Below are 70,635 nucleotides of genomic sequence, written 5' to 3'. Positions count from 1 at the left end.
CTCCTCGGCTTATCTCATGCGAGATGTACAATAACGGGAGAAGTAACATCTACACGGCTACAATGTGAAAGAAAAATACAACACCAACCATGCCACGCCGACGCGCATTCTCCGGGCGGCCGGTCATTTCATCCGTTTTGTTATTCAAGATGCAACGAAGCTCAAGGTTCTGAGTTTGCGGCGACAAGCCTAAAAGCTCGAGAGAAACAGAGGTTCAAAGGAACGACAAAAATTCTCTCTCTACTCTTATTGTTCGCTAACTTTTACTAATAAACTCCATCTATTATTGTATTATTTTAACGCGGTATAATTTAACTTGGTGCAAAATTATTATTTTAAAAGTAAAGAGTATGGTCGGTCCTCGAAATGATCGCTTTTGTCATTTTGATCCGTGTAGCCTCAAATTGCATAATTAGCACCCAAACTTGTTTGATTGTACCACCTGTGTCCAATTCGGTCTTGATTCTCCCCGTGCGTATACGGTCATGTTAGCTGGCTTCCAATGTGCAAGCGCAGAGGTGGAAGCATTACAAATTATGCAAAGGATCCCATCACTTCCTTATTTTACTTGGTTAGGCGCTTGAGTTCCCCGTGGCCGGAGGGGTGGATGATTAGGGCAAGCAGGATCCTTGTGGTGAATCTACCGAAGCACAATTACCCGCACATTATGATGATATTCCTAGTGCAAAGTTTCAATGTGGAATTACCAACGGTGGCACATTATTAAAAGAGTTTTGAAACTATGACTGAAACAAGATCTTTTAATACACAGTTTCGTTTCATAGTTTTGTATGCAAGCTATTGCATTTGCATTTAATTATGATGAACGTGATCAGATGAAATAAAACTTTCTACCTACCGGTGCCAGTTTCAAAAAGTTACATAGTCTTCAAAATAGTATAACCTAAGTGACGGGTCCATAGATCCGGAATCCCCAACGGGATTGCCTTCCTGCGACACTTGGCCCAACGAAGAGCACAACAACAATGTCCACCTGGGCTGGCCCGGCTACGCGTAGCCAGGCCGGGCCCGACTCCTTCGACCAGGAAGCCTAGTCGGCACCCCAACCGGAAGGAGCCAGTCGGGGGTGGGGCCATAGTCCGACCCCGACTGAGTTCTTCCGACCGAGTTCTCCCGACCGGGTCCTCCCGACTGGGGATACACTGTACCTCCCGTACCGCTCCCCCTGACCGACTCGGTCGGGGCTGACTGGGACAACCGACCGGGGATGCTTGCTCGGTGTGGGTCCAGGGAGCAGGTGGGACGGATAACGAGGAAGCGCCCGGGTCAGCCGACCATACGCAGAATTGTACTGTGCCACGCTCTACGCATGCCTTGCACAGTGCTGCCGTAAACCTACTTGCTACGACGGAGTGGCCTGACGAGAAGAACAGGGACCGAGGACGGAGGCCATACCGTACCTGATGACATGGGCCTGGACAAGACTAGGCAGCGCTCGTACATTCGCTCTCTTATCCTTTTCGACTGTAAGGCCATTCCCTTGTACTATAAAAGGGGATGGACCCTCCACCTCTACGACAATGCACTCTTACATTCTTACACTCTTACGCTTTCACACTCTCGCATACTTAGCGCACGTTTGAGGTCCTGCCACTCTCCTCCACTGAGACGAGAACACGGCCAGAACTTAGGCACCCTCTCTCATCCTCGTCTCGTTTTGTACCCTTACTGCAAATTTTGAGCGTTTGGGCTTAGGAATAAAGTTGACTGAATGACCCCAACTGGACATAGGGCGCGTTGCCCGAACCAGTATACATCCTATGTCATTGTGTGCTAGGCCATATTCGATCTAACGCATGGCAAAACTACAAATATTTACTTGTCGGTCAGATTTCGCACCGACAATTGGCGCCATCCATGGGGAAGACGTCGTGCGTTCGCGTTTTTACAGGTCATCGGATGGCCCATCTTCTCGCCACTTTCGGCATGATGAGCTCGAGCGACATGATTCGCTTTGGCTCGCTGGAGTTTCCCGCGCCCACGCTCAGTGGGATGTGGGTTCCACCCGTCTTCACGCCATTCCAGACCTTCCGCTTTGGAAGTCTCAACTTCATCGCTGATCAGCTTGGCGTACTCCGCCTCCACGAGGAGGAGGCCACCCCGGCGTCCCCGGGAGGAGGAGCTCCCTCCATCGACTGTGAGCCACTCGACGATCTCGATGTTGAGGCGTTCGCGCTCCACATCGAGTCTGTGTTAGGCTCGAACCCTACGGTGAGTGATGTAGACATCATCCTATACTCATTGTTCAACACTTTCCACCAGCTCTTCGGAGGAACCCCGCTGTCTCCGCCACGCTTGCTACGGGGCTGGTTCCCCTAAGGTCTTGCGTCCACTGCGAACGCGTACGCACGGGGGCTTTTTAGGGTCATCACGTCACCCCTTCACCCATGCGAGTTCATGGGAATGGCGGATTACGCTCTTGCCTCCTTCCACGACCTCTACATTGAGGAGATAGAGAGCAACGGCTCCAGCATCGGTGACATCATGGCGTTTAGCCATCCTCTGTCCTGGGAGTGCACCATGGCGGACGCCCCGGGACAGCCACTGGAAGTAGAGTCTCAGAGGGCTCACACCCCACCGGACCACCACGCGGAGGCCCAGGCACAGGCGTAGGTGCACGGTGACGAACCGCGTCAACGGCAGCAGGCCTAGCAGCCACCCACACCGGCGTGCCCAGCGGCGCGTTCTGAGCCGCACACGCGCAACCCGGCGAGCGGCGCTCGAGGCCACGCCCGCCATGTCCAACGCAGCATCCTAGCTATGGGGACGACCCCCCACAGTTTGCTCAAGCCGGTCAGAACATCGCCGCCGCAGCAATGCTTCTGCGCAGCCTCCCCGACCCTGCCGACCTGCAGGAGCAGGCAATTCGTCGGAACCTTTAGGCACTGGTAGAGACTGCCGCCATCGAGTAGGCAAAAAGCTCCGCATCACGACAGCGGCATGCGGCCTCTTACCCGACTGGGGCATTAGGGCCGCACCAACCGAATTGCTTTGCCCGATCAGCCCCACAGCCGCATCATGTAGGGCGGAGTGCCGTGGCCACACCACAGCTCGACCCGGCACGAGCTCCACATCGTTAGCACATGCATGAGTGGCTTGGACTGAACCATGACGCACGCAGCATCATCCATGTGTGACGCCCAGCTCGTCATGACGCTGTCGGTGTTTTAGACCGGCAACCCACCTAGGGGGTACCCTAGGTGGTCTTTTATGCGGTAAGGATCGTCGAGAATCAAGGAATTAATGGTGGCGCAAGGAACACGATTTAGATAGGTTCGGGCCGCTAGATCGCGTAATACCCTACGTCCTGTGTGTTGGTTTGTATTTGATGAACTGGAGTTGTTTTTTGAGAGGGGTCCCTGCCCGCCCTTATATACATGGGAGGCCAGGGTTACAAGTCTGAGTCCTAGTCGGGTACTATTACAGAGTTCTACTCGGTAAGACCCGAGTAGTTTTTCATAAACATACTTGACTAGTCTGAGTAGGATACGTCCATCCTTGTTCTGATCATGTCCGAGTACGCCCCACGGTGGGTCGTCCAAGGTCTACTCGTGGGCCTGGGGTGTATGCCCGACAAGCCCCCGAGTACTGTGTAGTCAGTGCGCCACAGTCTTGGGCATTGCGGGCACTATCCGAGTAGCTAGTCGTAGAGGTTGCAGACTGAAGTGCTCGAGTACTGTCGCGTGGCTGGAAGGTACTCTTTTTGTTCCTTTGAGTTGTTTCTGTTCCGAGATTTTATATGGTTGTGCGATGTCAATCGCACTCAATATGGAGTAGCCCCCGAGCCTTAGGTTGAGTCGAACAGTCAGGCTTAGGGTCAAAATCAGTCTTCTGTCTTTTTTACCCTTGGCAGTCTTTGAAAAAGAAAAATTCGACCAACGGGTATGGTACCCGCAGCCCCCGAGCACTTAGGCGAACTCTGTCATTGAAGTGGTCAGCAGTCCGTTGAAAAGAGTAGCCGTTGAGTATTTAAAGCGATGAATCTGCAATTAATCTGTTAGAATCCGTCCGTTGCGTAATCGACGCGTGAAAGCCGGAGTTGGCGGAGATAAAACTGGAAATCCCCCTTTTGGTTGGTTTTACGCCCACGGTAATCAGATCTGTTCTTCTACCTCCCCTGTCCTCCTGCTCCACATTTGCGCCGCCGTCAGTGCCGCCGCCGCCATTGCCGCCCCTTGAGGGAGATCCAAGGAAGGGTGCCGTTCTAGCTTGAGGTTGAGTTCGTCGAATGCGCACCAAGAAGATGGGCAAAAAACCCGAGAAGATTTAGGGCAAGGCTCCGGCGATGGGCAAGGCAAAATCCAAGAAGGAGAAAGAGCTGGTGCTGCCGGCGCCGAAGGTGGGGCCGACGAACCAGACTGCGCTGCCGCCGCCTGGAGCAACATGGCAACATTCAGTGATGAAGGAGGAAGCCGTGCAAGCACTAGTCGATGCAAAGCTTCTACATCCGAAGGAGATTCTTGAGTGGCGCCCCGCATTTCCAAATGCGTGGTAATTTGAGGAACATCTAGGCGAGACCGTGATGCTTGCGCACTTTGTGGAGAGGGGGTTGGCAGTGCCCACCTCTGACTTCTTCAGAGGTATTCTTGACTACTATAAGCTTCAACTTGTGCATTTGAACCCCAATGGTGTACTGCATATGTCGATTTGTACACCTCTGTGAAGTGTATCTAGGAGTTCCTCCAAGTCTTGAGTTGTTTAGGAAACTGTTCCGCTGTAAGCCATAGCCAAGTGTCCATAGAACCGAAGTCTTTAGAGGCGTCGGGTTCCAACTCAGGAACTCGGGCGCATATATTGAGTACAGCTTGACTGACTCACATGGGGAGTGGAAGAAAAGGTGGTTCTACATTGGGAACCACGATCCTTGCTTGCCTGTGGTGACTGGTCATGCGCCCAAGCACGTGGAAAACTGGGTGAGCGAACCCGAAGACACTCCCGAGCTTGATCACCTGATGCAGCAGATTACCGAGTTGAAGGCACTCGGTCTAACTGGAATCAATGTGGCGGCTAACTTTCTGAAGAGAAGAGTTCAGCCGCTTCAGAAACGTGCTCACTCGGGAAGTGAGTATACAGGTCTTAATGATCCATCACGTATGTCCGATGAGGATATATCTTATGATGATGTAGAGGTGCTGCTGGCCAAGTTCTTCAGGAACTATTAGGGAGTACTAGTAATCCTTGCGGCTCTACGTCAGTATGATGCCTGGTATGAGCTAGAAGTGGTATGTCTTCGCACTTGACTTGTACTTTTTGACTTGTGTGATATTTGTTGTTGATATCGACTTGTTTTTGTAGTCTCGAGTTCTTGCTGGCTACTTGGCGCAGTCGGAAGAAGAGTCAGAGGCTGTTGCTGAGGAGGCAGAGGACGAACCCTCTCCTCCTGTCAAGAAACACAGAGTAATCCGCAAGATGTCTGCGGCCAAGTCTGCTTCAACCCCTGAGAAGTCTCGGGGTACCAAGGTATGTAGCCGTGAATTTATCTGTAGCTGGTGAATTTGAACTTGCTATTGATGCGACGAATTTGTCTTGTTCATAAAGGCTGTAGATACATTGCTTGGTGATGATGAGGCTGTTTCTGAAGAAGTGGCCGTGACCGACCCAGAAGTCGGTAATGTATCTGATGACATGGTGCCAGAGAAGGTGCCATCAACAGAAGCTGGAGTAGCCCCCGAGCTATCCGCGTCGGCTCCATCGGCTGCCATGCCGCCCATTGCTGACCAGGCGGTCCTGGGGTTGCCTGCTGGATCAGCGGGTGTTGTAATGGAAGTGTCGCCAGTACTCGTTACTGGTTCTTTGCTGTCCAGTGTGATCGCCAGTGGTGAGTGTTCTTCCCCGGCTGGATTCGTTAATCCGAGTGAATTTGTAGACTTGACCTTTGCTTTACAGGTCTTGGCGAGAAGACGGCGCCGACGGCTGTTCCTGCGGCGCTAATTACTCGGCCACCTGTTGTCAACAAGAAATGTGTGCGATTTATGCCACGCTCGACTCGATGAGCTTACTTAGTCGGTGTATATCTTTAAGTTGTTTTGAAGTCGTATAATGACTTTTCTTGATGCAGGGATATGGAGGAAACTATCCCTGTGGAGACAGGGGTAGGGTCGTATCCCCCGACTACATTATCTGCTCCTTTTGAGGATTTAATTGTTGAAGAGGTACCCGAAGTTGACGTCGGTCATCTTGGAGCTACAATGTCGATGCTTCAAGACGTCATCCGTTCGGTGGAAGTTCCCGCCGCTGCATCGGGTTCAGGAAGTGCTGCCTTATCAACATCTACTGGCGGATCGCTGGCCGTAGTGGGTGTTGAGAAAGCCAAAGAGGTGACTGCTCTAGGTATGTTTCTCGTAGTCTTGTCATTGTAGTCGTAGCAAACAGTTGACATGATAAATGTTGTAGGTGCCATTTTGGGTACATCTCCCCATCTTGCAGAGAGTACTTAAAGACCGGTGATCAGCCTGCCATCCAACTTGGAATTCCAGAAGGCCATCGATGTTTTCCGGAGCTTCCAAGTAGATTTCCTTTTTTGAGTTGTCACATGGACCGAGTAGTTGTGAGGCTTTTGACTCACCATAGTACCTTGCGTACTTGGACCTTTTTAGGAACGAAGTCATCAACTGGAGCAGGAGTGTGCCCGTCTGACAGAAGCTCTGAGGGTTCATGAGGTTGGGGTGAAGTCTTTTGCTGTGGAACGCACGGATCACATGGTCCTGCAGCAAAAACTGGAGAGCCGCTACAAGTCACTGAACAAGAAGTATCAAGGTAAGCACTTTGCATACTCCGAGTATGTTTGATTGTAGTCGGCTGTGGTTGAACTTGTTTTGGCTTGTAGAGCTCAAGAAGCAAGAGATGGCTGCAAGGAGCCAAGTTCTCGACTGGAGAAACGCGCACGACCGAGTGGCGGATGAAGCTGAACATATGCGGGATGCGCTTACGGAAGCACAGGCTGCTTGCGAGCATCAGCGGGACAGGAAGATGCAGAATGGCGTGATGCTTGCCATGGCCATGGTGGCATGCAGAGATCATGCCCAGACCATGGGAAAGCTTTGAGGCGAACTCCAGGAGCTAACTGTAGTAGCTGAAGACTTGGTGAACGCCATAGCCCCCGTGGAAGAAGGCGCAGGGCCGCAATCACTAGTTGAGCGATTGAAGGCTGCCCCGAGTAGAGTGGCGGGACTTTGCAAAACTGTTTGCAAATAGGTCCTTGCAGTTGTGAAGTCCTACTACCTGAGGGCAGACTTGGCGGCAGCTGGTGATGGCGTGGCTCGCAACTGCACAGAAGAGGCATATGCGCAGTACCTCGAGGAGGCGGAGCCTATTGCGTCGAAGATATTGGAGTTTGTCTCTCTAGAAGAGCTTTGAGCTTTGCATGTACTCTTGTATTTGGACAATACTTGTGATAAATGAATACTTGCCCATTGCTTGAGGTGATTGTCCTGCGAAGAGTAATTTTACTCCGGGCTGGCTGACCTGAAGTGCCAAGGTCGGCTGAGCCCGACCCTTTGAGGGGGGAAACTCCACCTCGCCCGACCCTGAGTCTTAGGGTCGGGTGCGCCCGACCCCTGAGCGGAGGGTTGGGGTAGTCCAAGCCCTCGAGATAATGGGGAGCGCGTAGGCCGTGCGTGGCTTGGAGTAGTTCCGAGCGTTGAGTAGTTGTAATGCTGTCGAGTACTCTGGTTTTGAAGGTCACGGGCGTACTGTACTCCTTTATCCTTTGTGGATGCACGGGTGTACTGTGCTCTTTTGTCCTTTATGGCATAAGTACCATCACGTGGGCAGAGTCAGGAGTCGGCAGACTCATTGATCATGGGCGCATAGTAACTCTTGGACAGGTGGTAGTTGCATCTTTCAGCTATAAATAGAGCCATCTGAAGAGCAAACCAAACCAAGTTTCCGAGTGACAATGTATTTCCTTCGATTACTTTTGTTTGAGTGTAGAGAGCCATGAAAGTGTGCACCGGTGCTAGAAGATTCCTCGTAGATTGAGGCCACCTTCCCTCCACAGACTCCTGCGCTCGTAGGGATAGCCGCGATGCTAGAAGAATCCTCGTAGGAGGTTTCGTCGCACGCCTCATCTTGCAGCTCGTGATCTAGTGGAGTACACGCTGGAACTCGCGAGTGATGGGTGATGAGTGCCGCGGTCTTTATCCCGCTCTCTGAGAGGTGGAGGTGCGGCCGTAGAGTAGATTGGCTCCGCAAGGCTAGCAAAAGAGCAGCCTTGGTTCCCTCTAGGCGCGTCGTGCCGGATTCATCGTTGCCGTTGTCAAGGCAGTGGCAATGCTGGAGTTCCTGGCATTTCCTTGGGTAGAGGACCTGGATATGGCTGCGTTTTGCGCAGCTTCCTTGCGTGTGGGCCCTTCCCCCTGTGGTCGGCAGACCTGAGTGGCCTTGTGATATAGTAAAAGCCTGAGGCTTAAATGCAGCCCGCCAGTAGGCAGTTGCTTGTAGTCGTTGTGTATTCCGAGTACTTGTACTCGTATGTAACCTGATGTATCTTCATCTCGGAAAAGAAATACTTTATGGAAAATTTGTACCAGGGCAGTGATCCTTGTTGAGTTGACAACTCTTGTTTAAAGCTGAGGTATCTTGAAGTGGGTAGTCGGGCAGTTAGCCTGAGCGGTCATCAGGGGTTATTGCCTTGAAGCAATTACTCGTATGCTGCTATGGGTAATAGCGACAAAGATGTTCTATATTCCAAGAGTTTGTACTTGTTCTCCTGAAAGCTCTTGGAGTCTGTAAGATCCAGGTCCCGTAACCTTTGATACGATGTAAGGAGCTTCCCATGGTGAATTGAGTTTATGCAACCCTGACGTGTCTTGGATACGCTTAAGGACCATATCGCCCGAGTTGAAATATCTTTCCTTGACGTTGCGGTCGTGGTAACGCCTTAAACCATCAAGGTATCTGGCGGATTGCACTAGTGCTGCGTATCTTGTTTCTTCTAGACTGTCTATATCTGTTCGCCTTGTTTCTGTTGCTAGTTCCTCATCGTATTGCTCAACAGTTGGTGATTGCCACATGATGTCAGCAGGTAGTATGGCTTCCGTGACATATACCAGGAAATAGGGCGATAGCCCCGTAGTTTTGCACGGTTGGGTACATAGGCCCCACAGAGCATTAGGTAACTCTTTGAGCCATTTGCCACCTTTGGTGTTGCCAACGTCATGTAGTCTTTTCTTCAGGGCATCGAGTATCATGCCATTAGCACGTTCGACTTGTCCATTGGCTCGCGGGTGAGTGACCGAGACATAGCGGACGTTGATGCCGCTATTCTCGCAGTATTCCCAAAAGTCGTGATTATTGAAGTTTGACCCTAGGTCTGTGATAATCCTATTGGGAAAACCGTAGCGGGGTACGATTTCGTCCAAGAAGTCAAGGACCCATTCTGCCTTGGGGCAAGTGACTGGTTTGACCTCAATCCACTTGGTGAATTTGTCGATTGCCACGAGTACTCGGTTGAATCCTCCTGGCGCAGTTGGTAACGGCCCTATCATGTCGAGCCCCCAGCACGCAAACGGCCATGTTGGAGGTATTGTGACTAGCTTGTAGGCCGGTACATGTTGCTGTTTTGTGAAGAATTGACAACCCTTGCATTTCTGAACTAGTTGTTTTGCGTCGGCCAGAGCCATTGGCCAGTAGAAACTTGCTCTGAAAGCCTTGCCAACTAGTATCCTTGAGGAGGCGTGGTTGCCACAGATTCCTCTGTGAATTTCCTCTAGGATATCTTGGCCATCTTCTCTGGTGACGCACGTCATGAGTACTCCAGACGATGCACCTTTCCTGTAGAGCTTGTCTCCGACTAGAATGTAATTTTTTACTCGCTGGGAGATTTGCTCAGCTTTATTTTTGTCGGATGGTAGTTGGTGATCTTTGATGTAGTCGATGAAGGGTGTCCTCCAGTCGACTTCTATCATCATGACTTCACAAGAGACGTCAGCAGTCGGGATTGCTGGCGGTGTGACTTGGTCGGATATGGACGGCTTGCGCAGTTCGTGTATGAAAATTCCTGCTGGAACCTCTGCACGAGTGGAGCCCATTTTAGATAAGATGTCGGCGGCAACGTTGTTGTCGTGGACGATGTGATGAAATTCCAAGCCTGAGAACTTGTTTTCCAGTTTGCGGACTTCTTTGCAGTAAGCGTCCATGTTGTCTTTGTTCCGGTCCCACTCGTCATTGACCTGGTTTATAACGACTAGAGAGTCGTCGTACACCAGTAGTCGTCTGATGCCGAGGGAGATTGCAAGGCGAAGGCCGTGTAGCAGTGCTTCGTACTCGGCTTCGTTATTAGATGCTTCCCAGAATATTTGCAGCACGTACTTGAGCTGGTCTACCCTAGGGGAGATGAGTAATATGCCTGCGCCGGCCCCTTCAAGTTTGAGGGATCCGTCAAAGTTCATTACCCAATGTTCTGGCCGTTCGACTGGTGTTGGCACTTGATTTTCAGTCCATTCAGCTATGAAGTCGACCAAAGCTTGTTATTCGTTAGCTGTCCTTGGCTTGAAGTCCAAGGAGAGCTTCGAGTTCAACTGCCCATTTGGAGATTCTACCCGTGGCATCTCTGTTATGGAGAATTTCGCCGAGCGGGAAATCGGAGATGACAGTGATGTTGTGCTCTTGGAAGTAATGGCGCAGTTTCCGGGAGGTGAGCAAAATTGCGTATAAGAGCTTTTGTATCGGTGAATACCGAGTTTTGGAGTCCGAGAGTACTTCACTGATGAAGTAGACAGGTCGTTGGACCTTGTAAGCGTGGCCCGGTTCAGACCGTTCGACTACTATTGTTGTGCTGACGACATGAGTAGTAGCTGAAATGTATAGGAGCAAGTCTTCGTTCGGAGAAGGAGCGGTGAGTACAGGAGGCTTTGACAGGAAGTCTTTGAGTTGTGTTAGTGCCTCGTCTGCCTCTTCCGTCCATTTGAACTTGTCCTGGCGTTTGAGAAGCTTGAAGAAGGGTAGTCCCCGTTCTCCGAGTCTCGAGATGAACTGGTTGAGAGCGGCCATGTAGTCTGTGAGTTTCTGCACATCCTTAATGCTGGCTGGTGCTTGCATGTTTGTGATGGCAGATATTTTTTCCGGGTTGGCCTCAATGCCGCGATGGCTAATGATGAACCCGAGTAGCTTACCAGAAGGTACTCCAAAGATGCACTTAGTAGGATTGAGTTTCCATTGGAAAGCGCGTAGACTAGAGAAAGTTTCCTCCAAGTCAGCAATGAGTTCCTCCCGGTTTCTTGTTTTGACGATGACGTCGTTGACATAAGCTTCGACATTGCGGTGAAGTTGCTTTTCGAAGCACATCTGTATGGCCCTTTGATAAGTTGCTCCTGCATTTTTTAGTTCGAAGGACATTGTCTTATAGCAGAAAGCTCCAAAAGGCGTGATGAATGCTGTTTTGGCTTGATCTTCTTCTTTGAGGCTTATCTGGTGATAGCCGGAGTAGCAGTCAAGAAAGCACAGTAAAGCGCACCCCGCGGTGGAGTCAACCACCTGATCGATCCTAGGTAGCCCGAAAGGGTCTTTTGGGTAGTGTTTGTTGAGGTCGGTGTAGTCAACACACATTCTCCACTCGTTGTTTTTCTTACGAATGAGCACAGGATTGGCGAGCCAGTCAGGATGAAAGACTTCTTTGATGAACCCTGCGGCGAGGAGCTTAGCTAACTCTTTTTTGATTGCTTCTCGTCTGTCTTGAGCGAACCGGCGTAGTCGTTGCCGTTTTGGAGTAGCTTTGGGATCGACATTGAGAGAATGCTCAATCAGCTCCTTGGGCACACCTGGCATGTCACCCGGTTTACAAGCAAAGATATCATGGTTAGCCCGAAGGAAGCTGACAAACGCGAATTCCTATTTAGGATCTAGCCCTGTTCCGATCAGGACTGTCTTGGAAGGATCAGCCGTCTGTAGGTCAACTGATTTGAAGTCTTGCTTACTGGCAGGTTTCACCTTTGTGGACCCTGACTTGTTTTCCGGGATCTCTAGTTCGATTGGATGGAGCTTCTTTGAAGTTGTGAAGACTTGTTGCATGGGACTAGGTGATTGAGTAGTCGCAACAATTTCCATGGCTTCGGTGTCGCATTCGTAGGATCTCCGTAGATCTCCTTGCAATGTGAGTTCTCCCTTGGGGCCTGGCATTTTGAGTACCAGGTAAACATAATGTGGTATGGCCATGAATTTGGCGAGCGCTGACCTTCCGAGTATAGCATGGTAAGATGTCTCAAAGTCGACGACTTCGAATCTGATGTACTTGGTACGGTAATGTTCCTTAGTTCCGAAGGTAACTTGAAGGACAACTTGTCCTAGTGGTATAGCCGCATTTCCAGGCACGATGCCTTAGAAGGGTGAATCTGTTGGAGTAAGCATTTCAGTAACGTCGAGGTACATCTTCCTCAATGTCTTGGCGAAAATAACATTGAGTCCGCTTCCGCCATCGATGAGTACTTTGGTTAACTTTGAGCCTGCCACAATCGGATCCAGGACTAGTGGAAAACGGCCTGGTTCTAAGAACTTGGTCCATTGATCTTTTCTACTGAAAGAAATGGGAACTTCTGACCATTTTAACGGTGTTGGATCCGTTGGTTCGATGTCCATGATCTCCCTGAGTACGAGTTTGTTGGCTCGCTTAGATGCAGTGCCTGTGATACCGCCGAAAATGACGTTGACGGTTTTTGAGGCGGTTTGGAAGTCGCCTTCTTCGTCTTCATCGTTGCGGGCTTTGTTCTTGCCCTTATCTTTTTTCTTGGTGTACTCTTCAGGAGGTGGTGGTGCGGGTAAGTCTTGCATGACTCGGCGCATGCTGTAGCAGTCTATGGCCGAGTGCTTGCTAGTCGGGTGCCATGGGCACTGCTTTTTGAGTAGTTCAGTGAAGGTTGGCCCTTCATTATTTTTACAGGGTCCCTTTTTCCCGGAGTTGGTCATGGCAGCAACAGTGTTGTCAGGCTTCTTTTTGCAATTGTGATTACTCGAATAATTGTTTCGAGCATCATTATGCCGAGTTCTATCTTGGTCGTTGTGGTTGTTGTCGCGTCCACGGTTACGGTGGGAGCCGAACCATTCTCGCTCTTTGTCTTCTTCATCCGCCCACTGCTGCACCATGACTTTGAGTTCTTTGACATCAGTTGGTCATCGGCAACCGAAGTCTTGGTATGTTCGTCGATCGTAGAGTCCATTCTGGAAGCACTCGATGACGTCTGTTTCAAATATGTCAACTATGGTAGCCTTCTTTTCGAAAAAACATCGCAAATAGTCGCGTAGGGTCTCACCTTCTTTTTGCTTAACTTGACTTAGGTCAATCTTGTTGCCTGGTCTAGCCATGGAGCCGGCGAACTTGTTGGTGAAAGCCTTTGTCAAGTCTGCCCAGGAGTCAATGGACTTGGGTTTGAGCAACTCAAGCCAGGTTAATGGTGCGGGTTCCATGCATATGGGAAAGTGAATAACTTTGGTATCGTTATTGCCCCCGGCTGCTTGGACGGCTAGCGAGTAGCATCGTAGCCATTGAATTGCGTCTTGTTTGCCATCAGACTTGGTGATTCCGGTTGGCTTGAACTTCTTGGGTAATTTTGTTTTCATTACCCGGTTTGTGAAAGCAGGAAAGTGGTTGTAGCTGTCGACTTCTCGCTCGCGCTGACTATTGAGAATTTCTCGCAGATAACTGAAGTTGGACACTTCGTGGTTCTTCCGAGTAGGGCGCATGCTTCTAACCGAGTTGGTGTAGCTGGCCTCGCCAACATGCTTATGGCGAGCTGGGGATTTGTGCTCGCTTGGCCCTTGGCTGTGTTGCCGAGGTTGGTTAACTTCATTGCCGTTTTTTGGGACATTGTTGTTATCTGCAGCTCCCCTGCTACCTTCTTGGTGAGCTGTGATGCGAGGAACAGATGGAATTGGTGATTCTTTGTCGAGTAACTTGTAAGCTTGCTCCGCGAGTTGTGCGATTAGTCCATTACCGGGCTGCACGAGTTGAGCTGTGGCTTCGTTATCCCTATCCTGAGGCATCAATGTTGTTAAAAGGTTGATTGAGGCGATAGCCGCGAGTGGAGTATTGTGCACCTGAGCTTGAATTGCGTTGAAAGTCCTTTCAAGATTTGTAATGGGAATATTTGTAGCCATCGACTGTCGTCGCTCGGCTCGAGTAGCGTTGCGCGTCCTTCTTTGGTTACGTTGCTCGGAGGTTTCATCGTGAGGGGCGTCAGCTGTAGATTCATCTTCGGAGATGTTGTCAAGTTGTGCTAGTCGTCTGGGGGTTCTGTTCTGGCTAGTACCCGGGTTGTTATTCTGAGTAATAACAAGTATCTCCCTGTCCAGGTAGTAGCTTCCGGAGCTTGATGTTGCAATCTCTGTGGAACTTTCCTCACGGTTGGAAGTGAGTGGAACGCCTTCTTGATATGGGAGGTTGTCTACGTGGGCGACAAGGCACGAGTCGTAGTCGCGGTCGAGAAGAGACGATCGCAATCCCGGCCAGTGGACGAATCTGCCTTGTGATGTTGAAGTTATTACCAACCCTTGGGCTGGACCAGATAATGGTATCTCTGGCGAATAGGACAGGTTGGAGTCGACGTCTTCGTCATGCCCGAGTTCGAATCGGGTTCGAGTAAGAAAACCTTGGTGGACTTTGGTTGCGTTGCGGAGTCCGTGCGGGAACTGCTTTGAAATCGAAACCGTCTTGGACACTGGCTGGGACCGACTAGTTCGAGGCGAGTCCGACCCTGAGTCCCGGGGTCGGCTGAGCCCGACCCTTTAGGGGGGGGGGGACTCCGCCTCGCCCGATCCCAGGGAGAGAAACTCCGCCTCGCCCGACCTGAGTCCTGGGGTTGGGTGCGTCTGACTCCTGAGTAGAGGGTTGGAGTAGTCCAAGGCGAAGTCGAATCCGACGCGTAGTCGAAGTCGAATTCGTCGACTTTGAAATCTTGGTTTTTTCCGATCAGATTTTCTGGTTTCTTCTCCTGAACGTCGACGATCTGGCACCGGAAAGAACTCGAGCCTTCGGCGACGCAAAGCCAGGATCCGAAAACGAAGGTGGCGTCGGCTTCGATGAAGAAAACGGGACTGATGATGACTTTTCTCATTGAGTTCGCGCTGAGAAACTCGACGAGTCCCCCTACCTGGCGCGCCAGCTGTCGGTATTTTAGACCGGCAACCCGCCTAGGGGGTACCCTAGGTGGTCTTTTATGCGGTAAGGGTCGTCGAGAATCAAGGAATTAATGGTGACGCAAGGAACACGATTTAGACAGGTTCGGGCTGCTAGATCGCGTAATACCCTACGTCCTGTGTGTTGGTTTGTATTTGATGAACTGGAGTTATTTTTTGAGAGGGGTCCCTGCTCGCCCTTATATACACGGGAGGGCAGGGTTACAAGTCTGAGTCCTAGTCGGGTACTATTACAGAGTTCTACTCGGTAAGGCCCGAGTAGTTTTCCATAAACATACTTGACTAGTCCGAGTAGGATACGCCCATCCTTGTTCTGATCATGTCCGAGTACGCCCCACGGTGGGCCATCCAAGGTCTACTCGTGGGCCTGGGGTGTATGCCCGACAGACGCCGACGTCCACTGAATGGTGGCAAGCACGGGCGGCGCACGCCACGACCGGTCCGACGAGGAACACAAGGAGGTGCACCCTAGGCATGGCAGCCAATCGAGGGACCGGTACGGCGACCGAAGTCCCAGCCCAGATGGACTAGGACCATGGGCCTTTTGTCGTCGCATCCAAAAAGCACTGTTCCCGCAATGCTTCCGACCGCCCACCAACATCGCCATGTACACTGGGGAGACGAACCCCGATGTATGGTTGGAAGACTTCCGGCTCGTCTGCCGAGCCAGCGACGCAGATGATGATTACTTCATCATCCAGTACCTCCCCATCTGTGTAGGGGAGTTCGGTCAAGCTTGGCTCGAATTCCTTCCACCCAACAGCATCCACGACTGGGCAAACCTCAAGGAGGTCTTCATCAGGAACTTCCCGGGGACCTACGTCCGTCCTGGGAACTCCTAGAACCTCAAGAGTTGCGAACAGGAGCCCAACGAGTCCCTGCGGGATTACATCCATTGGTTCTCGAGGCAATGCAACTCCCTCCTTAACGTCGACGACATGGACGTCGACAACGCGTTCCTCTTCGAGACGATCTGCAAATTCTTGGTCCACAAGCTTGGCTGTGTCGAGCCCCAGACCACCCGCGACCTGCATGACATCGCCACAAACCACGCCTCTGGCAAAGAGGCGGTTGGGGGGGGGGGGTCTTTAGCGGCGGTCGGGACAAGGGCAAGGCCAAGCGTGAAGTCCAGGACGAGGGCCCCTCCACACAGAGGGGCAAGAAGGACAAGAAGGATCGTACACGGTGGCCGAGGTGATCCGACCAGGTGCCTACCGACTGAAGGACGACGACGGCAACATCCTCACCAACACTTGGAACATTGAGCAGGTACGTCATTTCTTTCCTTATTTCGGTCCATTACCCGTCCTTTTCTATTCAACACTTGCCCCAACAGCACCCCGTCCCGAGCACTCTCGGCCCGGGTTGCTCGGGGGCTCCACGGGGGTGCGGCACCACCCCCTCTTTAATTTTTGCGTAACCATGCACCTCGCCCGAACGAAAGGGTGCGCCCAAACAAAAGGGCATCCCGTCCTCCAATTCATCCTAAAAGCAACTTATGCTCTAGCTTACGGACCGATCGAACCTCGCCACGACTACGGTTACGAGCAGCTGAGCCTCGCGGGCCACGCCCGAGTTCTTGAGGTTGTGGCCTACGGTAAACGGGCAGGTCTGAAAGGAAAAGGGTGAAAAGCAGAAATTGCTTAAGGGACAAACTCCCCATCACAATCACAAATGAACTTAAAATTGTTCACTCGGGGGCTTGTAGTCCCCCGCAAAATTCTTTCACACACAAAGAAACTAACTACCCCTATTCCCCCTCGGCCAGGTCGGTTGGCGGTGCAGCTGACAAGGACAAGGGCTCCCTTGTCGCAATCGGGTCGACGCTCGGGTCGGTCGCGGTCGGGACAGCGCCCAGCTCCGTCCTGGCTTGCACCACTGTATCAGGATTGGCGATGCCCACCCGACTCGCGCGTGCAGCCATCCACGAGCAGCGAGCCTCCATGACCCACGTTGCGGTGACGTGCGCTGCGATCGCTCGCGCGCCCGGGGCCAAGCTCTAACCCAACGCTCGGATCTCCTCGAAGCTCCTTCTACCCGCGTACCCTCCGCAGATCTCCTTGAAGTCCAGGTCGAGGTAGTGGGTCACCACCGACGGAAGCAACCCCCTCCTTGCGAAGTCCTCCAACAAATCCTCCTTCACGGTGGACGGCCTCCAGTTTGACATCGCGCAAGGGGAGGCGACAAACGGATCTTTTTGTTGGAAGGGCGGAAGAGGAAGCACCAACGATTGAGGAAAGACAAAAGGATAGGCCATAAAACCTTGCCCCCTCCCCCTATTTAATGGGGAAGGGGGCGCGGAGCACTGACGGATAGGATGCAACCGGCAGGACGTGACCCTATGCGACGGGGCGTGGCTCGGGAGGGGCCCACCTACTTCTGCAGTGAAACTACATAAAATAGAGCACAACGGCATGCAAGCGCTCCTTCACATTTCGAGGCAGGGGAGCGGAGGGACCCACCGTCAGAGCCTCCATCGAACTGAGGCCAGCAGGCCACTCAGGTTGGTCGGACGGTTCGGGCATCCAACGGGAGACAGGTAAAAATAGTGGAAAACTAACATGCAGAACATGCCGACCCCATCACGAACGAGGGATACGAATTCCACTTAGGCATGCCTGCTAAGGGTGCCTCGAGCCTATCACTCGAACCATTGAGATAAGCAACGCTAGCTTAGCCCCTCCGGGTGCAAAAATCGCGAATGGGGTGATGCCCGAATGTTCGATCGAGGTAACATTACCAACCCCCCGTTTACTTGCTTTGCAAACAAGTACTCACTCATTCATCCATCTCATGCATGCATGCATGCATTCATACATTCATCCCATATATACAATCATTGCATTTCAATTCCTTGCGTCGCATCACGAAGCAATAGCGATTCATTCGATATGAGCTGCGACCGACCGGGGTTCAATGGACGGCTCGCAATGGGCTCGAGGTCGCCTCACGTCAAATAGAGACAGGGGAGAAAACACATATGAAGCCCAAGCGGCCTTGGCCCAACCTGCTCAGAAGCGGACTGGATCATCTCAACCTTCTCATTCGATCCTGACCTCAAGCCATGCCCATAGAATCTCAATTGAGGGGAGGCCAGCGGGCCACCTGAGTCGGTCCCCGGAACGGCTCGGGCATCTACCGGGAGGCACGTTAAGGAGTAGTGGAATGCCACATGAGGGCTATGCCTACCCCGTTATGAACGACGGACCCGGATTCCACTCGGACATGCCCGTTAGCGAGCTCACCGAGCGCATCACTCGAGCCATCGCGGAGACCACAGACGGGGTGACGCATGAAACTCGACCAACAACAACTGAGCCCAACGGGACTCGGGGGCTCGGGCCATCTGTTCCCAACTCGGGAACATGACCGACAACACAGGTCGCGGTTGGAACGCGCACGAGCAGGTGCCCCAACTCGCACTAAGGACCAACTCATCCCGACTGACAGGGACACCAAAGTCCATGGCCTTATAAAAGAGTGGCAAAGTACTTAGCCTCTGACCGACTCCTTAGTCGGCCACAGGCTCAGGGGCTACACCCACTGGGTGCGCTCACGCGCACCCGGCGGACACCAGACTGGCAACAGATCCCCTCCTCGAAAGAAGGGTGCTGGTGTCCACTCGACTCACTTCTGGTCAAGGGGGTACCAAAGTGCTCAGCCTCCGACCGACTCCTTAGTCAGCCGCAGGCTCGGGGGCTAGTCCCACCGGGCCCGCTCGCACGAACCCGGCAGAAGACGGACTACAAACAAGTCCCCTCCACGGGAGTCGAGCACCCTCTACAACTCGACGCGCCCCTGCAGCCCACACCAGTCATCTACTTGCGAGATGGGCATCAGTATCTATCTGACGCAACCCTACGGCCTCTGCCAGCCGTCCCCTCGAGAGCTGGGCGCCCGTACCTGCTCAGGGGCTAGAACGCCTGAACCTACTCGGCCTGCCCACTTCGCAAACAAGACAAAAACAAAACAACACCCCCATGTGTTCCCCCTGATGGAACATTCTGACCGAAAGCCCCTTCACGGCTTCAACAAAGCCCCAAAGGGGCTCAGGGGCTCCTAAAAGGTCCATAGACCTGGGGTCCCCAACGGAACTGCCTTCCCACGATACTTGGCCCAACGAAGGGCACAACAAGAACGTACACCTGGGCCAGCCCAGCTACACGTAGCCAGGCTGGGGCCTCGATCCGGCCACCGGCCGACTCCTCCGACCAGGAAGCCTAGTCAGCACCCCGACCGGAAAGAGCCAGTCGAGGGTGGGGCCATAGTCCGACCCTGACTGAGTTCTCTCAACTGGGTCCTCCCGACTGGGGATGCACCGTACCGCCATACCGCTCCCCCCGACCAACTCAGTCGGGGCCGACTGGGACAACTGACTGGGGACGACTGTTTGGTGTGGGCCTAGGGAGTATGTGGGACGGATAACGAGAAAGCGCCCAAGTCAGCCGGCCGTACACAGAACTGTACCATGCCATGCCCTGCGCACACCTTGCACAGTACCGCCGTAAACCTACTCGCTACAACGGACTGGCCTGACGAGGAGAACAGGGACCGAGGTTGGAGGCCATAACGTACCCGACGACATAGGCCTCGACAAGACTAGGCAGCAGCCATACACTCACTCTCCTATCCTTTCTGACCTGTAAGGTTGTTCCCTTGTACTATAAATGGGGACGGACCCTCCACCTCTACGACAGATGCACTCTTATGTTCTTACACTCTTACGCTTTCACACTCTCGCACACTTAGCGCACGTTTGAGCTCTTGCCACTCTCCTCCACTAAGACGAGAACAAGGCCAGGACTTAGGTACCCCCTCTCATCCTCCTCTCATTTTGTACCCCCACTGCTAACTTTGAGCACCTGGGCTCAGGAATAAAGATGACCGACTGACCCTGACTGGACTTAGGGCGCGTTGCCCAAACCAGTATAAATCCTGTGTCATTGTGTGCTAGGCCATATCCAATCTAACGCATGACAAAACTACAAATATTTACTTGTCGGCCAGATTTTGCACCGACACCAAGTTTCATATGAAACATGTTCCTTGTCTCTCTTCATAAATTGTTTTCCATATTGTCATTTTTTCTATATGGCACCTCATTTAATGAGGTTGAAATCCTTATGACACCCTCACTGGGATTTCCCTAAAGCATCTTTTTGGTCTTGGCGCATGATTTGGGTAGCGCAGATTTTGTTTTTCTATTCTTTGTTTGTGTGGTCTTGTGTAGCTGATCAAATCAATAATGCATGTATTGTGACGACTGAAATCCTTTTTTTTTCATGGCTACTTTTATTCTTTCATTGTGTATCAAGTTGGCCACCATTTATTTACATGAAAAGATGATGAAAACTGTTGACGGTCCTTATGTACTAAATATGACCATCAACTGTGTTAGAAAATAAAGGAAAACTAACATTTCTTACACGCATATTTTTTGGAGTAATATAGTTCCACTTGTACTTGGAGATTATTTGTATGTAGGAGAGTTAACACAAAAAGAAGAAGAAAACACACTCTAGAAGGTGAAGAAGCACAACTCCAACCAATCAGAGGCAACCACGTGGATTGAGGGGTCCACAAACTATTGGGGATAGATCCCTAGTACCCGCAAGGAAGGAAGAAGATGGACTCCTACTAGGATTCCCCTGTAATCCTAATAGGACCCATACCTTGTAATCCTAGGGTTCACTGGTTTGCTTGGCGGCTTAGCGCGCTCCCAATCTAGCTCCCGCCCTAGCGGGTTCTCGTCAGAGACTCTTGTGTTGGCCATCTCTCCTAACCGATCATGTGCATTGGCTCTACTCTGCCCCCCAGCCGATTACGCTGGTCTACTCTGCCTCCCAGCCGATCACGCACTGAAACGCGCCAATCTTCTTGAACGCGCCAATCTTCTTGCTCGAGTCTGTTTCTGCTGATCAGCTCTCATCCTCGATCTCCGAAGCGTGACCTCTTGAATGGGCGGCTGCTGTGATACTGACCGTTGCATTCAGGGCAGTTATCAGTCGACGGCAATCTGAGGTTATTTTTCCAACAGTGTATGAAGAACGGACACCTCCAGTGATCTTCGTGTCGGCGCATCATTTCTCCGTGGTGCCTTGTGTCTTCCCGTTGCCTCTGGTACTTGTTGAGCAGATCCTGGGATGTGACAGGCCGACGGGGCCTCTGTGAGCTTTCGCCTTCCATCTCCATCCGACCTTTTCCCTTAACATCATCAACTGAGGCCTGATTTCTGGGATCCACCACGCCGCTCCTCCTGGTCGATTCTGACATCAGCACTTTGGTCTGGAGTGCGTTCCTTCCGACGTCGACCATGTTAGCAGAGAAGGGGTGCTTGTCGATCTTCATCGGCTTTGCTGGCTTCATGGGTACCTCGAATTTAAGTCTTCCTTGCTCAATAGCCGACTGTATCTGTTGACGGAAGACTTTGCACTCATTGGTGTCGTGAGACGTGGCATTATGCCACTTGCAATACTTCATCTTCTTGAGCTGCTCGGCCAACGGAATTGTGTGGTAGGGGAGAGCCTGATTTGTCCCTCCTATAGAAGCAAGTCGAAGATCTTATCAGGCTTAGATGTGTCAAAGGCAAACATTTCCGGTTCTTTTTTACCGAACGGGCATGATATTTTCTTTTTCCCTTTTACCCGTTCTGCCAGGCCGATTTCTGCCTCTTTTTCTGACTCGGATCTTTCACCATATGCCACCTTTTTCTGGAAGTTTCTTCGTTGGTCAAAGGGGCGCACCTCTTGGCTGGACAACCGGTGAACTATCTGGCTCAACCTCTCGAACTCCTGGGAAGCGTATTTCTCTCTGATGTGTGGCAGGAATCCTTGAAAAGCGTTATTGGCCAACTGGGAGTCAGTCAAAACTAGGTTGTAGCACTTGTTCCTGACTACTCTGAACCTCTGTATGTAGCTGGCCATCGACTCGTCGCTTCTCTACTTGAGGCTGGTTAGATTTGAGAGCTTCATCTCGTTGACCCCCGCAAAGAAGTACTTGTGGAGTTGCTTTTCCAAATCGGCCCAAGTAACAATGGAGTTAGGCGGCAGCGTTGTAAACCATTGAACGGCCGATCCGAACAGGGATGATGAGAACAACCGGATCCTCAGAGCATCTTGCGCAGCAGCTTCCCCGCACTGGATGATGAAACTATTGACATGCTCCACCATAGACGTATCATCTAGGCCAGAGAACTTTGTGAAATCGGACACCTTGTACTGATGTGGGAACGGCAACAGGTCGTAAGCAGGCAGGTACGACGTCTTGTACGTGTAGGTCTGTACCTTTGACTTCAGCCCGAACTGATCTTGTATTATATCAGCTATTCTCGCAGTCCAATCTATTTGTTGCTGCTGTGCAATCGGCTGAACCATCTGCATATGTTGTTGCTGAACTTGCAGCGCTGCGACTAGGTGATAGGTTGGTACGTGCTGCAGATCTTGAGGCTGGACTGTCGGCTGAGGAGCTGACGGCTGCTGTCGTATCGGGTCAACGTGACGTAGTGCATCCGCTGCCTCATCGTATAGTACTACTGGCGCCACAATTCTGGGAGGATCTGGAGCGCCTGCCCCTTGCTGATTTCTAGGGTAGTCTGCTGGTATTGCGGGGCTATCGGCTGAGAGACCGATGCAAACAACGCCTGGACTGGAGATTTTCCGTAACTAGTGGACGGATCCAGATCAGCAGGTATTCCCGCTGTTCCCCATGGCGTCGAGGTCGCAAATGACGGTAGCGCAGGGGGGACCGGTGCAGGGTAAAATGGTGCTTGTGATTGATAGGGTGTTGCACTGTTATATCCTAGGGGTATTGTGGTGTTGTACCCCCCACTCTGCATCTGCATCGGCTGAGGAGCCGACAGAGACATATTTGGCGCCACCGAGAAGCCTCTGACTGGTGTGATGATGGGAGGGGCGTAAGCTGGTCCCTGATACCCCTGTGCCGCACCGTTGACCATGGAGCTGACGACGATGTTGTACACTGTGTTGGTCATCACCTTGGACTGATCAATCATAGCCTGATAAACAGACTGTTGGATCATCTCAGACATCTTCCCCGAGTCTTTGGCGATGGTGATATGGCGAGGAGTTGGAAGAGCAGCCTTGCTGACGGTCTCCCCACTTCTGTTACGACTATAGGATTGCAGGCATGCCTTCTTGTAGTCTTCCACAGCCTTTGCCACTTCACCCCTCTGGTCGTCCTTGAGATCTGCTTCAGTGATTTCAATAATGTTGTCCTCAGAGATCTCAGCAGCCTTCGACATGTTGAAACTTGACTTTGGTCCCACCGGGTGTGCCAAAAGTGTGTTGACGCCAAAAATTGGCCGATGACTCTCGGCACCGGACACACAATCCGGGAGAATCTGCTTAGCTCTTGTTCGGGTTATCATCCTGGTGCGGTTCGCGCAGCGTGCCAGTCAATCTGACAAGTTGGCCGGAGGTCATATTTGATACGGCCCTGCTAACTCGTATGAACTCATGAAAAGAAAAGGGTTTGGCGAAGTCACCAACTTGAAAGTAAAGTATAAGGAAAAAGTAGATTTGTATTGTTGATTGATGTGTTGTTTACAATCCTTACAAGGCACATATTTATACCCTGTTACAACTAATTTCCTAACCGACTAGGATTCATCTCTAATTTAAAGATAACAAATATTTACATACGAACACAACCCGCATCGGAGTTGGTTACTATTTTCCCTACGGGCCAATCTTCATCTTCGGCTAATCACCATCCTGGCCCACTTTAGGCCCACATCGACCAAGCCGTCCTGGCTTCCAATCGGCCAGTCTTCATTGACTCCCTCAACCAATCGGCTGAAACACTGTAGCTCTATCGGCCGATTCCCTCAGCTGTAGCTTCTTGTTTGCCGCATTGGCCACCTTCCTCTCCTTTGATGCCAATGTTAACACATGTCAAAATCCGGCGTCAACACGCTTAAACAAGAAAAGGCTTACTGGTTTACTGCGATAAGCAATTTTAGTTGGTCAATTTTATTAGCACATGATTACTAATGTATAAGTATATACCAATCCACATTAGTAGAAACATAGGCTATAAGCATATGGCAGAAGCATAAATCATGATTTAAGTCCATCTTCAAATTCATTAATCATGTGAGGGTCCAAGCCGCTCTTGACCATGAGCACGGCTGATATATCCGTTTTACACTCTGTAGAGGTTGTACATCTTTACCCACAAGTCGCGTAAAAGTTCAGAAGAACTTTAGACCCAACCATACTATGTTGATCAAGCACTCATCACACTACCGAGGTGTAACTGCATAGGGACGCTACGAGGCCTTTATAAAGATTCCCTAGTTAGGATAGCTCGCTAAGGTTTCATGGTCAGCAATGCATAAACCTCTCTCAAACTGCAAAGCTAAATAGAGCATATCAGTTTGAGGGTCGGGCTATACACCAACTACTGTCTCCCTCTCTTGCTCCTTTCAGGTAAAGCTACTACAAACTAGAGTTTCTAATTAATTAGCTAAGACCAGAGACATATAGTTCTTGTGGTTGTACTATTTTCCTGGGTGGTCGCTCCATATTCCAATTAAGCATAGTGATCTTGTATTAATGAAAGGTATAGTATAAGTAAAACAAATTTAATCATTGAGTTCATTAAAACCACCATAACCCAAGTATAGCAGCTAAGCATAGCTACCCCATAGAAAGATAAACCTAGATTGACAAGGAATGATCATAAAAACTAGGCAAACCTTGGGCCCATCAATATTAAATGCAAAGCAATGCAAAAGTGATTGAATGTAGTTAGTGGGATAAAAGCACAATGACACACTTGCCTTTCTTCAAACAAATAGCTGCTCAGATTATCTTCAGTTCTTGCTCTCTTGAAACTCTTACTCTTCAAAGCTTTCAAACAACATTCCTTCCACTCACGACAATCATCCAAAACAAACATCTAGAACACACCCATACAAGCAAACAAATGAAATAAATAAGAATAGTACACCAATCATCATAAGCAGTACAAGTAAAGCACTCTAAATTATTCTACGCGTTGCTACGATCACGTGAGAGCAAGAATCGCTTAAATCAAAAATAAATTGAATACGATATGAGTTTTAAGAAGAAAAGGATAACTATTTGACGTTAGGATGATGTGGCCACGAAGCAACAATCGAGAAAGGAAATTAAATGAATAGATTAAGTGGTTCTTACATGGGCAAGGATTTCATAGTTAAATAATTGTCAAGGCCAAATGATTTATGGAGTTCCGCTGTACGGGAAAGAAGTGTAGCACAAGCATTCTAATATTTTCGTTAAAGGGAAAGTCCTAAGTAATTACCACATAAGCATGACGCCACCATGATGTCGTTGTTGGCAAGAGCAAGATGCATGAACGATGACTTAATTGTTCGCTTCTGTACAAAGGTGTCCTTTTGCTATAGCTGTCATCTTGCTTGGACTTCATATATGGCCGGTGGTTTCCTTCTGAAAGGCTGGCCACGGCATTGGCGCAGCTCGGCAAAACAAAAGCAGCAGCAAGCTTGTGGCCAAGATGGCATGCGGCAACGACGACGGCGTTGAGAGGTGCCTACGGCCATTGCTGGCAACGCATCACGCACACAACGTACACCATGCACATGCACGTACAGAGTAGCACGCCTCGTAGTCGTTGCTAGGGGAAGAAGAACAGATTGGCACTCACAAGCGCTGCAAGGCACGAGAGGGATGCGGGTGAGCGGCAAAGCGGAAAGAAAGCTGAACAAGGAACATGATGGTATGCTCACCTACGGGCTACGGCCAACGATGGACGACGGAACGGTGATGGGCGAAGATCGAACTGGACGAGGAGGGCTGTGGTTCGACCATCGTGTGGACGTGCTCCGACAGCAGATCGAGATGGCGGCAGATCACGAGTGACCATCGTGACTCCCCGACGAAGCACTTGGAGAACACGATCTTCGCCTGCGGCGGCGGTGGCGGCGGCAGCAGATTGAACTCGGAGGTTGTTTGCCAGGGACCTAGGGCACGTAGGACGCCATGGTTCGCTGCAGGAAAGAGCGCTCGTGTGACCCCACCCTCGGCTTTATTGGTTTGTGAGTCGATTGGCTCGGCTCGACGTGTGGCTTCAATTCAGCACAAGCAACGTAGGGGATTGAAGCTCCGGTTCAGGTACGGCCTGCAAGACCGTGCTCGTTGTAGATGAAAACGAAGCGCTGACCCATGGGGTCCACGCGATAGTGTCTCCAGCGACGGCGACGGAGGAAGGAAAACGTATTCAGCTAGCCTTGACGCTTGCTGGTTCTCAAGCGAGAGAAGTTGCTATTGGCGTTGCATGCCATGCGTCCTCCTCCAAACGGACTTGGCTCAAAAAGGACAGGGGCAGGGCTCAGCTCGGTCGATTTGTCAACGTGCGTGCTGTAGACCGAACCAGCCGCGGTTGGAAACAAACTCGGGTCAAGCGTCAACTCGTGTTCGTCTGCAGCTAGGAGAAACGAGACGCTGACCTAAGGACCAGCTTGGCACCGAGGCAAAGATGAAACAGGAAATAGAAAATGGTCTGTGTGTCTTTCGTTCATGTGCAGGGCAAAACCACCGCAGCTCTTGACTTTGGCCTGAGAAGGAAGCAACGACTGGATGAAAATAAAAGAAAGAGAAAGAGAAAACAAAAGATAATACAAGTAGACTTGGGGTACTATATAGATATTATTGTATAGGATCTTGAAAAGATAAAATAGCTGGCAAATATGTTCAGATGATATAGTAAATAAAAGAATATGTGAACAGGACGGTGACCTCGTAAGCATTTAAATAAGATGTGAGAAGCATGCATTACATGGCTGTAAGCAGCTTAACAAAGGGCATATGCCATGCAGCTAAGCACGTTGCTTGATGCTTATGTGCATTTAAAATTTCATGCTGGCGAATTATGGTAAAGTGAAGGGAAACCAAATTATTGCTCAACAATGGTGTAAGCATGACATCTCCAGATTGGCAATAAGAAAATAATGTTGCAAGGAATTGAAGCGGCGATTGATCTTTCGGTGGGGAGGAAAATTAGCTTGTGTGTCATCCTTGTTGATGGACCAGAGCCGGGTGATGGGGCGAAGCTTACGACGAGAGATTCGTTGGCGTTTGGCAAACAGCAAGGCAGTACTGTAATCTCGTCAACAACTGGTGCAGAAAACAGAAGGACTTAAGGGAGACACTTTACGTAGGGCAAGATGAGATCGATGAAGGAACATGGACAGCGATCGACACGGTATGGTCGCCTGACAGATGTGTTCACGGCTTCATGGGTGGCAGAATCTCCTGGCAGCAACGCTTGCTCCAGTGGCATCCGACGGCGGCGTGGTTGATCAGCATACGGGTGTCGTCGACGAGGGAAAGATACTGGACTTCAACCTAGCGGTCGAATTGCCGAGCTTGAGGCAAGCTCTCAGCACAGAAGAACGAAGAGAGCAAGGCTTTCTATAAAAGAGAAGATAACGGAGATAAACAAGACGTTCTTCATTCTATTTTATTTCTACAGCTTCAAACATATTTAAAACCAAAATTTACTCATCTAAACCCATTTTAAAATCTTTGCACTCATAAAACACCAAGATGCATCGGCATGAATGCAACACACACAGAACAACACTATTTAAATTAGAAGAACAACCAATTATTTTTCCTATACTACATTACCTGTCAAGAAAATAAATGTTGGAAAAAAATTTAAAATTATGAGAAAATTATTATTTAATTATTCTTTTTAATCACATCCTGAAATTCAAAAAATTCAAGGTGTGACAACGCCGCACCCTATGTAGGTTCCTCGCCGCTGGTGCCCGGGGTGGGTGGTGCTCCCGTCAAAGCCGTAGCCACGCCGGCAAGCTCTGTCAGTGTCAGGGTCTCCGCCGCTGCCCCCACGACAGTCGGGTTAGCGCCCGCCGAGGCCGCCGCCGTCGGAACGTTGGGGGGCCCCGTGGTCGCCGCCTTCACTCTGTCATCGCATCCGCCTGAGGCGGGGGGCGGGGTGGAAGCAGAGGCAAGTCCGCATGATTGCCCGATGGCATCCAGGGCCCCGCTAGCGGGAACCTCAAAACCCAACATGCTGGCAACACATGGGCGAAGCGAGAGCTGGTGTGGCCCGCTGTGGTCATCCACAGTCGTAGGGGCCCCACCCGCAGAGGACTGCGGTCCAGTGAGAAGAAGACCCTCCGTGGGAGAAACCTGCCAGGCGGAGGGAGGCGGAGACAATGGGACCCTGCCGCTAGCCTCACCAGGAGGGGCTTGCCCCGGCGAACCACTTGCGCTCTTGGAGAAAGATCACCATCAAAAAGAAAAGAAAAAAAGAAAGAAGGAAAAGAAAGAGCAGGGAAATAACGCGAAGGTCAAACCTACGTCTGGGCCCCGAGTAGATCCACCGAGACGCCAAGAATGCCACGGTCGTCCCTACCCTAGGACGCTTGGGGGGGCTGGCGGACGCACCCGTTGGTCTACCCACTACCACAGATGACGTCCCTTGCCCCAGGGCAGGTGGAGCGTGCGGAGGATAGAGCAGTGGTGGCAGCAATCATGAGGAAGAACCTGTCAAGACCGGGGAAGGGGACCGCCAACGCTACCCCTCCCCTCTGGGAGCCGCCGTCCCTAACGACCCACTCGCTCCCCCCCCCCAATGCGAATACCTCCAGAAGGGCGAGCACGGCGCGCGACAAGCCCTGTGCGCGTTGGTCTCCGGAAGCATCGCGAGAAAAGCATGGCGCGCCTAGTCCTCACACAAGGGCATGACGCCCCCCGCAGGATCCCCATCGTCGGATCCCGCACTTCCGCGATCAGCACCAACAACTTTGAAATCTCCGCCTCTGTGAGGTTGGTGTCCACCCCCCGCCATGTGCAGGTCATGTCATCAACGCCGGTGTAGAACGACGCCGGGCGGACCAGCGTGCACCACCACCATAGTTGATGTAAGCCCAGCCTATCACAGCTGGACAATCTAATCCAGCATCGGCTGCCATCCTTCTCCAAGGACTGGCAGGGTAGACCAGGTGTCAACGACATTGATCGGAGCAGAGGCCGGGAGGCAGAGGTGCTGGTGGGCCGCGATGGCATTCATGTGCAACCACCGCCATTTCCAGTCCTCCCACTTGTCGTGGAGGATGATGGTGATGTACTCCCCCTCGCGCACGGCCTGGAGCTTGAAGAAGTACAACCCCACCACACGAGGAGGGTCGTCAGCTAGTGCGCTCGGACATTGGAGGTAGAAGAAGTGGCGGAAGAGCTCAACGAAAGGCCACACACCGATGAACATCTTGCACAAATGGGTGAAAATGGCCAGTGTGAGGACGATGTTGGGCATGAGGTGCACCAGATGCACCTAGTACTCCTCTAGCATGTGGAGGAAGAAGGTGGGAAATGGGGGAATGAGCCCGCAGAAGAAGGGGAGGAACATGACCACGTCCCTTGGCTCGTCAGGAGTAATCAGCTCCGTCACCCCGCGGATCGCCGCGCCACCATCCGACCCGACCAGAGGCAGCATCGCCCAGATCTTCCCCAGGGCATCCGCGGACGTGAGCGTGGAGCACCTGAGGTGGGTGACCCGAGGGTTGTGCTGCTACGGTGGAGGCGTGCGGTAGCTGGAGCAATCACTCCTAGCCATGGTGGTAAGCAGAGGAGCAGGCAAAAGGATTGCGGCAGAGAAACTGAGAGATCGAGGAAGATGACAAGTGGAGAAGGAAGCCCTAAAGTTCATGTGGCCTTATAAGGCGACAGGTGTGGCGCTTCGACTTCGAGAAACGGCCGCCGAAAAATGAGCGCGGAAGAGGGCCCGGAATCTAGGGGAATCCCAATCGAAACCCAGGCATTTTGCGCACGAGCAGAAGACGAAGTGACGAGAGGCAGCACCTTTTCCTTCTTCTGGGCCCTATGCTTGACCTAAGGTGGCCCAGCCCAGGGCCAAGGACTGCTGTCAGCACCAAGGAAATGGGGGTCCCCCGAAAAGGCACTTACAAGTGGGGCCCACCTACGAAAAGAGGTTTCCACCACGCAGAGCCCAATTAAGCAGATGCGCCCTGCGAATCCGAAGCCCAGGAAGGGCCCAGGAAATACCTCCTCCACATTATGGGACCCACTAAAGGCCCACGCAAAGGGAGCGGGACGCAGCCGAGGAGGCCTCCCGAGAAGCCTCATGGGAAAGTTTGCTTCCAAGCTAAGCAAGCAATGGCACATCCTGGCAAATGAAAGGTGCGGCAGTCGAGGTAGGCCGTCAACAGGCGCCCCATCCCCTAAAAACACCATCATTATGGTTGATGGGACGCGCCTGGATGCCTCGGGGACTGACGGCCTCACCCTTCCCGTCCAACAAGCGGCGGGCGCCATCCTCATTTCAAGAGCGTCCGCCTGGCTCCTGGCTGCCCTCTGCTAGAAGGGTGGGCCCACTATGCGGACCCGAGAGGTTGCGAAAGCTTCTTGGGGACTCTGCCAAGAGGTGGGGCCACCTCACAAACTCGAGAAGAGGTGAAGGCCTCCCTAGAGGGATCCTGGGAGCCAGGTTCATCGCCCTCTGTGCCGAGACGGTGGGTCTGGACTGAGAGGAGCAAGAGTTACCAAAGTAAGATGGTAAAATGTGGTGATTGCCATACAGAGCACTTGGACGGGGTGCTCCAACACTGTGCATACCAAGGCAAGAAGGTGTCAAGTCAAGTGGATGGTGCATCAAAAGAACTGTAGCAAGGTAGACGGCCATTGGGCACGCACAATGTAAAGGGATGGATTGGGATGCAAGACTCGCCCCAACAAGTCCCCCCTTAGGCCTGGCCTATAAAAGGCCGGCTCTTGTACAAACAAAACAAACAACTCTAGCAACACAACACACAGGATGTAAGGGATTACGCTTCCGAGTGGCCTGAACCTGTCTAAAAACTCTCCTAGCAAAATCATATACTAACTCCCCTAAATGCCTCTCGAATCCCTACGCACGAACTAACCTCCAGGCTAGATCTCTAAAAGGGGGTCCCTCTGGATCCCCGCTCTCGGTGATTGACCACCATTAGCGGGTAGGCCAAAAGAGTTTACTGTGCATATGAATATATCATAAGATGGATACAGACACTACTCAAGGCAGGGGTAAGATAATAATAGATAGGGGTAGCGTGACACGCACAGAGAATCATCTCATGATAACTAAGCTAGGGGGAAGGACTAAGAGTTAGCTCTAGGTTCGTATGCACTTCCTATATACTGTACAGATCATACGAGCATAACATACATACACATTGTATAGGACTTAGTTCCATGCACCCAGGCACTAGGGGAAACAGTACCCTACCGGTTTGCCAACGTAGTTACTGCTAATTTCCAAACTCCTACAACGTACCCGAATGTGGGGGATTACAAAGGATGGACAGGGCTATCACCACTTGCCACCTACCCCTAGCAACCTGTGGAGCAAACTCATATCCAATGAAGCTAAGCAATCCAAGCACCATGATTGCATTGTTAACAACACTCCAGTCATCCCGAGCTATTGTGACAAAGGCTCAAGCCACCATAGATATGCCCATTGAATCGATGCCGTGGCATAGATCAACTAGCCTATACATGGTATATACGCATACAAGGTATGTACTATAGCATCGTCTAAAGGCATACATGAGAGCATATAAGCCTATAATATGGTAGCAAGGGTATACGACTAGCATACGAGCATATAAGCCTAGCATATCAACATAGCAAGGGTATAAGACTAACTCATACATATAAGAACCAAGCATAACACTATACGAAGAAGAAATACTTTGAATAGAATAAAGTCAGCCTAGGAATAAAAGATACAAGAGCCATAGCCTGAACTCCAAGAAGACCTGGAACCCTGAAGTAGAGCTACTCTAGCGTAACCCCACTAACTTGACAACTATGAGGGAGAGAGTGATTCAACTTGTGGTGTGTGTGAGAGAGAGGGGGGAGAGCTACTCTATTTATAGGAGCTTGGAGGCGGCTCTGCCAAGGAATATCCGAGGAATCTTCCATAACCGACATAAGGGCCCCGTCAACCATCGCCATGCGTCAGCTGGGGACGAGAGGAGCCAAGGGTGGTTCGCAAATGCCTTCCTCTGGTTGACTGCCTAGTGGGTCCCAATGGCGGTTGTGGCATTATCCGGTGGATTGATGCGATTGTGGTAGTTTGTGGGCCCTTCAATCCATGGGTTGCACATGTGGCAGCCTCCTATTGGTTGGAGTTGTGTTTCTTGCTCCTTAGAGTGTGCTTTCTCCTCTCCTTTTGTGCTTATTCACCTGCACCCAAATATTCTCCAAGTACATGTGAAACTACATTATTCTTAACTAAATATGTATGTAAGAAATGTTAATCCTCCTTTATTCTAGAGCATATTGACAATAATATTTGGTACTTAACAACTGTCAACGGTAACCACGCTGGCAGACTAGCAGGGCACGGTCTCTCAGTAGTTCCTGAGTGCATAGAACTAAGTCCTAGTCATGTATGTTATATGTGTGAATGTGTGTGAGCTACGCAGTATATAGGAAGTACACATGAACTTAAACTTTTATCTTGTCTTTTCTCCCTAGCCTTACTTATTTGAGTTTTGGTTCTCTTATGTGTCACACTATCCATGATTTATCACATACCTCTATTTGTACCTTGGTTACTCAATTAAGATATATTCATGAACATAGTAACTCTTTTGGCTGCTACCTTCCTCTAGGATAAAATAAATCACGATACCATAAATACTCATGGGTGAAATGCTACAATGGTATATTCCGTGCGCTTGCGGCCGGATTTATCTGTGATTGTTAAATATACCAAACAAAAACACCGTGCAAGTTTTCAGGAGTCGTATGTACAATGACCAACCTATCAACTGGCATCAAACACTCTTACACTCAGTGTCAATTTCAAGTTGGCATGCCACATCAGCGCACGGGGTTGGTCAAGACCTGATTAGACCCAAGTGATGCAATCAAACAAGTTTAGATTGTACGTTCTGCATCTTGAGAGTACTAGACCTAAGTCACATAGCAAAACAAGTTGATGGTACCAATTCTGCAATTTAAGAATATAGAAACCTAAGTGACATAACCAAATAAGTTCGAGCCACGCACTTTAAAGCTTTTTTAGTTAATTGCTAATAAGAACCATAGTCTCTTATTTTAATAATTATAAATTATCTACTACAAGTTATGAACTCATAAATAAATATGCCTTGAAATACAAATCCAATCATAATACTTTTGCATCACTAAACTCATGTATAATGAGCCTAACTGATTGTACAAAGGAAATGCAAATTTAACTTTTTGATATGTATGTGCATCTTTTACCTTTGTCAAAGTGTGGTAGAGTAATTAGTTGTTAGTTTTGATTTTGTTCACACAGCTTCTATCTTTCCTAAAGTAATTTCTACGAAAAAAGTCATTTTACGAATTTTAGGACAACCTAACAAGAAGTTAGATGACCTTACTCGTCCCTATTCATTAACCATATTTAGCGCTAATTGACAACCTCATGTACATATATATACTAAATGAGGTAAACTGACTTATTCTTTTAACAAAGAATGACTTATTTTTGAAATGAAGGGAATAGTAGGTAGCAAGTGGTCTACATACTGCAGTAAGGAAGAAGAGATATTTTTTTGATAAACTGAATATTCAATCAATTTATTACACTATTGTTAGTAGCACAATTCTAGAATAGTTCTATTATCAAGGATCAATTAAGACAATGGGTAAGAAACTAATTTAATGGATCTTTTCCAAGCAAGAAACTTCAGCAACGGGAACGATATTAGAATATATAATAATATTAAATTTTTGTGTTGGTTTCTTTTTTTCACCGCGAGTTGACGATTCTTAGCATTGGCTTCTTCTTTGTAACAATTGTGGACTGATATTTCTTAAAATGAATTTGAAGTCGAAATTTTTTTGGCTATTGAAGAAACTTAGGCAAAGAGAAAGATTAGGATGCGTCCGTTGTTGTTGAACAGTAGCTACCCTACAAACAAGCCCACCCTTGTTGCCTGCAACCTAACTGCCATCGCCACAACAAGGAGGGTTAGGCTACAAGCGATGCTAAAGCTCGGAGACCGAACTTGAAGTCTGAATCATGAAAGGATATAGGATGTTGACTAGAGCGAGGGTGAATAGTCGAACCTGAAATTTATCACCACTTAAAACAAGTTTATCAACGACTTCCGAGTATTCAGAGATTTGTTTGGAAACTCCGCAACTTACAAAGTTTCAGCAAAAATCTCTAGAAAATTCGGAGAATGTGAAGAAATCAACTATGCCCTATGCAAGACATGACCAAGAGTTAAAAATCGGTGAAATTTCACACGGAGTAGATCGATCACAAACCCTTGAAAAGAGTTATAACAAGCAACAAGTGAAGAACCCAACAAAATCAAGTGCAAGAGACATGACAATTAGTTCACCGAAGTTCAATAGGAGAGTAAAGAGGATCTTTGAATGATTGAGGAATAGCTCATGTTGAAGTTAGGTCAAAAGAGTTAATGTAGTAGGGGTGAGAAGGTATTTATACCCCTTCACCAAAAACTAGCCATGGGCCCATAAGTTTAAGAGACTGGAGAATTCTACGAAAACTCCAGAACCTCCAGAGAATCCACAACCTCTGGATTATGCGCAACTTTTTGCGGAATCTTCGAAACTCTCGTAATAGCAAAAGTTAAAATGAACCTAAGTGTTGTGCATGTGCTAAGGTGTCTCTCATAGGTTTGTTAGATCATCCTTAGCATATTATTCAACAAAAAGTAGGCTAATCTCATATTGCTCTTGATAGTGCAGTGTTCCTATGTATACTCAATTTCAAACCAAAGTAAATTTATTCTCAATCTACGTTGTGCTAGCATTTCATTTCGTTTTGTAGTCATCCAATCATATTGTACTATGTGTCAACTTTTTGTACTGCTCATACACTTGATAACACATTAAATTCTCAAGTATCTTGTAATTAATCAACCAAAATCCACTAGAGCGACCTAGATGCTCATCCGGACCGGATATTGCACTTCAGCTGACGAACCATATACTAGATACCGTCGGACCAGGCTTTGAAATCCGGTCTGCGCCCCAGAAAGGTTGCCTGTTTCAAATCCCTCCAACTCTGCCCTGGAAGTAGCTAAGTAACAGGGCGACGACAAAAGCCACTCCAGTTGGCAGCAGTAGATATCAGCCGACAGTAAAAGAAATTAGCAAAAAAAAGAAATTAGCAAAAAAAATTAGCTGAGGATCATTACAGCCATGCTCACCCTCTACGGCGTTCTACACTAGTCCGGCCCCATCTCCAGTAGCCCAGACACATACCGTTCACTGACCAAACCGCCCTTCAGCCACTATAAATAGCCCTACCATGCAACTGATCTACGCATACCAGCAAAGCGCAACAAGCAGTAGCAAGAATATTACTAGGGAGAGTAGTAGCAGTTTGTAGCTAGGAGAGCAGTAGAAGTCCGTTAGCTGAGCAGTGACAGCTATTAAGACAAGCGAGCCTCATGCTATTGCCTATTCACATTCTAGTTCTGTGAAAACATTTCCAGTTGCGGTATTGCACTTACTTTCCGCGTGTGTTTTACATTTCAGCTGCGATGTTGCCTTTACTTTCATGTGCATTTTATAGGTGTTTGGATATCATGAGCTAAACTTTAACCCTGTCACATCGGATGTTCGGATACTAATTAGGAGGACTAAACATAAGCTAATTACAAAACTAATTGCAGAACCCCTAGGCTAAATCGCGAGATGAATCTATTAAACCTAATTAATCCATCATTAGTGAATGGTTACTGTAGCACCATATTGTCAAATCATGAACTAATTAGGCTTAATAGATTCGTCTCGCGATTTAGCCTAGAGGTTGTGTAATTAGTTTTATAATTAGTCTAGATTTAATACTCGTAATTAGTATCAAACATTCGATGTGATGGGGGGCTAAAATTTAGCCCCCTCCTCCCAAACACCCCCGATGTTGTGGTGTTGCCCTTACTTTTCGCGCATTTCGAGTTATGGTGTTGCCTTTACTTTTCGAGTGAGTTTTACATTTCCAATCGTGCTTTTCACGCTAGTTTTACATTTCCAATTGTAGTGTTGGCTTTACTTTTCGCGTGAGTTTTACATTACAGTTGTGATAATGTCTTACTTTTCGCATATATATTACATTCAAGTACTATTTATAAATTCCGCATGTGCTTTATATTTTTTAAGTCTTATACTACCCTTTTCATGTGCTCGTTTGCTGAGTATGACTTTATACTCATTCTTGCTTTTGAATTACCCTTTTGCAGCCATGTAATAATGGACCAACCAAGCAAGAAATGGGACGACTAGGCCTTAGAACTACTTTAATTTAGAAAAAAAAATGTATTGCTTTGGTTTTAAACATAGAATGATTTGTTTTTAGAACGGAGGGAATAGTAGATAGCAAGTGGTCTATAGACTGCACTGAAGGCATGGGAAGATGAGATACTTTTTTTTGATAAACTGAATAGTTGATTAATTTATTACACTATAGCTAGCAACACAATTGCGGAATGTTTCTATCATCAGTGCGGAAGGATCAATTAAGACGATAGGTAAAAAAACCAACTCAATGGATATTTTGTAGGCAAGCCACTTCAGCGATGGGAACTATACTAAAATATATAATAATATTAAAATTTTGTGTTGGTTTCTTTTTCCATCGCAAGTTGGTGACTATGTAGCACTGCCTTCTTCTTTATAACAATTGTGGACTGATATTTTTAAAAAGAATTTTGGAGCCGGAATTTTTTTTCGCTATTGAAGAAACTTCATCAAAGAGAAAGAGAAAGGTGCCCGACTAACAGGCTATCTTTGGGCCATACTGAAAGCTTGTGGACTTTAATGGCATGAAGCCCGTCTCGGTGTAAACATCACTTTCATCACACCCACAACATGTAGCACAAGGCCCATACACTGGCCATTTTATCCCATAGCACACAGCTGCTTACTGCTTATTTAGGGTGACCAACAGTGCTAGATCTACAGCCTACAGCAGCAAGGCAATGCTCCTCTGGTGAGTACACCTCATGAATTAATCTTTACCAGGAATCAATAAGTATTACCACCACAGCTTGCAGAAAATCCGAATAAGCTAGCTACAGCAGAAGACTGGCTGCAAAACGACACCAGCAGCCAGCAGTTCCTTCAGTTAATTGGAACTTGGACGAACGAACATTCTTCTGGATTAATCTATTACAGACTCGCTTCAATCTCCTCTAGGGTGAGTCCCTTCGTCTCCGGGATGATCCAGAATATGAACACGAGAGACGCCACTGCGATCACCCCGAATCCACAGAAGAGCAACCCCGTCCCAATCAAATCCTATAGCACCATGCACAGACACAGTATCATGAGCAACAACAGCCAGATGATTTCGATATAGTAACATCTTGCAGATGGAATGAGTACGCAGCAATGCTCTTTGGCGAAATGATAAAAGGGCAGGGCAGGATCATACCTCCAGTGGAGAGAAAGCAAAGGTGACCAGCGCATTGGACGCGAAATTCACAAGAACAGCGACGCTCAGTCCACGTCCTCGCAGCTTCAATGGGAAAACCTCCGAGATCATAAGCCAGCCTATAGGACCAAATGACAGCTGCACAGCAAATTCTCTCCATCAGATAGAAGCGCAAGACAACTACTAAAACTTTGGTGCTAGGCGCGCCATTCAACTACTACTTCTCAAAGCCAACTGCTCCAGCTGACGCAAGTCGCTCACCGGAGTTTTCAAATAATAAGGTAAGATGACTATGTGAACAATGTACAAGGAGGAGAAAGTACCTGGTAACAACCAACATACAGTAGAAGGGCTTATACAGCCACATAGGAGGCATCTTCAGTAATGTGTAGTAGAGACAGCAAAAACAGAAACGTCTGCAGATAGTAGAATCAACAGGTAAATTAAGTAACCATAGGAACACCCTCCATGATGATATCTGTATTCCACTAGAATGCAGACTTACAATTCCACTGACACCTCCAATGAGTAATGGTCTTCTGCCAAGTCTGTCGACCACAAGGACTGCCACTCCGGTCATGATCAACTGCAGTATGGAAACCATAACATCATTAGCGGGTAGTGAATAGAATGTGTAGAACCTTGCAAAGGAAGATGCACAATGGTTTGGAGTAAGATTAGAAATAATACGCTTCCTTTCTAGTGAAATGATGTAATCATAAATTGCACTGCTAAAAGCCTTTTCAGGGGCGGCAAGAGATCAGATTAAATAAGGTGAAAAGCATTGACATGTACCTTCAGTAAGCCAAGAAGAATTGACACACGAGTGGCATCAGATGCACCAGAAAATCCAGCACTCTGCTTGCAAACAATGATAGATATGAGTGATACAGGATTGAAAGATAACAATGCTGGGATTCCAAAGGCCCTAAAAGCGCAAGTTGCTCATACAAGATTGACAATGTTTTGAAAGCCTTGAGCCCCTATAATGGAGTTTGTGGTAGCAAGTCCTAACATGAGTGGGTTTCAAGAATACCCAAACATGCTTGAATTTGATAATTACATATAGGCAGTACGTCAGTACCTGAAAGATCGTAGCTGCATAATATAGCACGCTAGGTTGACCAGTGACCTGACATACACATAAGGCATGGTCAGATGAAATACCATAAATTTTCTTTTTCAGAACAAGAACACTCTGTTGTCGGTAAAGCGTAGGAAACGAGGAAATATACACCAAACTGAAGATATATGAGATCACCTGCTGAAAGAACACCAAACCACATCCAATTATCATTGCTTTAAGACATTTTCCTTGAAAGATCTCACTGAAGCCAGCTTGCTTCTCTTCATCAATGTATGACAGTTCCTCCAGAATCAAGTTAACCTGCTCTGAGACCAAATCAGGCGAAGCTTGACCCCTCAATCGACACAAGCAAAGGGTCGCAATTTCTTTTGTCTCCTGCAGATTTCTCTTCCCTTGTATGGCGCATAAAAGGAGCCACCTAGGCGACGAGGGCAACCAGCACATTCCGACTCCCATTATGAGACATAATGGTGTGCTGGTGGCATACATATAACGCCAGCCGGAAACCACTTCAACATAGAGATTGCCTGCTATATAACCAAGCTGCAAAAAATACAAGTAAATAAGACGATTAAAACATTACCGAAGGGATGATACAGAGAAAAAAAACTAGTAAACACTTACAAGCATCCCAAGAACAATAAAGAACTCCTTTAGAGAAATAAGCATGCCTCTTATCCGACTTGGCGCAGTCTCTGCAATATACATTGGAGCAGCATGCATAGCCTGATGAAAGCAGCTTACATAAGACTTCATGAAGCAATGTACGTGATCACATGGTTTGCAATGTCAACTATGACAAAAAGGTTCCATTACCAATCCAATTCCTATGCCATATAAAAGGCGGCCAACCACCATGATAGCAAAGTTGGGTGCTGCTGCTGTCAGAAGGGCTCCGATCAAATATGAGATAGAAGAAAGGATAAGCTCTTTGCGTCGCCCTGCGGAAGGTAATTAGAATAAACAAAAATGAGAAGACCACACTAAATTGCGTGTAGATAAGCAGTAGCATGGAAAAGAAGAGGGGTGATAGTAGACCTAAAAAGTCTGCAATAGTATATGCCAAGATGGAGCCGATCAAAGCACCATATAGTGAGCCACTGACCTGCATTACAAATGGGCAATTTGATTATTTAGCAACAGGATGCTAGTAAGTCAAGCCAACCTTGCTGAAATTGAAATACTTTTTCAATGATGGAGAACAAAGCATTACCACAAGGCCAGTTTGCACAGATGACAAATTGTACCAGGTTGTGCCACTGAATTTAGAAGACTGCAATATGGATTTAGCAACAGATAAATTAGCAATGTTGATCTAACTGATGTGCAAGTTCTAAAGTGGCACTTCTGGGAAGCAGGCAGGCACAATGTTACCTTGAGCGATATGGTAGCGCCGGATGTTGCCCCAATGTCATAGCCATAGAGAAGGCCTCCCAAAGCTGGAAAGAGGAACCTGCAACAAAAATTCACCAACGTGGAAGACCTTGGTAAGGTAAACTGTACATGTGTGCAGTAAGACTGAAGGTTCGTTGTCAGACAGTGCATCTGTGACTCTGCAAGTGATACGTTAAGAAAGAGCAGAGTCTTCTAAAATTTGTGCAATAACAGGCAAACTAGACACTTTTGAGCGACAACTTGAGGACAAGTCGAAATCCATTCCATGGAGAGACGAGGCACAATTTCGAGAGCATGACTTGGGGTGCAGGCTGACCAATCGTGGGAGGTAGGGCTGGTACGAGAGAAGAATGGAGTGGAGAGGCATACGGGAGGACGGCGGCGGGGACGGAGTAGCACTCGGCGGCGGCGGGAGTCCCGAGCAGCAAGGGGCGCCTGCTCTCGCAGTCCGCGTCGTCGTCGGTGTAAGCCTGGACGCCGCCGGAGGAGACGTGGATCTCCTCGTTGTCGCCCCACCCCTGCTGATGCAAAAGTCAATCGAAGATAGTAGAATCACGAAATCTTCAATCAGTTCGAGAGTCGGTAGAAACACGAGTCAATTGTTGGTGTCGATGGCGGGAGGGCGCGCCGGCCGGACAACCATACCTTGTTTGAGTCGGAAGAAGGCTCGGGAGGAGGACGGGAAGCCATTGGAGCAGCAGCCGGAGCTGAGCTGAGCGTCGTGTTTTTGGTCGCGTATGGGAGGTTCCTGGTCGTCTGGGTTTGAGGCTTTGAGGACCTTCGTGAGTTGCGTGGGTGGGTAGGTAGCAGCGGAAGAGAGACCGGTGAGGCAACAGGGCACGTTTGCCGCCTCCGGTCCCGGGCACGTGCTCAGGGAACCGCCCTCGTCTGTGTTGCCATCACCCTCCTCTCCCTCAGTCACAGTCACAGCAGGCAGGGCTCCGCAGTTACCACGCCAACCATCTGCAGCGCCGTCTGATTCAGATGGAGCAAAGGCACCGAGCAGAATCATAAAAAATCGCAACCACACAGATCCACTCCTTCGATACAAGATCGACCCCCAACGCCAAAAGAAAACGAACAGGTTGATCTCGTGCAATTCAGAGTTATCCAGGGAGGTACTAGCATCGCAGCCAGACGCAGGAGATTCCGCAAATCTGCTTTTACAGCAGTAACAACCACCACCTTTCAAAAATCAAACGGAGATGATCGAATTATACAGTATTGTTGTCCAGTACAACATTATTCAGGATCGTTAAGAACCCAAGGCAATAAAAGCAAGAAAACACAAACAGGGTGGTCCTCCCCGATTGGACACAGACATTTTACTAGGATTGCTCTTTCTTTGGCTCCCAGGGCTGGTACCTCGTCCAGTCCCTCTGACCCGGGTTCAGGGCGTGCCCCTTGGAGTGGTAGATCAGCTCCTCACCCTCACCAGAGTAGTTCTGCTTGTGCTCCACAAGGTACCTAGCAGTCTTCTGGGCCAGCAGCTGCAGCACAGGGAAAAGGAAGGAGTGCCATATCAGCTTAACCAGTTTCGACCTTCAAGTACTCAGAAAGATCATCTAGTGTTTCAGAAACAGAATTTTTGTCATCTACACCAGACAACATCCCAGATCATGAATATCAGCCAACCGGTCTCAATGTCCAAATACAAAGATCACAGCCTTAAATTTCCTGGTTCCAAAGGAAACGAAGGACTCCTGATTCCCACCACCAAAAATATACATGGGTGACAAATGTTTATCAGTGCAAGCAGTAAGTACGAAATGTTTCAGAGCGAGACAAATCACACATCATCAATACAGGCACTTGATAGCTATACATCATCGAAGGTAAAGAAAGAAGGGAGAAGGCACTACCGTAAGCATGTTAGAAGAGTAAAGCTTGAACAGCAATTAGAAATTAACACAATCAACAAGAAGAGGGAAGCTTGCCTGATCACCAGTGTTATCTGTGATGTGATGCAGCCATCCATGCCATTCAGCAGGCACTTGGGATGCATTGTAGCGCCCTTTCTCTGCATATTCTACCCACCTGTGCCTTCCTGCAAAATTTACCAATGCTTACCATTCTAATGTACAGTCAGGGGAAATGGCCACCAGCAAAAGATAAATTTTGCTCCCACAAAGACATGCACATCATCCAAGCTTGATCTTTAAAGAGCGAAGTTAATTATCTCATAGTTTGGAGGAAAGAAAACAAAATGTGAAGTTTTGAAATGCAATTGCTGTCAGTGTTATAGAGTTTGGCTTTGTTCTTTCTAAGACACAAAGTGTATCACCTTCGTGATCTAAGTTCCAATGCAAACACACAGAAGAATTCCACAATAAAAACAACTGTAGCACATCAACTAGAACAATAGAGTATTACTCACCATACTGAGTGTCATGCAGTTTCTCATAGTACTTGTTTCCAAACTTGTCTACCCCTACAAGTGTTGCGCCAATATTGTGAATTTTTGTTTGCCTGAAAAAAAGGGGGAGGATTAGCTGTGCTAAGGCACATAGCGATATCCATTCCTTTAAAATGGAGGAAGGGAGAAGGCAGGTGGCACTTACAAAAGGTTCCCATCCAGAAGGCAATTCCTATAAATAACAGCATGTTAGATTATGGCAAGATACAAATGCAACAAATATAGAATTTAGCTAAATCTACAAAACTGAGAATCATATCAAGCGCAGCACAACATGATCATTGATCAAATAGAAAGATTCCAGGAATTATAAACATGTGACAAACAATTAACATAGTATCAGATCCTTTGCAGAAAAGATAAGACATTCAAGCGCCTGCGCCTTGCGTTTGCATTTAAAAATCGGAATTGGTGGCAGTGGTGCGTAAGTAATCATCATTGTCAACTGAACTATATTCAATCAAGATTGGTTACAGTTACCACTGGCTGAGCAGCAGATCAGGCTGCTTTTAATTGATGAAACTTAATATGGGACGTCTTCCCAAGTAGTTTGATTGGATTGTGTATGTAACTATGTATGTAAGTTGTAGAACACAGGAAAGTATAAGATGCTGGGTAAGTGGGTACTAGCCTAAACCATGGCAGCAGGTTAGCCAACAGTGTCAAAACATTTTTCTGTACAATGCTAGATGCCTATTCATATAGTCTTCACTAAACTTCATAAAAGTTTGATAAGCATGTGACTTGGGTACTGTAAGGAAAGATGGCTGCAGGTGGGTGTGGAATCAGTCAACCTAACAGGAAGGAAATGTATATGTTTATTTCAATTTATGCCAGGACTGAATCCACTCTCGTATACGGTATGTAGATAATCGATCAGTACTGCATACGCAGTATGAGAGATTGTGTAGGGCAAGGCAGAGCAAAGGGATATATTATTGGCACTACAACCGTGGACGAAACCGCGATTAAAAGGTATGTAGTGATGATTCTACGATTTCAGCAAGGAACCCTAAATTTGATTTCCCCAGCGTCGGAGAATAACGCAGGAAGACCCGGAACCGGATCGAAAACTGTTAATAAACGTAGGGAGCAAAGGAGGTCTATGTATAAGTAGCCCGTTAGATCCACAACGAGCAAAGAATACTACCGGTGAATGAACGAACAAAGCAAGGGAAGAGAGGAGAGATCTGAATCGAATCGAAATCGCAATCGCAAATCGGGGGACGTGAGAAGACTGAGGGAAATTGAGGTGTTACAGGTATCCTTCTTCGCGGACGTCGCGGAGGAAGTTGGTGAGGCCCTTCTCCTTGATGCCCCTCAGCACGCCGCGCACCACCGCCGCCATGGATGCCGGCGACGCGACGACTCACCCGCCGGACCGGAGCGAAGAAGGAAGAGGGTGTGGTGGAATCTGGTCTGTTCACTTGGCGATTCTCTGTGTCCGTCCTGCTCGTCGGGCTCGTCTCGTCGTCGCGGGCTGCCTAAAGATGATGGGTGCATTGCACCTCGGGCCCAATGAAGTGTGGGCTCAACTTCTTCACGTGGGCCGGCCCATCGAGCCTGGCGTCGAAAATGAACGAAACGTAAAGCAGCCTGCAATGGATGATGGGCTGGGCTGTGTCTGTCTCGTTCTCGTTCTGCGTCGTCGTCTTCCTCGCCCTGGTCTTCCTGCTGCTAGCTGCTACTGCTATGCTGAAATTGCTGATGGAGTCCGTTAGCGCAGCCGCAGCCCGCGAGCAGCGGAAGCTGGAAGTGGGCCATAGATAGTGGTTCAAGGAGTCCACTCGTTCGGAATCTCTCGATCTGGTCCACCATCATCCATCCATGATCCATCCATCCATCCATCCATCCATCCAAGGCGGAAAGGAAAGGAAAAGAAAAAAAGAAAGATGATGATACTACTCATGGAAGCATGAACTGCGATGTACACATGCAGCAGTCACTGGCTCACTGGCTGGCTGTCTATCAATCCGTCTACGCTTACAGGAGCTAGTATATACACTTTCTAGCAGGCTAGCAGCAGCTGCATCATCAGATTCTGAAACTGATCGATTAGCGCGCGCACTCGATCATTGGCCTCCGATGGATGGATGGGTCGATTGATCAGACGAAGCCGGCTGGCCGGTGCGATGCATCTCAAAGGTCAATTAGTTGTACGCATCCATGCACTCACATTACATGTCCAGTGGAGTGCTGTAATAAAGCAGGAAAGGAATGCGGCTAAAGGCCTACGTACTATAGCTGGCCGGGGCATGCCACCCCCAATCCTTTCTTCACATGATCAGTCCAATCGAATCCGTCGCCACTTTGATCTCTTCCGTCGATCCTACTAGCTGCTACCTAGCGTTGGTCATGCTTGCGGCTTCTCAACTCATTCATTTCGCGCATTACATTACATCCATCACATTACATGTCGCCTCACCCATCATCATCATCATCGTCCTCGTCGTCGACGATCGTGCGCACTTAAGCTTTGTAACTCCTACCTGCTACCAGTCGTAGTCGGATCGATCCACACATCCTTCCATCAGACCACGCACCCGTCTTGTCGCTACTGCGTCTTGTAATAATGTATACAGCGCCTAACTTAGTCGCTCGTTTCTCAATTCACTCATGGCTCATGATATTCTTGGTGTGCTGCTTAGCATGACGGCGATGCGTGTGGAGAGGGGAGAAAGGTTAGTTAATGTGGCATTTGACTACTATTATTTGCTCCATTTCAAAATATAGGTCATCTGAGTTTTGTCCTACTTCTAAGTCTATCGTTCTGTTGTTGACCAAGTTTATAGAGAAATAAATTAAAATCTACAATAGCAAATAAATAAATCGTAAAAAATATCTTATGGTGGATTGAATGAAACGAATTGCAGTTGCAGATCTTAGTGTGCATTTTTCTATGAACTTGCTTAAAGTTGGAGAAGTTTAAGTGTTATTGGACAGGTGTTATTGGAGCAAAACAAAAATGGCAGGTGTTATTGGAGCGAAAGGAGTAACACACTTGACTACAAGCACAAAACTAGACTAGACTATTTGCCACACATCAAAATAGTAGCATTGTGGTCAAAATCATGGTAACATATGCTGATGCTGCAATAATTTCAAAATTGTTGTCGGTCCTGGCAATTAGTTGCGTGCGGTGCAAGTAAACATCGCTATATGATACAGTTGCAACAACTATTATCATGGGACAACATATTTATCACCATAATGTTTTATCGTGGCAATAGAATTGTTATTGCAGTGATCTCTTTTACACGACAATAAAATTGTATAAATTAAATTTGTTAAGCATCTAGAGTCAGCATCATTATTATTTGAACATGAAACCTCACTATTTTAATTTTCAGAAAATGCCTTACAACAATGCTAAACTTATTATATGACTTTAAGATGAAGATAGACTTACCCTCTTACTTGAAAGCATTAAATTCAAGAAAAAGTGTCAATAGTTAAAATCCGATAACAATGTTTTTATATTATTGCAACAGGTTGATGTTACAACCAATTTCTCAAGCATTACCACAACAGAACAAATTGTGACAACAAAAATGTTATATTGCCAAAAAAATATTGCAGTAAAATAAAAATACAAACAAGTCAAATATTTATGGAGCATTTGTGTTCTTGCCCCTGTTTTGAAGTGTAATTGTGATTTTGCCCTCATTTTTTCAACTTTGTGATTTTGCCCTCGACTATTCACAAGTCAATACGATTTTGCCCCTAGTCAATGGTCAAAACAGAGTCAAATACGCAAAGACCAAGGGCAAAATCACAATAACCTGTGAATAGTTGAGGGTAAAATCAAAGTTAGAAAAATGAGGGTAAAAATATAATTGCACTTCAAAGTAGGGGCAAGATCACCAAAAATCCATTATTTATTTAAAGCTCGGTTGCAATACTAGCAAACACTTGCAAACAAAATTAAAAGAATATGGTAACATTTCAAAATGTTGGAACATAATTGAGTATTGCCATGGTAATATTATCAGGGCAACATAAACTATATACCTAATGCAACAAAATATATGTGTTGCAATATGTTCCTTGATAAAAGCTCAGCTTTCTAGTGTTCATCGCTCGATTTTACCTTTTTGTGTGATGTGTGTTTATATGTGCAAAGTTTCTACTTTTTTACATATACAACTATGTATTTTACTAAAGGCGTGCTCTTTCGCTCAGTTGGGGCAACCTCAATTAGTGTTCCTTCCACCATTCGTGATCATTCATTTGCCATTATTAACTTGTTTCCTATAAACAAGAGTAATAGTCTTACTTGTTTAGGCTATCCCTTGTATTGATTAGCAATTACATTTGGTGACAGCCCATCTAGACAACTACTAACTAAAGTAAATTCTTGTTTCTTTGTCTTTACAATGTTGTCGGTCTTGCTAGCAAGACCTCAATGTAACATGATGTTGAGAGCGTCGCTTAAGTAGCAAAGTCTTGTTTCTCTTTGGTCGTACTATCAAGTGAGGTTTGGGTTTAGAAGCTAGACCAAGTCTTCTTTAGGTCAGTTCTCTAGTTGGTTAGGAACAGTGGGCTTAGCTCTCTGTTGTTTGTTTTAGTTGATGTGCACAAATTAAATCAAAAACCATTTCCTCCTTTGATTTTTTAAAATTAAATCGGATGATTTGTTTTGGATCCATCTACAATGTAGTTATGCCATGCATGGATGTGTTGGATAACACGTTGGGGCCTTCCAATGTAATTCTATGAGAAACAAGTTGTCTAGTACAATTGTCCATATGATGTTGTGATCGGAGCTTTTGATATAATAAACATAGTAACTAATTGGATAAATAACTTTGTGTTTTTTCAAGCAATCCGAATTTGAACTATGTATTCGTGCACAAAGTATGTATTTATTAGGAATCAATCGCCTATAATGCTATTTTATGGAGTAGTTGATGCCAACAAATAACAATTCGGAACATTTCATTGCCTGTTACACTAAATTAAAATATTAATCGTTTCGGTCAAAAACAATATTAATCATTCAACCTGTGGTTCGAGTTTTGGTACCAAGGCATAGATGCGCCACTAGCAAGGTTCTAAAAGTTCCTTGAAATATATTAACACCTAATCTTTAATCAATAGTTATATAAGATGCAGATCTAAGTGATTATGGCTGTAGCTAGGCCGCCCGTTTTGAAAAATGCCAAAAATGCCCTTTGTGCACTTTTTAAAAATTATAAAGACATGTATATCTGTAGAATGTAGATCATGGACGACTACATGGGCACACAAAACTTTTGGAAAAAGAAGGTGACCCCATGTGACTACTCAAAAAAGAAGGTGCTTATAGGAGCATAATTTTAAATTGTTCCAGTTTTCAAAAAGAAAACTGAGTTCCGATGATGCATATATATCTTTTTTCATTTGAAAAGGAGGAGAGCGAGAGAGAGAAAGCGCAGTTTGCATCATCACAAAAGAAAAAAGAAGAAAGAAAGAACAGTTTGTAAAAGGCAAAGTGACACAGCTTTCTGGAGTGCAGATGCAAATAGAGACGGATCGAAGATAGCACATCATGAGAGATGGGACAGATTATATAGGTAGTAATTGGTAGGCTACACTAGTTCTTGGCCAGGCTAACTCTAACCCAGGTTTATTTTGATCATGCTAAATCAATGCAAATTGCTTGTGTTTGGTTGGGTGGCTATAGATAGCCTAGTCTGCTATACTCATGTTTGGTTGGCTGCATAATATGATATGATCATCCTGTATTTCCTAAAGGTGAAGTTACCACCCGTCATCTTCTTCCTTTCTCTCTTCTTCTATGCGCCCTACACTCACCGTCCGTGGTGAAGACATTGATCCCCAATCACTGTTGCTTGTGAAGATAGGCACTGGCTACTAGTTTCTCGAGGGGGAAACATAACATAACACAATTCGACTTTTCCATCACCGTTCAAGCACTTATCACCAAGCACACGGACCACCATCCAATCCAGCTCTTGCCTCTTTGCTTTTGCCATCTGGTGCGTGCCTGATGCGCCATCCCGCCTTTCTTACCTCCGCATGAGCACGGATGGCTACAGGCACCTCCTTTGGCTTCCAACGACAAGCACCTAAGTCTCCACCGGCACGATTCCAATCGAGTTGGAGGGTCTCGATTCGATTGAAGTTGGAGCTCGATTGGATTCGATTCAGGAGGGGAAATCGACGATCACGGAGGCCGAATCAAGTTCCAGCATGGTCAAATCGAACTCCACCACTGCCAATTGAGCTCCACCGCCCGCAAATCCCCTCTTCCTCGACAACTCGCCACCCACAACCTCTGGCACGGCAACTCGGCATCACCGTCTGAGTCAAGACAGAGGTGAGCTGGGCTACAACCACACTGCCGCAGTGGAGCTTCGGCCCTCGAGTTGCACGAGCGCGGCACCTACCAGGAACTTGTCTCAAAGAGGAAGACGACCAGCAGAGCGGGCGCTAACAAAAGGATGCGATGGACACAGAGAAGGAGGTGACCTGAAGCATCGCCCACCGCCACCCTTGCGCAGCCTGCATACATGGAAACGCATCTCATCCGCGTTTCCAGTTAGCCAGGTTTGCGGGCTCGTTTGCATTGTTGAAGTCAGATCCAAACAAAACTAAACTGCATTACACAAGCCTGGATATGAGCTATGCACCCTACCAATCACAGCCACAGCTGCGCGCTACATTGAGCAGCATGATGCAATGAAACGGCAAATTCGCCATCATCGATGAATCAATCGATGTGGACGGTTACGAAAATCAAAAGCAGGTGGCTGCCGCTCGCGTCTGATCGAGCTGAGACCGACGGCCGGATGGAGCCCAATGCAAATAAGCTAGCTAGGGCGGGAAAAGAAGAGCACGCAGCAGAAAAGGATGGACGAAAAGACACCAGATAGCTTGGATAGGAGTAGGCCACTGTAGCCGGCAGTAACTGCTACTCATCACGTACTGTACGATACACGTATGTGTACGTGGATCATTGGCGTGGATGGGGTAGACGGATGCGATGATGTTACTGAGCGTGTCAGTGGCAGCACAGTACCGTCGATGTGGACCCTGCAATGGTGCACGCATTGCATTTGCATATAGCTCTAGGACTCTAGTAGGCAGCTCTATCCTGCTACAGTGGTCGATAACGCTGGCTCTAGCTCCGATCCATTATATATCTGCGTTGTCCTGCTTCAGCCGGTGGTCAGCCCTGAAGCCCCTGACCATGACAGTTACTTAATTCTTCATCTCCAATCTCCATGCTGCATGCTCCATCGATCGACCCCTGCTTGGCTTGCCAGTTTGTCTACTAGCTAGTAGCTTGTTGTTCTGGGCAAGTAGGCAACCCGGCCTCTCTTTGGCTTCTCCCTGGTGAATTTGTAGCCCACCTAGTGACAAATTGTTCATCGTCTCTGCATATTTGTAGCAGTAGGTAAAAATGTGTGACTTCTTCTGGCTGTCGCCGGCCGATCAAGGCGACCTCTCCGACGTCGTCCGGGCGAGCCTGCAGCAGCAACCGCCGTCTCACCACAGGCTGCCGCTGGGCACTCCTGCCCCAGCTGTCCGCAGCCATGGCTCGTTGGGCTCCCATCATCTGCCGGAGGAAGAGGAGGAGCTGCTGGTGCATGGCAATGGCGGCATGGGGCTCATGGTTAGCAGCAGCATCGCCGGTTGTGACCGTGCCTTGTATCCACAGCACCACCATCCAGAGGCAGAGGGGCTACTGATTCCCCAGCAGCTCATGTCTAGCTCCAGCTTCGTCGTCGAGCTGAGGGAAGACGACGTGGCCAACACCCCTGCAGTGCTGGACGAACTCGGCCTGGAGGACATGGCGATGGCCCCTCACCCTGATCATGCCCCGTCCATCAAGCGAAGGTTCGAATCACAAGTTCATTTCCATGATTATATGACATAGCTAGGTCGATGTCTCTGCTGACACCTCGCTACAGGAAGAGCCAGACGAAGAAGGTGGTGTGCATCCCTGCGCCGGTGGCGCCGCCGCCGGGTGTGGGCGGGCGGCCGAGCACGAGCGGCGAGGTGGTGCCGTCGGACCTCTGGGCGTGGAGGAAGTACGGGCAGAAGCCCATCAAGGGGTCGCCGTACCCGAGGGGATACTACCGGTGCAGCAGCTCCAAGGGATGCTCCGCCCGGAAGCAGGTGGAGCGCAGCCGCACCGACCCCTCCATGCTCGTCATCACCTACACCTCCGACCACAACCACCCCTGGCCCACGCACCGCAACGCGCTCGCCGGCTCCATCAGGCCGGCCGCCGCCGCCACGTCCTCCTCCTCCTCCCCGTCGGCCAAGCAGAGCCATCACCATCAGCGTCGCTCCGCGGCCGCTGCTGCCGTTACTGACCCGACACCGCCCCACCGCCACGCCAGCGACGTCGTCGTCGCCGACAATTCTACCACGCCGGCAGGCTCCATCACCGCCAGTATCCATAACCACCAGCTGCTGCTCAAGAAGGAGGTGCTCGACATGGATAGCCTCGAGCCCGCCCAGGAGGACGCTGCTGCTGGTCACGACTTGGTGGTGGGCGGCATGATTGCGGATATGGACGGCGCCCTCAACGTCCTGTGCGCCTCCAGCTTCCACTCGAAAAAGCAGCAGCAACAGCATGCCACTGCTGATCACCTGGAGAGGCTGCCGGAGGAAGAAGACAAGCGGCTGCTGCTGGATCGGGATCCCTTCAGCTTCAGCTTCTTGGACTGGGTGGGCGCCTCATTTGGAGTTGCTGGAGAAGCAGCAGCAGCAAATAAAGGCGGTTACAGTTAGATGGCTGGATGCTGCCTGATCAGCGTCAGCCAATACTCATCTAGAACTGATTAAGCAAATTCCTAGTAATTTGCATATACAGGTAGCCAGGCCGCCCAATTTCAAATGCAAATCAAGCGCGCGCCTACAGATCATAGTGGTAATTTTTATAGTTTTACTAGCCTCTTTGGAATTCTGCAACTTCTCTTGATTGTGTCGTTTTCAATTTTAACCGAAAAGGACTAATGAGCTATTAACATAGTTACCAAGGGAAAATTGTATGTGAGATGTAGTACTTGTGGATGATTGTTAAATATGCGCGCAGAATCAAACTTATACGACCTGAAGAAACACCTTCAAATTTAACTTGTAAACATATGGAATCACATTTGCAAATTCATAAACTTGTCTCGATGGTAAAAACAGAGACAGAATAATATTCGTTTCTGAATCTCGAACAATATTCGTGTCTGAATCTCGATCTGTCACTTCCAGCTCCATAGTCTGCCTCGTTAATGATTGAATGCCAAAGATAAGTCCAAAGGCACTGTTCAGTCCCAAAAAATAAAGTGAAAAAGAAAAAGAAAAGTGGTGCAGGATGAAAGGAGAACCTGAGGACAGAATGCCGAGATAAAAAGCTCAAACGACAACAAGAATCTTCTTACCACAATGCAAATATGCAATCGCTGTTGCTCATAGTTGCCGATGAGACTGGACGATGCCAAAAAAAGGGCTTTCTTTTGAGTCCATCTCTTAATAACCTTCCACACCAATTCCTCCACAAAAGAAACATTCACCTCCCACCAGAAGCCTCCATACCGAAAGGAGTGCAGTTATAGTAACACAGTGCAAACAGCCAAAACTACAAGAAGTCTGCAATACAATCATAATATTTTTTAAAAAACAAAACTTTACTGACCACGGTTTCAGAAAAGTAACATCTGTACACTGAATCTCCACATTAAAATTCCCCTCCATACCAAAAGGATTGCAGTAATACACTAAAACTACTGTTTCGGAAAGAGTAATATCTGCACACTGAATTTCCACATCAAAATTCCAGCCAAAAATTATAGCCACTGGATTTTGCAGCAGAGCTCTTTTTTTACTGAAGCGAGTTTCCACATGACTCTGATGAATTTCTCTGAGATTGTGCGCATAACAGAATGCAGCGCAACTTTATATCATTTAGCAGAAAACAAACAGCTTCGCATCAGTAGAAACAGATGAGAGCACAACATCTGAAGACAGTGCATCAAATGACAAAAGTAAGAATTCAAACTAGTCCATCGAGACTCCAGCGTTTACAATTTGCATGTGGATGCAGCGGGTGGCAGTCAGTACCCATGCCAAACTCCGCAACATCTTCCTTTATTTCCTACCCACAGAAGTTGAGCTTCTTTATAACCTTTGCGTAAGCTAAATGCACCAATGCAGGCTTCCGAAGTCTTCGTTTTGCTTGCTTAGACTGCAATGCCATAATTCATAAGAATATCAAATACAAGTAATGTTACAATGTACAAATGCATCACTGGTGAAAGCCTACATGGACGTGTAAAATAGGCAACACTATCTATCTGTAAAATATGATAGCCAGTCCTACATGGACGTGTCAAGATATTGTGGATTTTTTTTCATGATTTTTACTACAGGAAAGAAGAATCTCGAAAGACTGGAAATGAGCATGATTCTAATTTAAACAGTCTACAAGAGAAAGAAGAATGCAAGCATAAGTAGATTAACTTTCTCAACATTTTTGCAGGTTGTTGTTTCTAATTTGCATGCAGGGACAGGGCCCAAGGCAAAGCCATTTCCTGGAATGCTTAACTTGATTTCACTAGAAACCAATGATACTGCAGTATGTACTAGGGCAAATATATATCCCATGATTCCATCAAATACGGGAATATGGCTATTTTTCAAATTATCCTGTACAGAATACCTATCCGAGAGCAGGGCTTACATTGTTTAACGAGGCACTCTACTAGCTGGAATTGAAAATCTAGAGCACTCGCTAAAAGGTTCTGCTTCAGTAAAATGACGATTTAGTTTCATGGGGGGCAAATTCTAAGGATTGCAGATCGCAGTGTTCAGTTTGGTTTGGTTCACAGTACATGGCAGTCCATACAAGTCAAAACAGCATTCTAGAAGTGTTGCTGCAATTGATGAAGAAAGCATGGTCACTAGCTTAGTCTGAATGTACCTTGAGGTGCGCATTGTGGCGCTTGCCCGCCCTCCACCTGCGGATCTGCCCGTCGTTCATGGTTCTGAATCTAAACTTCATGGACCTAGCAACAAGAGCAAAAAAATCAGCTGCTTGATGTGCCCGCTAAGAAGGTGAGAAGCACACGAGGTAAATGAATGAGCAATTACGAGGGGGCCTTCATCTTGTATTTCTTGACTTTGGACTTGGTGGGCGTGAGCGGCGCGCGCGACCTCCCCTCCTTCTTGGCGTAGTGCCGCACCTGCTGCTGAAGCGCCGACTGCGCGACACCATCCACAGAGCAAATCAGCACGAAAGCAGTAGGCAATCGAACCGAATGAGACGAGAGGAGAAGAGACGGGAGCTCACCGGAGGGCGGAAGGAGGAAGCGATGGCCGGGTGGAAGAACCCCTGGGGAAGAGGCGCGTGGAGGGAGTGATGCCGGCGGCAGGACAAGGAGAAAGCGACGGTGAAAGAGGGGGGTTTTGGGAGCAGGGGTGGCGGCAGCGGGCGGGCATGGGAGGCGACGGCGGAGGCGGAGGCGGAGGAGGAGGACGAGAGGACGCGGCGGCCGAGGCCGGCGGCGGCGCACCACCACCGCCGCATCGATCAGAACTCTCTGTTCTCTCTGTCTCTGTGTGAGAGTTTGGCGGGCCTAGGGTTCGTCCATTTCGCTATGCAATGTGGATCACTTGATCCATCATTTTCTTTGGAGCCCATCAAACTTTGGGGGCCTGTTTTATTTCATTCGGCCAAAGTTTGGGCTTCAGGGTTGTTGGTGCTGGCCTGCTGGGGGTTGTTGGTCTTTACTCAAATGGAGCACGTGAAACGGTGAAAAGCCTAGCCAAATTTTGTTTTCCCTCGAATTCCTAAAAGAAAAGGTCAAATTTCTTACATCGAGCCTTTTATTTTGCACAAACGTGAGAAGAAAATGCCTTTTGTGTGCCAAATACCCATGGAGGGGTTGGAGCTGAACCTTGGATGGTTTTGTTACATTAAATATCACAAACACCTTGGATGATTGGAAGCACATATGCTGAAAGGATAAAATTTTAGAAGTCCATTTCACTATTAAGAATGATTCACCTTATCAACTTAACCATTTGAACAAAATTATAGTTTGTTTACTTTCCTGGACTATTTCAGTTGATCCGGTGCACCCCTTTAATGAGATTTGTCTTTTCCCTACCTACAATTCAAGCTGTTCCATTTTGTTGGGTGATAAAGGATATTATATGGCATTTCTAACAAAGTTCATCTTTAACGATTATTTTCATAGGTTGGGAGCATCTAGTCTAGTGCTAATTAAACATATATAATATATATATATATATATATATATATATATATATATATATATATATATATACACACAAGATTTCTTGAACACTAATGTTAAACTAGATTGCGTGAACACTAATGATTATTTTCATAGGTTGGAAGTATCTAGTTTTGTGAGTAAATTGATGAGTCGTGATTTTGTTTTGGGTCAAAGACAACAAAACACATTGTTCAAGATTGTAAAATGGTTTTTCTCTAAAAAAAAATATGCAACCTGTTTTGAAATACCCACCTTGTTCATAATAAAACCATTTTATTTTATTGTATGTCGGTATTTAAACTCGGCAACCTACCGAGGGGTGCCCGAAGTAGTGTTTGGTTAGTGGGGCTCGTCGAGATCAGGAACTCGAAGGTAAACGTAGACACACAATTTAGATAGGTTCGAGCCGCTAGATTGTGTAATACCTATGTCCTATGTGTTGGTTGGATTGAATTGTTTTGGAGGGGGTCCTGCCTCACCTTATATTGCTGGAGGCAGGGTTACAGGTCGGTTGGTTATAAGAATACTAGTCGGATACGACTAGAGGAGTTCTACTCTTATTACGATGAGTAATTTCCTAATTCTCAACTAGTTCTTATCTTTCCATGTAGACTACGTCATCCTGCGCTATGGTCTCCATGTCAGATGCGTCTTGGTGTCTAGCCCCATATTTAGAACTGTTCAAACCTTCTGGTGGGACCATAGATGTATGTACGACAAGCCTCCAAGTACTTTTTAGTCAAATGCAGCAGTTTCGAGTACTTTTGCAGACTTCACCGACTAGTTTTGGTGCTCTTCGAGTACTTCATTTGGTTGAATCTTCAAAGGTACCAAAAAACTGCCATACGGCTAGAATGTGCTCCAGTCTCACATCCTTCAATCCTGAATTTTATATGGTAGTGCGATGAAAGTCGCACTCTATATGGAGTAGCCCTCAAGCCTTAGGTTGAATCGAAGAATCAGGCTAAGGGTCAATGTGTAATTTGCATCACTTCCCCCTTAAAACCTAGAGAAAAAAACTTTTTATCAATGGACACATGGCACACAACCCCGAGTCTTTAGCCGACTAGTTAGGTAAATATAAGGGTCAACCTTTCGTCAACGTGATCATCTCTGGAAGGAGATCTTATCTCCTCGTGAAATAAAGGTAACCGCCAATCAGGTATCCGAAATTTTGGTATCTTTAAATCAAAAATCCCTTTATTTGCACCATTGTTACCACGCCACTGTGATAAATAATAGAGGAACTTATCCCTTCCGTTTTACCTTTGCTAGTTGCCTTTCCAACTTCCACACTTAGCCCTAGCCCGCCGTCATTCGATCTTTGAACACTTGCGCCACCGTCTCCCCACCAAGTAGCCCCCGAGCGTATGCGACTGAAAACGCTCATGATATCAAAAATGGGAAGGAAGGCTGCTGCATCAAAAGCAGGCGAGGGCGAGAAGAAGAAAAGGTCCGACAAGAAGAAAGAGCCGTAGTTGCCGGCACCTAAGTACGGGAAGACCGATCAGACTGCATCGTCAAATCCCGTCTGTGCCTGGAAGTAGTTAATTCTGAAGGAGGAGGATATCAAGGCGCTCATAACCACCAATTTACTCCAAGATCAGAACTTCATCAACTAGAGATCTGCTTATGATAATGCATGCCCGTTGGAGACCTACCCCAATAAGACGGTAATATTTGCTCACTTCAGTGAGCGGGGTCTCGCATTTCCAACTTCAGATTTCTTTCGGGGCTTGCTGGATTTCAATAAGTTGGAGTTGGTTCATCTGAACCCCAATGGGATCTTCCACATTACTATTTTCATCCACTTCTATGAAACCTTCCTGGGATCAGGCCGCATTTTCAACTGTTCCGGAAATTTTTCCATGTGAAGCCACAACCCTCGAGGGAACACATGCTTTTGGTTGGGGGTGCTGGAATTTAGATGTGGGAGACAACTGGCAGTCAGTATTTGGATTACGAGTTGATAGACTCAAATGCCGGGTGGAAAAAAAAGGTGCTATATTGGCAACCATGATTCGAAACTCCCCAAGCTAACAGGACACCGTCCTTCTTGGAACAACAGGTGGCTTGATGAGCTAAAGCATGACGATTGCCTGCAATTGCCCGAATTGATGGGTAGAATTGCCCAGCTGAAATAAGAAGGCCTTACTGGAGTAGGAGTAGCCTTTAGCTTTATGAAGCACCGCATTCAACCTCTGCAACAGTGGTGCCAATATGGCTACGAGTATACTGGCCTGAATGATCCATCCAGATTCACTTCTTATGAAATCAGCACGGATGAAGTCATGGCGAGACTCAAGCGAATGTTCAAGAATATAGGCAGAATCCCCACTATTGTGCGGGAATTCAGCGCCTTACACCCGCCAAAGCCTATAAGTACTCATGACCATAGCCCCCGAGTACTGATTTTAAAATGTACTAGTCAACTGACTTGTCTCATTTTGCAAGATGATGTTGCTTTGTACTTCTCTGCTCCTCCTCCTCCCGGATCTGAAGAAGTTTGTGAAGCTGCTCCTCGCTTGTTTATGCGGCAAGTCATGATAGGTGATGACCAGGAGGAGGAGGTAGTCGAGTCCTCCTGTGGCACTAGTTCTGATGCCGTGGATGAAGTCAAGGTTCAGCCATCTACTAAGACTGGGTCTTCCTTTGTAGTGAAAAAATGCTCTGCAATAGAAGAGCTTGAAGCCGCAATCCCTCCACCACCGAAGAAAAAATGGACCATTGCTACGAAATGGGCCGTGAAGAAATCCATCGCTGCGGATAATGTGCCTCCCAAGGTAATTTCCTATGAGGAAGGACAAGGTTCTGAGTAGCATATACTCCCTAAAAGGTATCTCCAATGTCACCACCATGTCTAATTTAGATGATATTGGTGGTTTGTAGATAATCGAGCCGACGATGGACGCGGAGAAGGCAACTTTGGCTGCTCAAGATAGGTCGCCGGTGAACATTGAAGTCATTGAGATTGGCGACGATCTGTCATCTCGTGATGCTGCTGATGACCATGTATTTGGTTGAACGGTGGACCCTGCCAGCGAAAAAACAACTCAAAGACCAGAGAGAGTACCACAGGCTAGTCAAGTTCGCATTGTGCAGGAGCAGACCGCACCTAACGTACCCTCCCCAAGAATCAAGCCCTTGCGCTTAACAGGAGAACCCAAGCTGAAGTTAAAAAGATCGTCCAAGTAATTTTGGTTCTGTCATGATTACTTATTGTATCGTGTTCCCTTCGCTACTCAACTTTGTGAGTTCTTGGTTTTGTAGGAAATCCTTGGACATGGAATTGTCGGGGCTTGGCAAAAAATCAAGTACAATCGAAGAGACAACGACTACAGCGAGTGCTGTAGCCAGTGTGGCTACATTGATGCACAAGGTAGTCAAGTCAATGGCGGGTGTAGAAGTGCCAACCCCCGAGCCATTGCCCAAGGTCACAGTGACTACTTCTGGCGTCGTGGCCTCTCTTGTAGCCCAGTAGCCAGTTGTAGGAATTGAAACGACATCAGCTCTGGAAGCCATGGAACGGAAGCTGAAGCAGCTGGGTCATCAAGTAGTCATGCCCTGGTGCCGCAAGGAGAATTCCATGCAGAATTTGGAGCTGATAAGAATATCCGTCTGGAGGACATCCGATTAATCAACGACCCATTACTGAACCTTGAAATGGTGTTACTGATGATGGAGTCGCATCATCGCTTGGGCAATTATATGCAGGTATATCTTCTTGCCCTTGTTTTATTGGAGATAATCAATGAATTTGTGCTCATGAATTACCACGAGTACTGATTTTTGTAACATTGGACATCATTGAGCGCTCTCGCCGCAAGTCACAGATGCTTGCCGGATACGGAGATACAGTGCTTCGTGCGGAGGCACTGCAGGGGGAGCTTGCCAGAGAGAAAGAGTACTCCTCGCGGTTGTTTATGATGTTTGATGGGACGGTTGCCGAGTACTGCAATCACATTTAGGAGCTCACGGAAAAAAAGGATCACCTTGTTGGGTGAAAAAGGTCCTTGAGCCAGAAAGTTAAAGGTAATACTTTGCTCTTGCAATATTGTGTCTGTTGATTCTGCTCGGTAGTCTTTGACTCTTATTATACATCCATGTATAGCTTTGAAATAGGTTAAGAAGGATCTCGAGGTGCAGGTCACGGTTTGGAAGAATTCTTATTATCATGTGACCGACTAGCATGACAAGCTTGTTCTACGCGTGGAAAAGCTGCAACATCACCTTGAGAAGCAGAAAAAGATGTGCGAGGATGGCGAGGCTAACCTTGTTCAATCCATGGAGACTTTGAAGAACCATGAGGCAGAGGTGGAGAGTGCTACCTTTGCTCTAAAGCAAATTTGTGAAGCCACCCAGCCCATTGCGAACATGATAGAGCCTCCAGTTGAAGGTACGGAGCCGCGTCCTCTATTAGAAATACTCAAGGATATGCCAAACAAATTGTCCAGCTACATCCAGAAGATTGCCAAGTCGATCTCCCAGCAAGTGTTGAGTTTCGTGAAGTCATTCTACCCAAAAGCCCATTTGGCACCCGTTGCTGAGGGCGTGGTGGGCGACTGCACTAATGAAGCCCTTCAACAATAAATGCAGGAGATGGCTCCAATTGCTAAAGAAGTGGCCAAAAGACTAGATCTTGAGTAGTTCTGCATCGTAATCAAACATTAGTACGAACGCTTGTCAATGCTTGTAATATATTGAAGTTTTTTTCTGCAATTATTTTCTTGCTTTGCGACTTGTTATTTTTAGTGCCTCTCACAATTAATCCTAATAGTTGCTCGTACGATTAATGTGAGTGTTTGCGCACAAGACTTCTTTTGTGAGCATCTTCAGATGCACATTGTAGAGTACTTAGGACGCGTGTCCTGTTGTGGAGCGCGAGTACTCGAGCTATCTGGATAGTAGACTACTGGGCGAGTAATATCTTCAGGATTTTGACGACTAGAGCCTATCTTTACAACTTCCCTGAGTTGTATTGATGTTACGCTCTAGAAAGCCTGGAATTGCAAACTTGTTATTACAAGCCACGACCATACAGATTTATCCAGTGAATAGTCACTTAGGTAGTTAATTAACTCCTAAGGTACTGATGGCTTCTTTTCTGCAAGCCGCCAAGGGACAGGTTTATCCAATGAGTTAACTAACTCATGAAGTTTGTTGCAGATTTGCTTTGCAAGCCGCGATTGGACAATTTTGTCAAGTGAGTTGAATAACTTAAAAATTTTGCAGACTTGTTATTACAAGCCGTATTTGGGCAACTTTTACCCAGGGAGTTGAAGAGCTTGTTGGAGTTGTGCATACTTGTTATTACAAGCCGCAATTTGGGCGATTTTGCACAGGGAGTTGAATAGCTCATTTAGGATTATTGCGAACTTGCTTCTGCAAGCCGCGATAAGGCAGAAATAAGTAGTAAAATTACAATGAGAATATGACTGCCTTGTTGAGTTGTAATTCTATAACTAGGGTCAATGGCTGATGTACATGAATATGCAAATCTAAATTAGCGATAAAATCGACAAAGTTGCTCGATGTTCCACGAGTTATCGACGTCTTCACCTGAGGGGTGTTGTAATCAATATGATCCAGGTCCGGTGACCTTGAAGATGATAAAAGGCCCCTCCCATGGTGAGTTGAGCTTGTGCAGCCCTTTGGTGTCTTGGATACGGCGAACGACCATGTCTCCTATGTTAAACGATCGTTCTTTGACGTTTTGATCATGGTAGTGGTGAAGGCCTTTGAGGTATCTTGTGGATTGGACAAGTGTTGCGCATCGAGCTTCTTCGAGGCTGTCAATGTCTAGACCTCTTGTTTCTTTTGCTGCACCTTCCTCGTACTGCTCGACTGTTGAAGATTTCCACATGACGTTAGCAGGTAGGACAGCTTTGGATCTGAAGATTTCTTCGTACTGTTGTCAATGTCTTGTAGGATGAATTGAACTTGTACGTCTCCAACCCTCCTCCACCTAGTGCTAACATCATGCCCCGTATGCAGTCCCTTGAAGCTATGTAGAGGGTGCTCGAGGAGGAGGAAAAAGAGGGAGAAAGGGAGGAGTCACCAGACTGGTCCTCCTTCAGCAGCTCTAATGCGGAGTCTGCTAAAAAATTTGTTGTCAAGCCCCATCGTTTTGACAAGGCGGGGTCACCGTCTAGGACGTACAAGCGTGCAGTGAAGGACGTTCCACAAGTCGGAGTGGCGCCACCCCCGAAGAAGGCACGCATCACCGTCAAATGGGCGGTGAGGAAGGTGTTGGCCGATGAACTCCCACCTCAGGTAACAAGATCCTGAGGATCAAGTTCCCATACGTTGTTTTGCTTTTAGCATCAAAATCTGACTTGGTCATTGCTGATGTGCAGGTAGTCAAGGAGAAGACAGAGGTGGAAGAACAGACTACTCTGATCCTGCGACGGCGGAGGCTGTCGACTACACAAGAAGTCCCGGTGCCAAGAACTCAACAAGAAGAGACGGCAACTAAGGTTGGCGAGCATCCAGCTGTGATCCAGCAAGCCGCGCCAAAGATGCCGTTACCTACCGTTAAGGCGCTGTGTTTGGGAACTGGGCCCTCCATCAGGATAAGGAGGTCCACCCAGTAAGTATCCATGTATCGATGTCAACTCGATGTCGTAGAGTAGTATCGCTGAGTAATATGTTGCAATGCTTGTCTTGTTGTAGGAAATCCACTAGTGTGGAAGCTGAGAGCTCGTGTGCGAAATCTGGTGCTGATGGTAGTAGTCACTCAGCCTAGGAAATCACCTCGGAGTTTGGTGCTGATGGCGGTAGATGCTTAGCCCCCAAGCTAGCCTTGAGCTCGCTGTTTCGCCGTCGGAGGATCAACCCGCACCTGAGGTTGGCCTAGGTGCAGTATCTCTTATCGCAGATCTTATGCACGATTTGTTGCCATCACTTGACGTCTCTATATTACCAGCCCCTGAGCTGCCGGAGGCCGAATCCGTCGTGGAGAAAACTTCCGCGGTGGAGACGGATTTCCTGGCCATGATGCTGAATCCGGATGCTGAGCTGGAGTTGGAGGCTGAGGTGGAGCTAGAGGCCGAGGTGGAGATGGCGGCCGCTTGTGAAGTCGAGGCTGCACGTGTAGCCCCTGAGCTAGAAGTCGATGTCGAGGCTGCTGGGGTGCTACAAGTGTTGGCCGTTGTCCCGCCGTCTGAGGTGAGGCCGTCGACTAGTCACGCGATGACTACCTCCTTGCCATCAAAGGCTGGTCCATCAACTAGCCAGGCAGTGGTCCCTTTCGGTGCGCTGGGTGCTGAGGAGCACGATACACTCTGCTCCCTCCTGCAGTTGAACCTAGAGAAAATCGCGCTGATAGCTAACCCCCTGGCCACTGTGGAGTTTCAAGCCACGCTGATGAACATGTATCATCAAGTGGCCGAGTACACGCAGGTAAGTTTCACCTCTATGCTTGATCTTCATCTTGAAAATGGTACTTGATGCTTATACGAGTACTTTGCTCTATATTGTAGACACTGATCCAGCGCTCCCGTGAGAAATCGAGAGTTCTCGAAGTGATTGGGGACACCATCCAGCGGGCTGAGGCAATACACCTCCCGATTGTTGATGAAGTATGACAACCAAGCCGCCAGGCACCGGAATGCCATGTAGGATGCCGCGGAAGAGAAGGACCGTCTGCAGAAGCTTAACAAAGGGTTGAGAAACCGCAATGAAGGTAAGCTGTTAACATCTGTTGTCATCGAGTACTTGTTTGGCCCTTGCTGTGCTGACTTGTTCTTTACCTTTGTGCTTTCAGAGCTCACCAAGGAGAATAATGATCTCCAGGGTCGTGCCATGGATTGGCAGAACACGTACTACCGAGTCACCGATGAGTACGACAAGTTAACTAAGAATTACGAAACCCTGGAGCACAAGTTTGATAAGAGAAGCAGCTGTGCAAAGACGGGAAGGTCCAACTTGTTAACTGATGGAGAAACTTCGAGCACAGCAGGCTGAGTCGGAGGCGACCAAACTCAATCTGAAAGAGCTATCAGAAGCCGCTCAGCCCGTTTGCTGACATGGTGGAGCCCCCGGAGGAAGGCGTGGAACCCCAACTCATGGTGGAGATACTCAAGGATGTACCCGAGAAGTTCACCAGCTATGTGAAGAAGACTACGGAGCCCGTCTCCAAGCAGCTGCTGGTGATGGTAAAATCGTTCTACCCACAAGCCAACTTGGCTCCTGTGGGAGAAGGCATTGCCGAGGACTTCTTTGATGAGCAGTTCCAGCAGTACTTCGAGGACATGGCTTCTATTGCTCAAGAAGTAGCCGGTCAGATAGACCTTGAGTAATCTGCAAAAAAATTATCTGTAATAAAACAAGTTATGTTAATGCAAATTATTTGAAGTCTTGTCATAATTTTTATTTGTTTGTTGACTTGTTTGAATTCTTTTTGGTTTAGTGCATCTCATGAACTACCCTTATGTTTGCTCATCTAGTAGTTATGAGTGTCTGCGCATAAGGCTACTCCTAAGAGCCTCTTCAAATACACTATGTAGAGTACCTTTAGGCTGTGGTTCCTTTTTGCAGAGTGCCAGTACTCGTGTATCTGGGTAGTCAGACTCTTCAGACGAGTGGACTCTACAGGACTTCATGAACTGGAGCCGACCTTTGCAACCTCTCTGGGTTGTTTGGGTGCTGTGCTCCGAAACTTGGGACTGGCAAACTTGTTATTACAAGCTGCGGCTAGACAGACTTGTCTAGGTAAAGACTCGGGTAGTGTGGGTAACTCCCAAGTTGTTTGATGACTTCTTTTTACGAAGGCCGTCAGTGGATAGAATTATCCAAGGAGTTGATTAGCTCGAGTTTGTGTGTGCATGCTTGTGTCTGTACAAGTTTCTACTATCCAACGAGTTAAATAACCCGAAAGATATGTGTGCAAACTTGTGAATACAAGTTGCGAGTGAGCATAGACTAGTCTTTTGCGACAAAAAATAACTCTGCTTTATTGACTTGTAATTATACAATTGAGGCTGATGGCCAATTTATATGAATATGTATATTATGGGTAGAATTAACACAAGTGTTCGATGTTCCATGAGTTGTCGACTTCTTCACCAGTGGGAGTTTGGAGCCTATACAACCCAGGTCCAGTGACCTTGGAGACGATGAAAGGACCCTCCCAAGGCGAGTTTAGCTTGTGTAGCCCCTTGATGTCTAAAATACGCTTGAGGACCATGTCGCCTATGTTGAATGAACTTTCTTTGATGTTGCAATCATGATAGCAGTGAATTCCTTCAAGGTATCTTGCTGAATGGACGAGTGCTGCACAACGAGATTCTTCAAGGCTGTCTAAGTTCAGACACCTTGTTTCTTCGACCGCACCCTCCTCGTACTGCTTGACTACTGGAGATTTCCATGTGACGTCGATGGGGAGGACGGCTTCTGATCCATAGAACAATAAGTAGGGTGAGTACTCTGTAGACTTGCAGGGCTATGTTCGAAGCCCCCAGAGGATGTTGGGTAGCTCCGTGAGCCACTTGCCTCCTTTGGCGTTGCCAATGTTGTGTATTCTCTTGTTGAGAGCTTCCAGTACCATCATGTTGGTGCGCTCAACCTGACCGTTGGCCCGCGGATGAGTGATAGAAACGTATCGGACGTCAATCCTGTTGTTCTCGCAGTACTCCCAAAACTCGTGATTGTGGAAGTTCGAGCCCAGGTCTATTATGATGCAATTGGGGAAGCCGTAGCAATGGACGACCTCATCGCGGAAGTCGAGTACCCTGCCTGCCCTGGGATAGGTCACTAGATTTACTTCTTCCACTTAGTGAACTTGTCGATCACCACAAGTACTCGGTTGAAGCCCCCGGGCGCCGTAGGTAGAGGGCCGATCATGTCTAGCCCCCAACATGCAAAGGGCCAGGAATGCGGTATGGTGATCAGCTTGTACGATGGGACGTGCTGCTACTTGGTAAAGAATTGACATCTTTGGCACCGGCGGAATAGTTCTTCAGCGTCTTTGATAGATGTAGGCCAATAAAAGTCTACTATGAAAGTTTTGCCCACGATCATTCTGGATGATGCGTGGTTCCTGCAGATACCCTTATAAATCTCCTCCAGTATGTCTTTACCATCTTCACGTGATACGCAATTCATGAGTACTCCTGATGATGCGCCTCATCTGTAGAGCTTATCCTTGACTAGAACATAGTTCTTGCTGTGTCGGGAGACTTGCTCTGCTTCTGTCTTGTCGAGAGGCAACTTGTGCTCCTTGAGGTAGTCGATGAAGGGTACTCGCCAATCTATGTTGGTCATCATAACCTCCCGATCCAACTCATTATTGCCTCGATCGGTGATTTTTCAAGGTGCCGGCTCCACTATGGATGGCTTATATAGTTCATGGACGAAGACCCCAGCTGGAACTTGAGCACGAGTAGATCTAAGCTTGGACAAGATGTCTGCGGCTACGCTGTTGTCACGAGCCACATGATGGAATTCCCGGCCAGAGAACTTGTTCTCCAGCTTGCGTACTTCAAGATAGTACGCATCCATGTTGTCCTTGTGGCCATCCCACTCGTTGTTGACTTGGTTGATGACTACTAGTAAGTCGTCATAGACCAACAGCCGTTTGATTCCCAGCCAGACTGCCAGGCGGAGCCCATGCAGTAGCGCCTCATATTCTGCTTTGTTGTTGGAGACCCCCCAGAAGAATTGCAAGACATACTTGAGTTGTTCACCCTTGGGAGAGATTAAAAGTACTCCTGCGTCGGCGCCCTCAAGCTTGAGTGATCCATCAAAGTACATGACCCAATGCTCTAGTCATTTTGTCGGTGCGGTACTTGACTTTCCCGCCATTCTGCCATGAAATCGACTAGTGCTTGTGACTTGATGGCAAACCTTAGTTTGAATTCCAGGGACAAGGCTTCGAGTTCTACTGCCCACTTGGAGATTCTTCCTGTTCCATGTCTGTTGTGGAGTATGTCTCCTAAGGGGAACTCTGTGATAACAGAGATGTTGTGTTCCTAGAAGTAGTGTCGTAGCTTCAACGAGGTGAGTAGTATTGCATATAGCAGCTTCTGTACTGGCGAGTACCTTGTTTTGGAGTCTGACAACACCTCGCTAACGAAGTAGACAGGCTTATACATGGCCTGGTTCTAGTCTTTCGACCACGATCACCGTGCTGATGACATTAGTAGTTGTTGCGATATAGAGCAGCAACTCTTCATTGGGAGTAGGTGCCCTGAGGACCGGTGGCTTTGATAAGAAGTCCTTCAGCTATTGAAGGACTAGTTTGCCTCCTCGGTCCACTAGAACTTGTCTTGCTGCCTCAGTAGTTTGAAGAAGGATAGTCTCCGTTCTCCAACTCTTGAGATAAATCTGTTAAGGGCCGCCATACATCCAGTCAGCTTCTGGACATCCTTATTGCACGATGGAGCATGCAAGTTGGTGATGACAGCAATCTTCTTAGGATTAGCTTCGATTCCTCGATGGCTGATGATGAACCCGAGTAGTTTTCTAGAGGGTACACCGAACACGCATTTTGTTGGGTTCAGTTTATATCGGTATGCTCGCAAGCTTGCAAACGTTTCTTCCAGATCCACAATGAAGTCGTCGGGATTTCTGGTCTTTATTACCACATCATCCATGTACACCCCTACATTATGGTGTAGCTGGTTCTTGAACTACTCTTGGATGGCTTGTTGATATGTGGCGCTTGCGTTCTTCAACCCGAAGTACATTGTAGTGTAGCAAAAAGCTACGTATGGGGTGATAAACGCGATCTTGATCTGATCTTTTTCCTTTAGAGCTATTTGGTGATACCCCAAGTAGCAATCAAGAAAGCAAAGTAGAGCGCACCTAGCCGTTGAGTCGATGACTTGATCAATCCTAGGGAGCCCGAAGGGATCCTTTAGACAGTGTTTGTTGAGGTCCATGTAGTCGACACACATCCTCCACTAGTTGTGGTTCTTCTTTCGCACCAAGATGGGGTTGGCCAGCCACTCTAGATGATAGATTTCTTTTATGAAGCCAACTGCGAGTAGTTTGGCCAACTCTTTTTTATGGCTTCTCTTCTGTCTTGGGCGAACCGACGTAGTCATTATCGCTTGGGCGTAGCTTTGGGATACACGTTTAGCGAGTGCTCGATCAACTTCCTAGGCACCCCCGGCATATCAGATAGCTTCCATGCGAAGATGTCTGCATTGGCCCGGAGGAAGCTGACAAGCGTGTCTTCCTATTTGGGATCCAGCCCTGAGCCAATCAGGTTTGTCTTGGAGCTGTCGCCTATCTCAAGGTCAATAGTTTTGGTATCAACCTCTCCCGCCGACTTGACCTTGGTTGCCCTCGGCTTCTTCTCTAGAATCTCGAGTTCTGTCAGGGATAGTTTCTTGGAAGCAGTGAAAACTTGCATCTTTGAATTTGGCACCTGAGTAGTCGCTGCCAATTCCACGGCTTCTATGTCGCAGTCGTATGATCTCTTCAAGTCTTCGCGCAGGATGGCTTCTGTGTCGCATTTTGAGTACTAGGTACATATAATGCAGGATGGCCACGAACTTGGCCAGTGCAGGTCTTTCGAGGATAGCGTGATATGAAGTTTTGAAATCAGCCACTTGAAACCGAATGTACTAGGTCCGATAATGATGCTTGGTCCCGAAAGCAACTGACAAAGCCACCTGACTCAGGGGTACAGCCGCGTTACCCAGGACAATCCCGTAGAACGGAGAGTTCGTCGGGGTGAGCATATCTATTACATCGAGGCCCATCTTCCTCAAAGTCTTAGCGAAGAGAACGTTGAGGCCGTTGCCGCCATCGATGAGTACTTTTGTGAAGCGAGAGCCTGCGACACCTGGATCCACGACGAGAGGATAGCATCTTGGGTCGGAGAAACTAGTCCACTGATCCTTCCTTGAGAAGGTGATTGGCACCTCGAATCATTTGAGGAACGTAGGTGTTGCTGGTTCAATGAACATTATCTCCTGGAGGGTTAATTTCTTGGACCTCTTAGTGGCAGTACCCGGTGTGCCGCCGAATATGACATTGACGGAGTTGGACGGGTTCTGGAATTTCCCATTGCTATCCTCGTCTTCGTCTTTTGTGGCTTTTCCCTTATCTTTAGTTTCGGAAGATTCCAGAAGATCTTCCATGACTCTACGAAGACTTATGCAGTCCATCGTAGAATGTTTGGATTTTGGGTACCATGGGCACTGCTTCTTTAGAAGCTCCTTGAACGGAGTCCTCTCTTGCTTTCCATCGCTCTTCTTTGAGCACTGGAAAATTGCCGCGACAGTATTGTTTGGCTTCCTCTTACGGTTTTGATCACCCGAAGAGTTGCCTCGGTTGTCGTTGGGACGATCGTTGAGATTCTTGCTGTTACTTTTGCCGTTGCTTTGGTTGTTGCTGCTCTGGCCTCTATTACGACTAGATTCATACCGCTCAATCTTCTTGTCTTCTTTATCTGCCCAGGCTTGGATCATGGTCTTGAGAGACTTGATATCCTCCGGGTATCTTCTGTTAAAATCTTGGAACATCCGCCGGTCATAGAGACCGTTCTAGAAGAACTCTATGGTGTCCTTTTCCGTGATGTCCACGACGGTGGCTTTCTTGTCAAAGAAACGGTGTAGGTAACTGCGAAGGGTCTCGCCTTGTTGTTGTTTGACTTGCGACAAGTTGCTGGGACGTTGCATTACTTTCGCGAAGTTGTTTGTGAACATCACCTTCAGCTGACTCCATGTGTCAATGGAGTTCCCTTCTAGAGACTCGAGCCAAATGAATGGCCTGCCTCCATGCAGATGGGGAAGTAGATGACCTTGATGTCATCATTTCCTCCCACTGCTTGGACTGCTAGTGAGTAGCACCTCAACCATTGGACTGGATCCTGCTTGCCATCATATTTGTTGATACCCGAAAGTTTAAACTTGTCGGGTAGAACCGTCTTACGTACTCATCTTGAAAAGGTAGGGAACCCATTGGTGTCTTCTCCCAAGTAGTCAACTTTTTGATCACGTTCGCGGCGGCACCCTTTGATGATGTTACGAGCGTCGCGATTCTAGGTGATCTGCTGGCGAAGGTCGCAAGGTTGCTCAGGTTCCAAGTAGGGCCAACGGTGGCCAAGGCCTCCCGAGGGTCCCGCCTGACTACCTTTTGCCCTATGTTGACTTGCCTTGGGTTGCTCAATTCTGGGAACCTCGTTTCTGGTGGCTTCGTGGCGACTGGGATGTTTGCCACTGCTACCATGATGGGAGGAGGTTCTTCGGACCGAGCTGATCGGATTCTGTCAATCGAGTAGTTTGTATGCGTGCTCCACGAATCGATCATGTTGTCTGGTGTACTTATCTTGCGCCATTGCTCGAGTGAGCAGGTCAATGGTGGCGATAGTGGCGAGAGGAGTGTTATGTTGACGTGTTGAAACTGCTTCGAATGTGTGATCCAAGTTCATGATGGGTAGGTCGTTTGCAAGGCGGTGTTGACGATCTGCTCGCTTTGTGTTTCTTGCTCGCCGGCGTACCCTTTGATCTTCTGTCTCTTCTCCTTCTACGTTGGCAGTGAGCTCATCCATCGACACGTTGTCAGGGTGACACTCACGTCACGAGTTCCGTTCTGGTTGTTCTGTTCCATCGTTGTTGTCTCTTTGGGGAGTGACAATGGCGAGTAGTTCCCGCTCTAGGGAAAAACTGACCGAGCTTGACGTGATGGTCCCTATAGGGCCGTCTTCTTCGTAGATAGGAGACAGAGGTATTTCCTCCTGGCATGGGAGGTTGTCAAGGTACACGACAAGGTGTGACTCGTCGTCCTTGGCTAGAGCAGATGGTTTCATGTCGAGCCAGTAGATGAATCTGCCTTGTGGAGTAGATGTGATTACCAGGCCCTGCTACGGACCTGATAACGGAATCTCCTCGTCCGGATCCAGGTCAAAAATTTTGTTGAATTTTTCAAAAAAATCCTCCAAAGCTTGGCGATGGAGGTTGATGTCGTATTGCTTCTCCTCCGGAGCCGGCGTGATGTGGTGGTGGAATTTTCCAGTGCCGTCCGCGACACAGACCCAGGAGCCAAAGACAAACGTCGCGCCTTCTTCGAACGCGACGGTGGGTTTGATGATGACTGGAGTTCGGCGATGGAGCTTTGGCGAGATCCCCTATCTGACACGCCAGCTGTCAGTGTTTAGACCCGGCAACCTACCGAGGGGGTACCTAAGGTAGTGTTTTGTGCGTGGGGCTCACTGAAGATCAGGAACTCGAAGGTGAACTTGAACACATGATTTAGACAGGTTCAGGCCGCTAATGTCGCGTAATACCCTACGTCCTGTGTGTTGGTTGGTTTGTATTGATTGATGATCATTTGGAAGGAGTCCCTACCTCACCTTATATTGTCGGGAGCAGGGTTACATGTCGGTTGTTGTACAAGAATACTAGTCGGATTCGACCAGGGAGTCCTACTCTAATTGTTACGAGTAGTTTCTTAATCGTCGACTAGTCCTTGTCCTTCATGTAGACCACGCTGTCCTGCATCGTAGTCTCCATGTTTGACACGTCTTAGTGTACAGCCCCGTATGTAGGAATTTCCAAGCCTCCCAGTGGGCCCATAGATGTATGGCTGACACACGAGTAGATCCAAGCTTGGATAGGACGTCCGCGGCAACGTTGTTGTCGTGATCTACATGGTGGAACTCCAAACTAGGGAATTTGTTCTCTAGCTTGTGTACTTATAGGCAATACACATCCATATTTTCCTTATGGCGCTCCCACTCATCGTTGACTTGATTGATCACCATCAGTGAGTCACCGTAGACTACCAATCACTTTATTCTTAGTGAGATTGTTAGGTGGAGCCCGTGCAGAAGCACCTCGTATTCAGCTTTGTTGTTGGACACTTCCCAGAAGATTTGTAGGACGTACTTGAGTTGTTCACCCTTTTGAGATATCAAGAGTACG

General features: G+C 47.9%; 4 protein-coding genes across 5 annotated transcripts; 1 reads left to right on the top strand and 3 right to left on the bottom strand.

Moving 5' to 3' along the window:
* Nucleotides 1–36,973: 36,973 nt before the first annotated feature.
* LOC101756884 (D-xylose-proton symporter-like 2) lies at nt 36,974–40,957 on the bottom strand. Of its 2 annotated transcripts, none has more exons than XM_022823185.1 (13): nt 40,739–40,957; nt 40,463–40,614; nt 40,073–40,151; nt 39,912–39,971; nt 39,737–39,803; nt 39,515–39,639; nt 39,323–39,424; nt 38,873–39,241; nt 38,696–38,743; nt 38,407–38,469; nt 37,935–38,197; nt 37,612–37,749; nt 36,974–37,475 (listed from the first exon to the last, which is right to left on the bottom strand). In XM_022823185.1, the coding sequence occupies exons 1-12, from the start codon at nt 40,781–40,783 to the stop codon at nt 37,731–37,733; spliced, it is 1,392 nt and encodes a 463-aa protein (XP_022678920.1). In that variant the 5' UTR covers nt 40,784–40,957; the 3' UTR covers nt 36,974–37,475; nt 37,612–37,730. The 2 variants fall into 2 exon arrangements, with proteins under 2 accessions (XP_022678920.1, XP_022678921.1); XM_022823186.1 differs by having other exon boundaries at nt 40,463–40,611; nt 40,739–40,954.
* Nucleotides 40,958–41,240: 283 nt separating this feature from the next.
* Nucleotides 41,241–43,975, bottom strand: LOC101756479 (probable NADH dehydrogenase [ubiquinone] 1 alpha subcomplex subunit 12). Its single transcript, XM_004983463.3, has 5 exons — nt 43,769–43,975; nt 42,655–42,681; nt 42,471–42,562; nt 42,031–42,140; nt 41,241–41,583 (listed from the first exon to the last, which is right to left on the bottom strand). The coding sequence occupies exons 1-5, from the start codon at nt 43,855–43,857 to the stop codon at nt 41,422–41,424; spliced, it is 480 nt and encodes a 159-aa protein (XP_004983520.1). The 5' UTR covers nt 43,858–43,975; the 3' UTR covers nt 41,241–41,421.
* Nucleotides 43,976–49,509: 5,534 nt separating this feature from the next.
* LOC101756077 (probable WRKY transcription factor 14) lies at nt 49,510–51,572 on the top strand. The gene is made up of 2 exons (XM_004983462.2): nt 49,510–50,354; nt 50,429–51,572. Exons 1-2 carry the CDS (start codon nt 49,918–49,920, stop codon nt 51,255–51,257), a joined length of 1,266 nt encoding a protein of 421 aa, XP_004983519.1. The 5' UTR covers nt 49,510–49,917; the 3' UTR covers nt 51,258–51,572.
* A 764-nt stretch (nt 51,573–52,336) lies between these two features.
* Nucleotides 52,337–54,104, bottom strand: LOC101755678. The gene is made up of 4 exons (XM_004983461.3): nt 53,809–54,104; nt 53,610–53,719; nt 53,440–53,524; nt 52,337–52,704 (listed from the first exon to the last, which is right to left on the bottom strand). Exons 1-4 carry the CDS (start codon nt 54,043–54,045, stop codon nt 52,615–52,617), a joined length of 522 nt encoding a protein of 173 aa, XP_004983518.1. The 5' UTR covers nt 54,046–54,104; the 3' UTR covers nt 52,337–52,614.
* Nucleotides 54,105–70,635: the final 16,531 nt, after the last annotated feature.

Source organism: Setaria italica, chromosome IX (assembly GCF_000263155.2).
Source record: "Setaria italica strain Yugu1 chromosome IX, Setaria_italica_v2.0, whole genome shotgun sequence".
NCBI classification, from domain to species: Eukaryota; Viridiplantae; Streptophyta; class Magnoliopsida; order Poales; family Poaceae; genus Setaria; species Setaria italica.
The sequence above is the reverse complement of the archived record's forward strand: the minus strand, read 5'-3'. Positions and strand labels throughout refer to the sequence as shown.

Coding starts and splice junctions, on each gene's coding strand:
- LOC101755678 (XM_004983461.3), bottom strand. CDS start 54,045: ATGCGGCGGTGGTGGTGCGCCGCCGCCGGCCTCGGCCGCCGCGTCCTC. Junction 53,720..53,808: donor CTTCCTCCTTCCGCCCTCCG/GTGAGCTCCCGT, acceptor GGTGTCGCGCAG/TCGGCGCTTCAGCAGCAGGT. Junction 52,705..53,439: donor GCCACAATGCGCACCTCAAG/GTACATTCAGAC, acceptor ATGGCATTGCAG/TCTAAGCAAGCAAAACGAAG.
- LOC101756884 (XM_022823185.1), bottom strand. CDS start 40,783: ATGGCTTCCCGTCCTCCTCCCGAGCCTTCTTCCGACTCAAACAAG. Junction 39,242..39,322: donor TTATTGTTCTTGGGATGCTT/GTAAGTGTTTAC, acceptor TATTTTTTGCAG/CTTGGTTATATAGCAGGCAA. Junction 38,198..38,406: donor TTCTTCTTGGCTTACTGAAG/GTACATGTCAAT, acceptor TCCATACTGCAG/TTGATCATGACCGGAGTGGC.
- LOC101756479 (XM_004983463.3), bottom strand. CDS start 43,857: ATGGCGGCGGTGGTGCGCGGCGTGCTGAGGGGCATCAAGGAGAAGGGC. Junction 42,682..43,768: donor GTCCGCGAAGAAGGATACCT/GTAACACCTCAA, acceptor TGTTATTTATAG/GAATTGCCTTCTGGATGGGA. Junction 42,563..42,654: donor CTTCTGGATGGGAACCTTTT/GTAAGTGCCACC, acceptor CCTTTTTTTCAG/GCAAACAAAAATTCACAATA.
- LOC101756077 (XM_004983462.2), top strand. CDS start 49,918: ATGTGTGACTTCTTCTGGCTGTCGCCGGCCGATCAAGGCGACCTCTCC. Junction 50,355..50,428: donor GCCCCGTCCATCAAGCGAAG/GTTCGAATCACA, acceptor ACCTCGCTACAG/GAAGAGCCAGACGAAGAAGG.